The following is a 72,089-nucleotide window of genomic DNA, read 5'->3' as shown; positions in this document are numbered from 1 at the left end:
CCAACCTTTAGAACAAAGGCTTTACGTATCTCAAGGATACTAGGGGAAGGCTAATCATTGTGCGCAACCGTTGAAAAGGACTTTTGTCACTTTTCACTTTTGATTATAGTGGGTTGGAATACTTGGCATCAAAGTTGTTCCCCACTTAGGTCGTTCCCTTCACACCAGCCATAAAAGGCTTTAAGAGTTAATTTCAACTCCTCGGGAAGGCAGGATTGCTAAAGGATGTAAAATGCTTTTGAAGGAAAGAAAGCTTTTTAAGAGAGGTCTGATTTTTTGGATCACCTAGTTAAGGGGAGAGCATATACCTTCCTCTTTCGATTCAAGGCAATCACAAATTCTTTTTAAACCTTCAATTCAGTGATTTTCTAATCTCTACTGGGAGATGTTGCTCCAAGAAAAAGCATGGTGTTACTTTTACTTCTTCAAAGCAATGATTATTTAATCTAAAGAAGTAACCGAGTCAACAAAGCAAAAGATTCGTTTTGGTCAACAAATAAACATCGATAAACAAAAGGGGAATCACTTCCCTCTTTAATTGTAACAAAACTTTCGAGGTGAGGATCTTTCCTTTGCAAAATAAAAGTGGATCTTTTTATGCACTAAAGGATGGTGAGGTTCTTTTTAAGCTCTATTTTTGCAAAAAAGAAAATTTTGTGTTTTTCTTTTTAGAGCCTAAATTGAGAAATTTTCTCCTAGGAAAGCAAGAAAAGATTTTGATTTGTTGTTCGTTTTATTTGCCCAAAATAAAAGTAAGTTCAATTTTATTTAAACAAGAAAAGAAATAAATTTGAACTTTTGCCTAACTTAGAAAAGTTAGTAAAAATTTAAACTACTTTAACTCTAGCCTAAATAAAATGGATTCAAAACCTGCAGTCAACTGTCAGTAACCTGCAGAAAACCAGTCAATTTGTTAGCAAAAAGGCAAATTCTGTGGACTTCCACAAGTCTAAATTTTACTTTCTGTTATAAATTAGTTTTTTTTCTGTCTGTGATGCGCTACAGAACAAACTGTACACGCTACAATATAACAACAATGCGCTAAAAGAAGGTTTCAACGCGCTACACTATTTTCGAGATGCGCTACTCTGTGTGCTGAAAGCGCTACTTTGTCTTTCTCCTGCATTGAGACCTACAGGAAAAATAGTAATTCTATGCGCTAATATATGGACTCCACGCACTAGATGATGGACTCCACGCGCTGAACAGTAAACCGAATGCGCTAGGCTGTTAACCGGATGCGCCAAACAGTTAACTTAACGCGCTAATTCATTTTTCCCGCATGCCTGCAAAAGTGGATATATTTTAAAACTGATTAGATATATGGGGTCGGGCCCCATGGTGGGCGCCAAAAATGTGAGAAAAACGGGTCGATAGAACTCAATATGTGGAAAATGGAGCTTTATGGAGCCTTGCTCACACACTCACAAGACTTCTTGGTGCAAGCTATGGAGTAATGAAGTATCACTCAGCTTCCCAAGGTTGGTCCCATGGTTCTCTATCTTACACGGTCCCTCAAACCAATGTTTTTGCTCTCAGATCACTGAGCAAAATGGTTTAGGGATGGCAAATGCAAGAACGAGGGATGCTTTTTGGTTGGTTTTAATATGAGATGCATCCTAAGCTATGCATGATTCTAGAAATGCAATAAACTAACTATAAGATGACAAGGTTAGTATGAATACTATCCTAACATGATATATTAGTCTATGATTGAGCTAAATGATAAAGAAAGTATTCTAAACATGCATATTTAGACTAATTCCTAGTTAAAGAGAGGCTAAAATGATGAGCATAAAAATGGTATGAAAGCTTGAATGTATTTAAGCATAAGTATGATACTACAAACTTGGATGATCTCCAAAAATGGAGGAATGAGAGCTCTATTTATAGCAAAAATAGGGCAATGGATGGCCAGGATTGAAAGGTTTAATCAACGGTTGAGTTTGAAATTTGGGAATCCATGTTTGCAATTGGCACCAATGAAATAGTGACAATTGTCAACATATGACTGGTTGAGAAAAGGAGTTGGAGACATTAAATGCCTGAGAAGACCTCATGGTTATCTAGAGGGTAAGAGTCAAGCCTAAGTTAGGATTACCCATTGGATTAAGAGTTAATCCAAGGATAAACTCTTGTGCAAATGATTAAGAAATAATCATGGTCAAAGCATTAAAGGCTTGATGAGACCCTTGGGTTGGATGAAGGTTAAGTTAGGCAAAAAGTCTCTAACCATGTAAGAAGGTTGAATTAACCATTAATGGTTTGGGAGACTTTGGAAAATTAAGTGGTTGAAGACTTGAAGCCTTTAATGGTTATCAAAGACTTTAAGGATTTGAGAAGTGACTTCCCTTTGTTTAGGGATGTGACAAAGTTTAGAAGATGGGTTAGGTTAATTTAGAATTGATTAGAAGGGTCTAGAAGAAATTAGGAAGGGGTTTAGGAAGCAAGTGGGAGATGTAGGAAAATGCAAGTGGATGGAGGGATAATAAGATTTAATTGAAATAAAGTTAATTTAATTCAATTTGGTTTCAATTTGGGGAAATTAAATAAATTAGATTTATTCAATTTAGGATAACTATTTAATTAAATTTGAATTTAATTAAAAGTGGATAGGGGGGATTTAATTGAATAAAATGATTTATTCATTAAATGGGTATAGTGAATTTAATTGAGTAATTTACTTAATTAAATAGAGGAATACAGGTAATTTAATTAAATTGAATTTAATCAAATAGAGAAATGAACATAAAATATTCATTTAGGAATATGGTCATTTTTATACGTCTACAACATCTTCATGTTCTTACTTATTTACTCACAGTATATTTAGTCCCTTAAACCCTTACCATTTCAATTAAATGTACTTTATATCGTTTCCTTGGTGTTAGGGTTATTTTTAGTTTTCTAAACCATTACCATTTTCATGTTTTGATGTCCATTTCCAAATGATCCTTCGATGTTCTATTGTTTCCTTCATACTCATTTCCTTTACAATTTTATAAACCCTTACTATTTTACATCCCCATGGTTTATTTACTTTCTTCATCCCTTTCTGTTTCACATCCTTCACAATTTACATCTTCATGATCTTACTTTCTTACTCACAATTTATTTAGTCCCTTAAACCCTTACTGTGACAATGAAATGTACTTCATATCGTTTCCTTGATGTTAGGGTTATTTTTTAGTTTTCTAAACCATTATTGTTTTCATGTTTTGACGTCCATTCCAATACGATCCTTCAATCTTCTATTGTTTTCTTCATGTTCATTTCCTTTATAGTTTTATAAACCCTTATTGTTTTACATCTTCATGGTTTATTTACTTCCTTTATCCCTTACTGTCTCACATCCTTCACAATTTACATGTCCATGCATCATTGGCAATACGAAAAAAAACAATATGGGAACCATACTTCTTCTGGTCAAGCTTCATTATCATTAGACACAAGTTGTTGTCTTTGAATTTTAAAATGCATAGCAGTTATTCATAATTATCAAATTCATAGTAGTTAATATTGGTTATCAACCATCAGTGTACATTGTGCCATTTCATAGTTACCCATATTCTACCATATTGATTCTACGTACTGCCTGCAAATGAGGAAGAAAGATCGGATGATGAAGCCTGCTCAAAAGAAAAGAGTATCAACAAGGTTGCCTAGTCATAAAAGAGGAGTCACATTCCCCCAAGACATTGAAAACACATATCCAATTGTGACTAATCCACAATCTATAACACCAGGAGTGGAGGCTATTACAACTCAGAGGCCACCAAAAGTTACATTGCAATAGAAGCAGTGGTCTGCAGGTGACATGAAAGGAACACTAAAAGATGTTGAGGAAAACGACATGTCAGTAGGGGCAACATCAAAAAAATGGCGCATCCCAATAGCCACACTCTCAAAATGGTTAGGTGATCTCATTATCACCTCTAAAAAAAGGTTCCCCGATAATCCTCACCAATCATGAAGAGGATTTGATTGTTGGTGCAAAGAGATGACAATAGTTGGTCATGGACTATAGATTGTCAAATTGAAGGTAGAGGTCGCTCAAATTTGTGAAACAAGACCTAACCCTTTCAAGAATGAACTTCCTAAGAAGTCTTGGTGGTCTGGTTTTAAGGCCCAACATCCGAAACTCACATTGTGGACAGCTGAAGGGTTTGACAAAGACTGGGCACTGAACCTTAGACCTGCAATAGTCTTTGCTTTCTATGAGACACTATCCAAAGCATATTCTGCAAATCCATACAATCATGCTCACATATGGAATTGTGATGAAACAAATGTCCAAGCAAGTAAAAATGGGGCTATGAGGGTGTTGGCTAGAAAAGGATGTAGGATTGTCTCATACATTATTCCTGAGAGTCAATTTAGCAAGGAAAAGGTGGTTAACTGTGACATCCACTCCCTTGCTTGAAAACCATGGCATAATGTGGGATATGATTAACATAAACTCTCCTAACTCTACACATGCATTGAATTGTCCAACTGGCTCAACATCCATTGAATTATATACTCCTATGAGTTTTGTTGTAGGCATCCTACCACCAATTGTGAGAAGTGCATATATGTAGCACAACTCCAAGTTAAGTAACTAGCAATGGATATGGTAGTCCAACTCCAAGTCAAGTGACTAACACTCCACAACCAACATTCGGGGCTGAGAACATGGTTCCCATTGCATCCTCAAGGATCCAACTTGCATTACCCACTACTTAGATTTTCCTATTTGGTTTAGTTGAGGTTGGGATGGATCCATAATTGAATCAACAATGGACAATTTCATAACTTTTGTTTTGGTGTTTGATTATACTGTGGACAATGGACAATGGATCCATCTTGATTTTTGTTGGTTTTTTTATTTATACTAGGAAATGTGAACTCCATTATGTGTTATCAATACCACAATACTGTAAATATGTGTCATCGATAGTTTGATAATGCAATTATGTGTTTTCAATATTGCAATGATGCAATTATGTGTTATCAATACTACAATGTTGAAATGGTGGCTGCTTGGCATTCCATCACATGGCAACCTTTCTATCCAACTTGTCCGCATTTAGTGACCACCATCACCCTACACTCTTCCTTTAAATGGCATTCCTTGCAAGTGCTAATTCATAACACTGCAAACCACAAATGAATTTGTGTTACCCTAGACTCTTCCTTGCAGTTGCATTAACTCTGCATCGCTTCTCCTTACTGCCACCGCATAGATCGGCTTTTTCAATCAAACTCATTGATTGCTCCATCCTTGACGCCATTGATGTCAACTTTCCTTCATTTTTTTCTCGCTTCTTCTCAAGTCTTCAACACAATACAAACCATAACATGTTCACCCAACATCTTTGAGCATGATCCCTTTGGTTACCACTCTCCCTTCAACCTTGAGGATGGCTACCACTCTCCCTTCCACCTCAAAGATGGATATGCTCTCATTCTTGGGCAATTCACATCCACTATGAATCAGTAGCGCAACGAGAACACACAACCATTTGAAGGCCTTTTGGTGTTGATTTGTGTTGTAAAGCTCACCCATTCACTTTGAATGGTGGAGTGTAGCATAATTCAACAACAAAAGGGTTTCAAATAACAACATCCCTCATTGCTAAGACCGAATATCAGGGTGGAATGTGATTTTCTATAAGGAACAAATTTAGTTGGCAATGTTGTCTGAATTTCTATAAGTGTAACTGAAATAAATCTTGTTGGCATGTTTAGGACCCCGTGCACATATTGACACATCTCCCCTAGGCATTTGCATATCCATGTCTATATAATGTCTTAAACTATTGGCATTCTATTTGAGATGTTGGACAAGATTTCATAATTCAAATTAGACATCTATTTGCGATGTTGGACATCATTACTTAGAAGCATATACAATAGTGAATCTGAATGAGAATGCTATGACAAATGTAAATATCACTAAGCTACCACACTATGAAACAAAATGTTGTGAAATATGTAAAATGTAAATCTGAATGAGAATGATATCAAAACAAAATGATATTTAATATGTAAATATCACTAAGCTACCATAGTGATCACTTGTACACAACACTGCCAACAACATAAACTAAATAAACCATAAGGATCTAAATAAAATAAGTAAACCATGAGGATGCATATGTGTGTATATGTATACATAAACACTATATATATATATATATATATATATACACACACACACACACACACGTGTTTCACAAACTATGAATGATTACATACACCCCCTATAATGAGGACTATAAGAGAGACACTAAACTTTGCGAAAGCTTTTATAGTATTAAATTATGTTGCATATCTACAATTTAGTCTGAATTGGTAAAATGCAACATAATTCATTACTGTATTCTAGAATAGTGGTGTCAGTCAATCAATCAAAGAGACAAGAAACTAACATACCAATGAAACATTAGATATAAAGACTAACCTAGTAAACTAGTTTAAACAAGCTAATCCTTCAAAAGACTCTCATTGTTCTCTATCTCATAGGATTCCTCAAGTCAATGATTTCTCTCAGATCATTGAGCAACTAACCTTTGGAATGACAACTCCAAGAATGAGTGATATGTGATGGAAATGATCTATATGCAATGTGCAACTAAAATCTATATGAGTATGATAAACTTACTAAGTTGAGGATTATCTATGATAATGAAATTAAACAAGCATATACTAACATGATAAAATGCTTCTAAATGATTAAGATGATGAGTTGCAATGAAGAGGCAAAAAGTTTAAGACTTGATGAAATGGACTATATTCTAGATGCATGAAAATTTGGATGATTGATAATGAGGGAAATGAGGTCTATTTATAGAAAAAAAAGAGCAATTGGATGGTTAAAATTGAATAATTTTAACAAGGGCTAGGATTGAATGATCCTCAATCCATGTTTACAATTTTCACCAATGAAATGGTGACAATTGTCAATAGGAGATGGTTTGAGAGGAAAGAGAAGAGGCATTAAATTCTTGAGAAGACATGGTGGTTACCCTAGGAGGTATGGTTAGGGTTAAGTTAATGAATAATTATTTTATCCAAAGGATAAACTCTTGTGCAAGGGTTAAAGGGATAACCACAGCCAAAGCAATGAATGCTTGAAGAGACCCATGGGTTAAAGGATGGTTAAGTTAGAGAGAAACTATATAACCAAGGGTTGACCTTGAGTTAACCATTAATGGCTATTGAAGACTTTAGAGGTTAACTTGTTGAAGACATAAAGCCTTTAATGGTTTATGAAGACTTTGGAGGCTTTTGAGAAGTGACCTTTTTCTTAAGGAATGTGGAAATGATTAGTAGGAGGATTAGGCTAAAATGAAGTGATTAGAAGATTCTAGAAGGGGTTTAGGCATGCAAGTGGATTTTGTAGGGAATGCAAGTGGGAGGATTTTTAGGATTTAATTGAAATAAAATTAATTTATTTCAAAAAGTGGGTTGCAACTTGCATTGGATTGATTTATTTAAATGCAAAGGGGGAATGTAAATTTAATTAAATAAAATGATTTATTTAATTAAATGCTAGAATTTGGCTATGAGTTTAATCAAATAAATTGAATAATTTATTTAATCAATAGAGAAAGGGTGAATTAATTAAATATTAATTTAATTAATAGAAGAATTGTTAGTGAATTAAATAAATATTAAATATTTATTTAATTTAGAAGTTATTTTTATGTGTCTACATTTTGCCCCTCTTTGAAATGATATGTGACCACATGTTGATTCAAAGAAAAATCACCTAATGATGCTAAAAAAAAATTTATTTGCCCCTAATAATTTTTGGTTTGCCCCAAATATTGATTTGATAGATGATAATGCGATGATGCCCCCTCGAGAGATGAATCAGGGATTTTTCGATTTTTGAGAATTTTTTGACAATTTTTTGAAATTTTTGATTTTTCGATTTTTATTTTCGCAAAATTTTGATGATGTTCAAATTGTTCAAAATGTGTAGATTGATTCATCTCCCAAAAAAAATGATTTAGGCTGCTGGATTAATTAAATTGAAGAAGTGAAAAATACTCCCACTTAATAACCCTCTTTTTACCCCTTTTAAAAGGTAAAAAGTGAAAAAGAAGGCTCATTTGACCATTTGTCCTCTTGTGATTGGAGAATGGAGTCTCCTGGAGAACATGTTGAATCCATACCAGATCCATCGATTTGAGTGTGTTAAGCAGTACCAACGACCCGCCAAGTATGGATCACCGATAAGTACTTGAAAACCGCGCCTTTTGTGATATTTTTGATAGATTTTTTGCATGTTTGTGGTACGAATTTTGTTGTTTTAGCACATTAGGGTTAGGTTTTAGCACATAGATTGTCTAGGGCACAACTTTAGTGCATACAAGGAATAGGATTAGTGCATTTGTATTATAGTTTAGCGCATAGATGCAATTTAGTACATTCAATGGATAGATCAGTACATTGGCAAGATATTTTAGTGCATCAAGTGAAATAGCACTTTGGATTAGCAAAATAGCACATTTGAAGTGCATTTTAGCACATTTGAAGTGCATTTTAACACATTTAAGAATTTAGTGCTTTAAATTGATAGGCTAGCACATTCATGGGATATTTTAGTGTTTTGTTGTGATTTAGCGCATTTGCATACTGCCTTAGCACATTTAGACTGAAAGATGGAAGGATATGGATTAACGTCAATATGGGTTGTTTTTGATTGATTAGTGTCGATATGGGTCCTTCTGATTGTGATAAGCTGACAGATAGATTTCTGATATGGTTTGATTGATTGAGTGATTTTCGATATGATTCAAATTGATGTGATTTTTTATGTCAATTTTGATATGGGTCAAGTGATTTTGATTGTCTTGATTTGTTTGTTTGATTGAGTTGATTGGTTTGATTTGATTTCATGATTTGATGTGATTTGATTTTGATAGGCTTGATTTGATGATATGGTTCAAGTTGATTTTGATATGGGTCTTGTTATTTCGATATGGTTCTTTTGGATCTAATTGATTTGGATGTCAATATGGTGAAGTTTTGATTTTGATTGGTTCGATTAACATTCAATGAGATGGATTTTATTTCCAATGAGTTGATTGATTCATTGATTTGATTGGCTTGATTTGATTTCATGATCTGTTGTGATTTGATTTTGATAGGCTTGATTTGACAATATGTTTTGATATACAGGAGAAGTTAGGTGTCCTTCAATCTTGGGAGCAATTCCCGAAGACGTGGAGACTGATTCCTCAACTGTCATAGGTTGATGGGGATATTAAATTGAGAGGTATGGATTATCATCTTTGTTGGACATACCCCAATTTATGATTAATCGAGGGTTACTGATAGTGTTGGCAGAGTGGTGGCATAGCGACACCAACACCTTTCACCTAGTGATTAAAGAGATGACAGTGGCGCCCGAGGAGGTCTATAAAAATCTTCAGATCTTTGTGGTGGGAGATCTTCTACCATATAAGCACATGAAGGAGGGTGGGACCAAGGCATTGCGATGAGTATTCTAAGACAAGAACATATGTGGATATGAGATCTCTTGACAGGAGATAGCTAATAGATATGTGTCGCTGTCATCAGTACTAGTGGGTTTCATTGGAGGTTTTCTATGTCCCAACCGCATGTCGAAGGGACTAGAAGTGGGATGGGGGTTGGTGCTAGAGGACATGGTGACCGAGGGTAGGATATTTGCTTGGGGATCATGCATGTTGGCACATCTATACTGGGAGCCGCATTAGGTGGTGTATCGAGGATACACATGTTTATCTATAGGGGTGACATTACAACATGTGTGGGCCTTGGAACACATAGCAATCACTCGACTGCTAGCAAATAGAGATAGACCAATAGGCCAATTGGAGTATTGATGTCGAGCATTAGATTATTTGGATATGGTCATCTGGAGGTCATATCTTGACTGTGAGACATGGGCCAAGGATGCACAAGAGATGCCATATGTTTTTTCCTCAAGGTACTTGATTGATCGGACGTCTTTCATTATTGAGAGGTTTTACACAATCGGGTCTATAGACAGTATGGCAAACAATAGGGGTACCATAGGGAGCCTATTTGTATGCATGTCACAAAAACATGTGTTAGAGAGGGGACCCACCATATCCAGTGACATGACCTGTGCAAAGTATACGAGTTTGGGTGCACAGACCTGGGACTATGTCACAGGGGTTATTGATGTAGGTATGGCAGTCGAGTACTCATGGTACTAGATAGCTCACGCAATGCCATGATTGTCTGATCCAATTAAGCCAGTACCAAATTTTCTATAGGCCACAAGTTAGAGGAGGTTGCAGGCACAAAGGATGATGATGAGGAGGGTAGGAATGATGGTGGATTAGGTGGAGTAGGGGCCATCAAGTCCGGATAAGATATAGAGAGAAGGGCATTATAGTGAAGGAAATTAGGGATGCTCCCTCCATGGGTTAGAGGGACAGAGGAAACATGTACTTCCCAAGTGCAGATTTTGCAAGCCACAAGACATCCATAGAGACAGTTACGTATTCGTGTACCGCTCCATCAAAAAGCATTATAGGTCTCAGTTTAGTAGTTGCAGGCACAAATTTGCACAATAGTAGAGACAAATTGCATAGCAATAGAGACAGATCACACAGCTGTAGACTGAGAGGGATACTACCACAGAGCGACATGGATGAGCAGAGGCATTGGTTGATAGTTTAGATAGAGAAATAATAGGAGCCCCACTTAGAGACACCTTGAGAGAGATGCAATACTTAACCAAATGGTCGAGTGTTGCAGGTGATTATATGAGGATTTGGTCTCTTGAGATCAGAGAGCACCGAGTTACGTAGTTGTGGCCTCTACGAGGTCTAGACAGAGACTCCCAGATTGAGAGTAGGGGTATGATAGGACCGCTACGACGGGATCCACCTAGTGGAGATCTTGGGGCAGGATCATCTGGTGGTGGTACAAGTGCAGTGAGACCATCAACATCTGGAGGTAGTCATGCCTAATTTTATTTATGTTGATGTTGTATAGACATTTGTGATGTGTATCATTCTTTTTGATGTATCTCATATAGACGTGATATCATTTGTATGCTTGACATTTATTTTAGAGATTGATATGAGATGTAGCAACAATTTTTCCTTGGATCTACATGTGGTACTTGTATGTGATGATGTGATACTATATGATGATGCATATGTATGGATGTCATGATTTTTGTTTATATTCATATGATGATTTTTATGATGAAGAATTATTTTATGATGAGCTATATAATTTTGTTGTGATGTGCATGTATTATGATGATGCGTCTATTTGATGCCTATGCTTATATGTGATGATGATAATTTTCATAAATGATTTATTTACAATGTGATGGATGTGATGATTTGATGTATGATGATGTTAATGTTTATGTATGGATGGATGCACACTAGTTTTTTGAAATGCAATCAAAATGATATGATAATGATGTAAATGATGATAGTTAAATGTATGCAATTAATGTAATGATGCAACTAAATGAAATGAGGATAATGATTAATGAATTATAATGAGAATGATTGTGTTTTAAGATGAAATGATGATAATGATAACTAAATACAACTAAATATGAATGCGACTAACATGTCTGTAATAAAATGCAATTTATATGTATGCAATCTATTGTAACCATGCAAACTGAATTATACAATGTTGTCATTCTGTCAATTATTTGTACCCCCTTTTTTTTATCATCATTGAGCTTTAAAATGTTGGAAGTTAGTACAAACATCAATGACATGGATTTTGATATTGCAAAATGACACAAGCATCAAGGTATAATTGAACCAAGATGACCTATTGTTGTTTGCATAAAATAGACAAGAGTTTACCATCTGTACATTCACATCTGAAATGTCTTCAAAGATATGTTTCCAATCATGTCTTGAGACAAATTTGCATAGCACAAATGATCCACTCATAGATAGCAGATAAAGAAAATAGCAGATCCCTTTCGTGCTTCTCTAGTTCAAGACATCCTTGAGTTGCTCAGGACATCTGACAACCAAAAATCATGATACAAATAGTCAAACCATATGCTAAAGTAATCAAAACATGATTCGCAATAGATCATCCATTGGGTTATGTTTTACTATTTTTTTTGTTGAGTCTAGTGATTGGTGTTGAAATTTGCATTCTATGTTTGACGTTGAGGTGTGTTGTGATTCTTTTTTTGATATGTTTTTCCCTATTGTTGGTTGTCTTCTTTGTTGAAGCCTAAAATAGATTGCCCCTAATGAGTGTAGGATTATGCCCCCAGTTTTGACAAGACCTTTCTTTATGGATACATACAAGGATCACCAAGCCATGGTGAGATGTTATTACCATGTGTGAGTATGTACAAGGCCTTATTTTAGATGGATATAGATAGTGGGTATTATGATGCTAATAGATAGAAGAGATGATCTATCACAAGTAACGCCCGTTGCCAGGTTTTCACTACTTGCTTTTATTGTACTTTTTGATTTTTTTTCGCGCATCAGGTGACTCAAGTATAGAACCTTTTGAGATGAATAGTGTTGATAGGTTCATCAAATAGGTCACCTTTTGATGTAGACAACTGATATTCCCTAGAACCATATGCTAAGATGATGATAAATGGACCTAGCGAGTTTGGTTTAAATTTTCCATTCTTTTCCCGATCCTGTTGATTGTGAGGATTTTCTTTCAGTACCAAGTCACCAACCTGAAACATTTGCAGCTTTACCCCATGGTTATAGCTTCTATAAATCCATTATTGATATGCTTTTAGATGATCAAAATCTTGCTGATGAAATTCATCTAGCAATTCCAGTTCTTGTAGTTTGTTTACCATGTATTCCTCATCTGGGACGAGTCCTTTTAATGATACTCTGAGTGACAGTATTTCAATCTCAATGGGTAAGATAGATTCTGATCCATATACAACTGCATATGGTGTGGCTCCTGTTGGGATACAAATGCTAGTTTGGTATACCCATAAGGCATGGTTTAATTGGACATGCCAATCACAGCCCACATTGTTCATAGTGTTCTCTAGGATTTTCATAATGGTTTTATTTGAAGCTTCTGCTTGGCCATTCCCTTGAGAATAGTATGGTGTGGAGAAGTGATGTTGGATATGGAATTGTTTTCATAATTCTTTCACATCTTGAGTCTTGTGTTGGAATTATTGGATGAATTGATTATGTGTTGCATTGATATTTTGTCATTGATGTCAACACTAGCTGATATGGTTTGTTACCGACAGACAAGTTTTGGTTACAGATAGAAGAGATTATCTGTTGGACACTTCTGGTATGTTTGGATCAGTGGAATGTGTTGATTTCATGTACTATATGCTCCATGAGTATGTTTTGGTAAGTTGGTATTGGTTTGGTAATAGGATGCCATCATACACTCTGGTAAACCCTTACCGACATTGGTTTAAGGCTTTACCGACAGAGCTTTCATTGAGGAATCGTGACAGGATACATATGTGGTGTTGGTGCGACCTCTAGATGGATTTCAGGATGCTGAAGATGTTCTTTGATCATGCTTCAATTGCTTGAATACATTTCTTTGGCATGGTGGACCCAGAATAGGTCTGGTACCTATCTAGGTTATGGACCGGTATCATGCTAACGTGTACTCTACACGTTACCGGGATATTTTGAGATGATTTATGGATTTTTTATCATTGTTTTGATCTTAAGCCAACATGGCATATTATTGTAATAAGGAATTATGTAATGATCTTACTGTAATATCTTTTAGGTGGCCGACATAATTGGTTTAGGCCTTAGGGTTTGTATAAATAAGAGGTAGAAACTCTTTTGTAGTGTATCATGGTTATGAAAGGTCATGGTCAAGGAATGTAATGTGCAAATATTGTAATATCATTTAGGCAGAGGAGTTGGTCGATCATTGGTGATCGAATTGGATTCAGAAGAGGATTTAGTCCTCCGATATTGAGCTTAACCGAGATTGTAATCAAGCATGGTAGATGCTATCTCTGGCAGTTGGATTGTTGTCCATTTATCTTGAGGTGGTTTTAACCTATGTAGTCAGTGAGACTCTTTTGTAATGAGCAGTACACTCTAGGCAGTGTGACTTCCTGCATGTGCAGGCCCCTCATTGTATCATACTTTCTACATAAGTGTAGGCTTCCCATCGTGGTTTTTCCCTTTCTGGGTTTTCCATGTATAAATCATGGTGTTATGTGGTATGGTTGCTTTGCATTGATTATATGTTTAATTGTTGAGTTATATTGTTTACCGGTATCTATTCCTACCGGCATCTACTGGTACTTGGTCTGTTTAAGGTTGTATTGTGGACTAAAAGTCATAATCTGTTAACAATTGATTCACCCCCCCCTCTCAGTTGTTCACTAGTTATCCTAGAAATTGGTATCAAAAATTTGGTCCTCTTTTGCAGAAGTTTAACCGCTTGAGGTAGATCCTATTGCAACTAACACTTCTAATCCACCAACAACTATTTTCAGAAGAGAAATCCCTAAGCTTGATGGAACAAATTATGGGATATGGAAAATCTGAATGGAGACTCATCTTGGAACAAATTATGGGATATGGAAAATATGAGTGGAGACTCATCTTAGATGTCTTGGCAAGTATATTTGGGAGATCACTGAGAAAGGATACACACCTTATGATCTGACATCTGGCAACCCTGCTCCTGCAGACTTGGATAAGAATATTGAAAATGATTGCAAAGCTAGAGAAGCCCTCTTGTGTGCACTTACTGATTAGCAAATCATGGGATTGACTGATAAATCATCGACAAAGGTCATGTGGGATAAATTGCAAACTCTGAATGAAGTTCACCCTACTATCAAAATTGTTAAACTTGATGGTTACCGGGTAAGATATGAAAACTTGAAAATGGAAGATAATGAGAGAATTATTGTATTTATGGAAAGAGTAAATGAGATTGTTATGGGAATTCAATGTTGTGGAGGATTTTTAAGTGAGGATGAAATAGTTTCCAAAGTCTTGAGAGCCCTTCCACTAGCTTACAAGATGAAAGCAACTGCAATTAATGAGTTGAGAACAATGGAAAACACTTCAGTTAACAAAGACATTCTGATTGGGAAATTATTTGCTTTTGAGCTTGAAGAATTTGGATCTTCTGGAGCTGTAAACTCTGAACCTGCTTTTATTGCATCATCATCAACATCTACCGGCAAAAGTGATAGGAAAGTCCTATATGCAAATAAATTGGAAGACATGAGAAAAGAAGATGAAGAACTTGAGCAACTTGAAGCCTTATTTGCTAGAAGAGTACCTAAAGGACCGACTAGAAGTAAGTATGAAGGAAAAGCACCTTTTAAATGTTTTGCATGTAATAAGATTGGTCATTTTGCATCTAGATGTCCTAAAAGGAATGCAAGGTTTGAGGAAAGAGTTAAGAAATCTTTTAAGCCTAACCAGAACAAATATAGATTCAAGAAAAATAAACAATGCTACATAGCTAATGAGGAAGGAGTAACTGATGACTCTGGGGATGAACTGATAGAAGACTCTGCTAGTGGATCTGGCAATGGAAAAGAATGGGTGTTCTATGCTTTGAAGGAAGATAAACTGAAACTGGATATCAAGAATGAAGAAAAGGCCCTGGCAGCAAAAGTTGAAGATAAGGATGAATGGGTAATTGATAGTGGATGCTCACATCATATGACTGGAGATAAAGGGAAATGTTTGTCCCTGCAAGAATACAATGGTGGTCAAGTTAGATTTGGAGATGACAAGGCATGTATGATCAAAGGTAGATGTATTATTTATTTGGATGGAAAGCATAATACTAATAATGTCTATTATGTAGAAGGTTTGAAGCATAATCTTTTGAGTGTTGGTCAACTGGTTGATAAGGGTTTTCAACTTAAGTTTAAAGATAGAAAGTGCAAAATCATTAACAAGACTAGTTTGGAGATTGCAACCGGTATTCAGATAGGAAGTAATATCTTCCACTTGAACATGGGCAATAAGACATGATTAATTTCTCATATTGATGAGAGTTGGTTATGGCATAAGAGGTTGTGTCATGTTAATTTTGATTGTATTATTAAGATCAGTTCAACTAAGGTAGTTAGAGATATACATAAGATTATGAAGCCTCATAATCTGGTATGTAAAGAATGTCAGTTGGGTAAGAAAATTAGAAGCTCTTTTAAGAGAATACATGATAAATCTAATGATGTACTTGATTTGATTCACACTGACTTATGTGGTCCAACAAGGACTAGAAGCTTTCAAGGTGATAGGTATTTCATGTTGATTATTGATGACTATTCTAGAATGATGTGGGTGACTTTTCTAAGGGAGAAGTCTAAGGATTTTGAGAAATTCAAGATCTTTAAAGCAAAGGTTGAAACTGAAACTGGATTGAAAATCAAATGTCTAAGATCATATCAAGGAGGTGAGTTCACTTCTCATGAATTTAACAGTTATTGTGAGACAAATGGAATCAGGAGACAACTATCTGCACCTAGGACTCCTCAACAAAATGGAGTAGTGGAAAGAAAGAATAGAACAATTTTGTATGCAACAAGATCTATGATGATGGAAGCCAAATTGCCCCATACCTACTGGAGAGAAAAAGTAAGTACAATAGTCTACACATTCAACCGAGTTCACATCAAAGGTGAAACTGGTAAGAACCCTTATGAACTATGGTTTGGATATACACCTAATGTTAAATATTTCAAAATTTTTGGAAGTAAATGCTATATCAAAAGAGATGATTCAATTAGAAATTCTGATCCTAGATGTGATGAAGGGATATTTCCTGGTTATTCAATTTAGAGCAAAGCATATAGATGTTATAACAAAAGATTGCAGAAAATTGTTGAGAGTGCTAATGTGAAAGTGGATTGAGCAGTACAAAAATCATTCTATATCATACGATAGGGAACCGACAGTGGAAATGATCATAACTGAATTGGAAATGCCTCAACTGGTACAAAAAGCTAAGACAATTGCATCGGTACAATCAAAAAATTCAACTGTGATTGATGATCAAAGAAGTGAACTTGCAGTTCAGAAGACACCAAGGTATGTAAGATTAAATCATTCTGAAGATCAAATTATTGGAGATAAGAACAAGGGAGTTATGACTAGAAGAAAATTGTCAAATGAAGAGGTATGTCTTATTTCTCAAATCAAACCGATAACTATTATTGAAGCTTGTAAGGATAAACATTGGTTAAAGGCTATGGAAGATGAATTAGATTAGATAGAGAAGAATGAAACTTGGTCTTTAGTTTCCCGACCTATAAATAAAAATGTTATTGGAACTAAATGGGTTTGTAGGAACAAAATGAATGAGGATGGTCAAGTTGTAAGAAACAAGGATAGATGGGTTTGTAAAGGATATTCTCAAATGGAAGGAATTGATTATGGTGAAATATTTGCACCTGTAGCTAGAATTGAAGTTGTTAGACTATTTATTGCCTATGCAACTTATAAGAACTATAATGTTTATCAAATGGATGTTAAATGTGCATTTCTGAATGGTGAGCTTGAGGAAGAAGTATACATTGAGCAACCTAATGGATTTTTACTGACATATGATAAAGATATGGTTTACAGATTGAAGAAAGATTTATATGGTTTAAAACAGGCTCCTAGAGCTTGGTATGCAAGGTTGTATAAATATCTTTTGAAGCTTGGTTTTACTAAAGGAAGTACTGATAGTAATTTATATTATAAGATCACTGATAATGATATTATAATTATTGAAGTATTTTTTGATGATATCATTTTTGGAGGAGAAGATAAATTGTGCATGGAATTTGCTAACAACATGAAGAATGAATTCAAAATGTCCATGATTGGTGAGATGAAATTTTTCTTAGGTTTGCAGATTACTCAAACTGACAAAGGCATTTTTATCTATCAAACTAAGTATCTGAGGGAATTGTTGAAGAAGTTTGGTATGGATAATTCCAAACCGGTAAGTACTCCTATGGTGACAAGTGAGAAATTGTCTATCAAGGATACTTCTACACCGGTAAATCCGACAAGGTATAAGTTTATGATTGGTGGTTTGTTATATCTAACTCAAACTAGAATTGATATTATGAATGTAGTAAGTATTGTTTCAAGATATCAAAGTAATCCTAAAGAAAATCATGAATTTGCAGTAAAGAGAATATTCTGGTATTTGTAAGGAACAACAAAATATGGCTTATGGTATTCTAAAAATGATGATTTCACTTTATGTGCATATAGTGACTTAGATTGGGCAGGAGATACTGATGACATGAAGAGCACTTCTAGCAGAGCTTTCTTTCTTGGAAAGAAACCAATTTCATGGATCAACAAAAAATAGTCATGCATTTCTTTATCTACTGTTGAAGCTGAGTATGTTGCAACAACAACTAATTGCACTCAAGTCTTGTGGATGAAGCAAATGTTGAAGGATATCAGGATAAATTGTAGTGAACCAGTAGTTATCTATTGTGATAACTCTGCAGCTATTGACATGTCTAAAAATCTTGTATTTCACTCTAAGACTAAGCATATTTCAATAAAGTACAACTTTCTGAAGGACAAGGTAGAAGAAAAAGAAGTCAAATTGGTTTATGTGAATACTAAAGAACAAATTGTAGATATATTCACTAAACCATTGTCTAAGGAATCATTTGAGTATTTGAGAGATAGGTTAGGGGTTTCTACCCCTCCGACAGAGACTTGATTGATGCAGTTTTGTCACTAGTCCAACATGCATTATCAGAGATATTATTTCTGACACTGATGAGTGGTGGTACTACTCAGGGGGAGTATTCAGCTTGGAGTTTCAGAGGTTTACATTATTGCTTTGATATTTTTGTCATATTTCTGGCATTTATGCCAAAGGGAGAGAGATATTGATGTGAAAATAAAGAAAAAGGAGTTGTATACATTAGGGGGAGAGTTTTTCTCAAAACCTTACAAAGATATCATTCACACAAATTGTTGGTTCTCCTCCACAGGGGGAGACTTGTTTGGTACTTCTTGGTACTTAGACATTTTTCACATCTAGTGTTGCCATCAATGCCAAAGGGGGAGATTGTTGGCATTATTGGATGAATTGATTATGTGTTGCATTGATGTTTTGTCATTGATGTCAACACTAGCTGATATGGTTGGTTACTGACATATAGGTTTTGGTTACCAATAGAAGAGATTATTTGTTGGACACTTCCGACATGTTTGGATCAGTGGAATGTGTTGATTTCATGTGCTATATGCTCCATGAGCATGTTTTGGTCAGTTGGTATTGGTTTGGTAATAGGATGTTATCATACACTCTGGTAAACCCTTATCAACACTGGTTTAAGGCTTTACCGACAGAGCTTTCATTGAGGAATCATGACAGGATGCATAAGTGGTGTTGGTGTGACCTCTAGATGGATTTTAGGATGCTGAAGACGTTCTTTGATCATGCTTCAATTGCTTGAAGACATTTCTTTGGCATGGTGGACCTAAAATAGGTCTGGTACCTATCTAGGTTATGGACCGGTATCATGCTAACATGTACTCTACACATTATCAGGATGTTTCAAGATGATTTATGGATTTGTTATCATTGTTTTGATCTTAAGCCAACATGGCATATCATTGTAATATGAAATTATGTAATGATCTTATTGTAATATCTTTTAGGTGGCCGACATAATTGGTTTAGGCCTTAGGGTTTGTAAAAATAAGAGGTAGAAACTCTTTTGTAGTGTATCATGGTTATGAAAGGTCATGGTTAAGGAATGTAATGTGCGAATATTGTAATATCATTTAGGCAGAGGAGTTGGTCGATCATTGGTGATCAAATTGGATTCAGAAGAGGATTTAGTCCTCCAATATTTAGCTTAACCAGGACTATAATCAGGCATGGTAGATGCTATCTCTGGCAGTTCACTTTATTGGATTGTTGTCCATTTATCTTGAGGTGGTTTTAACCTCTATAGTCAGCGAGACTCTTTCGTAATGAGCAGTACACTCTAGGTAGTGTGCCTTCCTGCGTGTGCAAGCCCCTCATTGTATCACATACTTTCTGCAGAAGTATCATCTAACTGTGGGTAGGCTTCCCACCGTGTTATTTCCCTTTCTGGGTTTTCCACATACAAATCATGGTTTTATGTGGTGTGGTTGCTTTGCATTGATTATTTGTTTAATTGTTGGGTTATATTGTTTACCAGTATCTATTCCTAGCGGCATCTACCGGTACTTGATTTGTTTAAGGTTGTATTGTGGATTAAAAGTCATAATCTGTTAACAACTGATTCACCCCCCCTCTCAGTTGTTCACCGATTATCCTAACATCTTGAAGGATCTACGATTACCAGTGATAATGGAACTAGGAATGTCATATCGATATATAATGTATTTCAAGATAAAGGAGGATATTTGTTTGTCGATGATTGTAGTTAATGGAACAACTTTGATCCATTTTGTGAAATATGTAGTGGATATGATTATGAAGATGTCCATTTGAGGATGAGGGATGCATCTTATCCATGAGTTCGAGTCCCCATTGACAGAATGACTATGATATTATGAATAGTTGCAACTCCTGTGTTGGTGCATGTATAAGATTCACATGGATCTGGCATTTCTAACACTTCTTAACAAACTAATAGGATTATTTTTCCATCTATAGTCAATAGTATCCCAATCTTAGAAGCTTCTTGGCTAGAGTATGACCACTTGAATGTGTACCACAAATACCCTCGTGAACTTCTTGTAAGGCGGTTTAAAATTTGTCACTTTCTAGACATCTAAGGAGAGTACCATAAAGACCCCATTGGTAAATCGCATCATTTGTTAGGGTATAACGGGTTTTTTGATGGATGAAATTTCATTTTTGATCTGGGATAGATTAGGTGGGAGGGTATTGTCTTTCAGGTAGGTATAGATCTTCCCATTTATTAGAGATTCATAACCAATTAGGTGGCATATGACTTGGGTATCGAGATTATCATAGGTAAGAGTAAATAATTATTCCATGAAGAACTCATAACGACTTTACTTTTCTCGAATTTGTAGAAGAGAGGTGATGGTTGTCATGGAATCTGCAGCTTTATTGTCGAGTCTTGGAAATTGCTCAAACTTGATCTCAACAAAATATTTCTTAAAGTCATTCATCATTTTCTTATACGACATCAACTTGTCATCCTTTGTTTGATAGTCACCATTTACCTGATTGATGACCAATTGAGAGTCTTTGTAGACTAATAACTATGTGATGTTCCACTCTATTACCACCTTGATGCTAGTGACCAGTGCTTCATAATCTATGATATTATTTGTGCAAGGGAATATCAACCTATAGGATCTTGGGATTGTGTGTCCTTGAGGAGTGACAAATAGGATTCTAGCACCTGATCCATGTTGGGTGTAAGACCCATCAAAGTATAGTACCCATGATTGTGTTGTAATTGCTAGAACATTTGTATCTGGAAATTCAATATGTAGTGGATGATCGACTAGCAATGGTACTTCAACCAATTGATTTGCTATTGCTTGGCCCTTGATGGTTCTTCTATGCATGTAATGAATGTCAAGCTCACTCAAAATCATTACCCATTTTGTGAGTTGGTCTATTAAAGTGGCCTTGCTGAGTAGATATTTTAAGGGATCTATCTTTGCTATCATCTTGACTATGTGAACTAACATATAATGTCTCAACTTTTGGGATGCAAACACTATAGCTAGACAATCCTTTTCAATGAATGTGTAGTTGAGTTCATAACCATTCAATGTTTCATTGATGTATTAGATGACCCTTTCTTTTCCTGTGGAATCCTCTTGCGCTAGCAAATCTCCTAAAGATACCTCGGTAGCTTCAATTTATAGAGTAGAAGTAGTTTTTTGGCTATTGGTGGCACCAATATGGGTGGATTCATGAGATACTAATTTAACTGGTCGAAGGATTCTTCACTTATTTCCTCCCATCTAAAAGGAATATTTTTGTGTAGTAGATGGGTGAAAAGTAGGAACTTGTTATCCAATTGTGCAATGAATCTTATGATGGATTGTAACCTTCCTTGTACAGATCTTAGTTGACTGATATTTTTGGGAGGTGAAATCTCCACGATTGCTTGGACCTTTGCTGGATCGAACTCAATGCCTTTAGCTGATACAATGTATCTCAGGAGCTTGCTAGATGTTACTCTGAATATACATTTCTTCATATTTAACCACACATTGAATTGTTCTAGTTGCTGAAAGATTTTGTCTAGGATCTCCAGATGCCCTTCCCCAGTGAATGATTTTACTTGAAGGATAAACTCTTATAGTGCAAGGGTTAAAGGGATAACCATGGTCAAAGCAATGAATGCTTGAAGAGACCCATGGGTTAAAGGATGGTTAAGTTGGAGAGAAAGTCTCTAACCAAGGGTTGAGTTTGAGTTAACCATTAATGGCTATTGAAGACTTTAGATAACTTGTTGAATACATAAAGCCTTTAATGGTTTATGAAGACTTTGGAGGCTTTTGAGAAGTGACCCTTTTCTTAAGGAATGTACAAATGATTAGTAGGAGGATAAGGCTAATATGGAAGTGATTAGAATAATCTAGAAGGGGTTTAGGCATGCAAGTGGATTTTGTAGGAGAATGCAAGTGGGAGGATTTTAGGATTTAATTTATTTCAAAAAGTGGGTTGCAACTTGTATTGGTTGATTTAAATAAATATTGATTTATTTAAATGCAAAATGGGTTTTAATTAAATGTAAATTTAATTAATTGGGAAAGATTTATTTAATTAAATGCTAGAATTTGGCTATGAATTTAATCAAATAAATTGAATAATTTATTTAATCAATAGAGGAAGGGGTGAATTAATTGAATATTAATTTAATTAATAGAAGACTTTTAATGAATTAAATAAATTTTAATTAAGTACACGTTAAATATTTCTTTAATTTAGAAGTCATTTTTATGTGTCTACAATTACTATAAAAGGTTTTGTATGGTGTAAGGATGCAAAACATAATTCAACATAATGCAAAATAATTGAATACTAGTTCAAATCTAAAATATGTAAATATCACTAAGCTACCACAATGATTACTTATACACAACATTGAACACGAAGATGAAGACATGAGATAGTATGCACATGTACACAACACAAACAACAACATTTGTAAAATTTGATAATTGTTGTCCAAGCTAATTTGAAATGAGATAGGATGCACTTGTACACAACACAACCAACAACATTGGTAGGATGCAAGCTAAGACAATATTATGGTGGACAACATTAGATAAATAATTTTGTGGGTTCTTGTGGACCTTTGAAGATAACGTATGCATGTAAAGGCTCCCGACCTGCACAAACCATTTTATACTATGACAATAAGTAGATGTATATATGTTCACAAGTACACATATATGTAAATACACACACACACACACACACACAAATATAAATACATGTACATATATATGTATATGTATACATAAACACACACTACAAGGAAGAGTATACACACATAGACACGCATATGCCACTGCAAGGAAGAATGCACACACATGTATATGTACATGTACATACAAAAATACATATAATTCTCAAAGAAAGAGACCTTAGAGCTTCTTTTTTTTGTCGTCCACCTCAATAGTTGATTGGACAAACAAGAAACATTTTTTTTAAATCAAACACATTCGACACATGTTGCGAACTGATTCATCCAATGTGTCAAATAAACCCTAAAATTGTGTGCTGGTCGAAATGTCGGAGGCCCCACCCTGTCAACTTGCCTCTAAAACCTTTTTAAGCTAATAGGGTGGCTATGTGGCATCCAAACACATGGCCACCTTTCTCACCAACATGAATTAGAATTAGAATTAGATTTGGAATTAAAATTAGAATTCGAATTGGAATTAGAATGTGAATTGAAATTTATGCATGTGTATGTGCATATATACATGCACATGTATGTGTGTGTGTGTGTATGTATATATATATATATATATATATATATATATATATATATATATATATATATATATCTATATATATATATATATATATATATATATGATGATGATGATATTTTCAATTCTAATTCATGAGAATCAATAGTTTACAAAGAAACAAAAATGGCCATTTCCAATTCTAGTTCTAGAGAATCAACTAATTACTGTAAAGTGGAAAATTGAACCCTAGTGATTCCCCACCTAGGAGAGAGAAAGGAAATCACTAGGATGATCTTCACTTGGGAGATACTTTACATTCAAAAGAGGGGTTGAATTCACTAGATCCAAACCATAGAGTGAATAAGGATTCGAATACTAAGTGAATTGCAAGGGTGCAATGCAATTTACCCTTTTGTAAGTAGAAGAGTTGACTTGTTGACTATGCCGAAAATGAAGATAAAATGGGTGAAATAAGGAGCTACCGATTTGGGATCACGCTGTAACTTTGGATATGAGATATTTAGACTGTTACAGATTTTCCCTACAAATTTGGAGAAAATTCATCGGGACTAGGTTGAAAGTTTACTTGGTCCTCCGAAAAATTTGTGAATCGGAAGGGTTTTTTCGTCTCTGCAAATGAATCGCAAACCTGCAATTATAGTTGTACACCTACAACCTACACACAAAAATAAAGGAAAAAAGGGTTATGGATAGGGGTTTGCCTTAGTCAAACCCCAGTTAAGGAATCAACCTTGAAAGAAAGTAATTGCAAATGCTTAAATGTAAATAATGGAAATGTATACCTTGTAGATTTGCAATTTGTTGACGATAATTGCTTTGCTTCTTGAATGTAATCACAAGTGTTGCATGAAATGGCATGTAACATGACAAAACCCTAACACACACATGCTTGCAAATAAATATTGAAATGTTTCTCCAATGGATGAGTGAAGAAGACACATGAAGAAGGACATATTTGAAGACTTGAACAATTGAACGCTTGATGATGATAATGAAGGCCTCCTTTCGAATTTCCTCTTATGCTTTCTTATCCTTGTATATTTTTGCTTATTTAAATGAGAGGACTAAATCCCTTTTTATACTTTCCTTGGAGGATTAATGTTCATCTCACTGAAGGCTGACATCGGAGAATTTAAGTCCCTAAGAAGCAAATTAGGTCCAAGGGTCAGATGGACCGATCTTAGGGCCACCCTAAGAGGGAGTATAAGGGCACCACATCCCCATCCAAGGGGGAAAGGGGTGCCATGCCCCTGTCCTGCCCTATTTTGGGGCCTTGACAGGGTCATAAAGTGATATGAAGGCTGAAACAGGAGGATATTTAGAAGGATGATGCAAAGAGGGGTCCCAATTGAGCAGGGAAATGCAATCGCAAAGGTGTAGGCCTAAAATGCAGTCAAAATTGCAAGGGTTGCAATTTTATGATGCTACATTTATCCCCCACTCTAGCAGGAGTATGTCTTATGCCAATACTTTCGGTAAAGTGGAAGAAAGAGATGAAGATGAGAAATGACAAGCAATACCCCAAGGAGTATAAGACATCACTAATGTTGAGGAACAAAGCCCCCAATCTTAGGATCTTAACTCACTCAAACATATGCAAGAGCACACAGAACAAAAAGATTAAGACAAACAAAACAAGACAAAGCATAAAACAACTCATGATAAAATAAAACATGAGACCACAAATCAACTAGCCAAAGAGACCTTGATACTCAAATGTCTCAAATAACTAATTAAAACACAAAGACAAATGCTATCACATAAACACCAATAATCACATAAAAGAGCAAAGTTGACATCATCCATGAACCATAAATAGTAAAACTATGATCTCATGAGAGGAAGGAGAGAGAGGACATGAATATACACTTTGGTGATCCATGAGAAGAAAGGAGAACAAAAGGAACCATGGAAATCTTGCCCCAAGAATTAGGTGATCCATGTAGAAAAAAGGACATGGAAAACTAGCACCTAGATTCTATCTAGGTGATCCATGTAACGGAGAAGAGTGATAACATCGTTAGTTCCACTCAACCTTGTGCATGTGTGTGCAAGTGAGGTTCAAAGCACCTGATAGGAGTCTATGCCCAAGTATGATACAACCTATATGGCGACATCTTTCTCTAAGAGGCTTCCCTCTGGTTCCGAGAATGAACCACTATAGAAAAGTGGTGACATCTCACTCTAAGAGGGTGCCCTCTGGTTTCGAGAATATCCCATTGTATAAGAGAAAAGTGGCGACATCTTGCTCTAAGAGGCTGCCCTATGGTTCCAAGAATATCCCATTGTATAAAAGAAAAGTGACGACATCTCACTCTAAGAGGTCATGCTCTGGTTCCAAGAATGATCCACTATATAAAAGAAAAGTGATGACATCTCACTCTAAGAGGTTGTGGTCTATTTCTAAGAATGACCCACTGTATAAAAGAAAAGTGACGACATCTCACTCTAAGAGGTTGTGCTCTGGTTCCGAGAATGACCCACTGTATAAGGGATACAATGTGTGAGTGAAATATAATACAAAAGGAGTAGTGTGGGTGGCCCCCCCTTAAGATGTCAACATAGTTTAATGTTGATATCTTAAGGAAAGTAGAACAAGGATACCTACCTTCAACACAAAGAAGTTATCCATTATGAAACAATGCCATAGATCTATGCAATAGGGGGAATACTCTTCAAGAAAGGATAAGATAGTTGAAAAGAGATATCTTGTTTTAAGTGTAAAGGAGATCCTTGGAGGAGAAGAGATCTTTTTTGAAAATACATCTCTCCAAGAGGAGTTGTCTTAGACAAATATAACATCTTCTAGAATGAAGCGCAAAAGAGAACAAGAATTCAATCCTTCCTCCTATTGCTAGGTAAAAAGGATTATTGATGAAGGATGACTCACCTTTATCCTAATGGGGATGGGTGAATTTATTATAGGTGTACATTACCAAGTGTGAAAGAGATTGTAGTCAAGGACTTACACCTCTTGTATAAGAGAGAACCCTTGAGTGAACAACAACAATTCCACACAAGAAATGACACGATGTAATAAAAATCACACCATCCACAACATAGGAAAGAGTGGATCCTTAGAGAGAGAGAGAGAGAGAGAGAGAGAGAGAGAGAGAGAGAGAGAGAGAGAGAGAGAGAGAGAGAGAGATACCCCCCCCCACCCCCCAAGTAGAAAAATGAGAAGAATTACACAACTTCTAGAGAGAGAGTACTCATAAGAGATGTACCATTTCCAGCAATGAATACATCATAACCAAGGAACAGACATGCGCTCGCATGAAGGATAACTCCATTCAAGAAAGGACATAAATTTATGAATAACACAATAGAAGAGGTAATTTGAAAAGAAAGAGAAAGAAGAAGAACAAGGTTCCCAAAAGTTCTCTAAGGAGAGACTGTTCATAATAGACGTATCGTTTCAAGCAAGGAAAAGATCACACTCACAGACTAGACATGCTCGTGTAGGGGCACTCAAAGGTGTGCTAGAACATATGATTGAATGAAACATGGTGTGTTGCCTTGAAGGTTTCTTGTATAGGTCCTAGATGGATATGGTAGGTCCAGTGCTACCAATGCTTGTAATAAGCCCTAAGGCTCCAAAGTTGTATACTTGGTCACAAACCTTGAATGGGTATTTTATTTATGTTTTTGCTGTCTAGGGGTCCTAGAGGTGTTGTGTGTCCAATTTTTAACCTTCAATATGAAGGCAAGTGTGTGATGTCATAACATGTCAAAAGTTGCTATGTTGTCATGAGCATTTTTTGCAACTTTTTGAGTTGTGGTTACCCAATGGGTAGTTGATTACATTTTGTACATTGGGAAGTGGTTAGAAGGTTTCCTTAGACTTTTTTAAGCTTGAGGAATGATTCCCAAAGGTTACATTGAGACTTTGAATGAAATTTATGCTTCCTACCAATCTCAAACTGTCATTTTTACTGTTTTTTCTCGGATTTTGGGCCTTGGTACAGATTTGTACGGACTTATGGAAGATATAATGTCTTGAATTTGGTGTAGAATTGAATCAAATCTCATTTGAAATTGGTTTGAGGTCTTGAAGTTCTATGTTTGAGGAGTAGTTGATTTTTCTTCCTCGCTGCCTAGTAAAACCCTCAAAACCAGGGTTTGGATGCAAAAGGAGTTCCTATTCAACATTCCTCAATGGGAAAGGTCTGAAACCCCAAGGAATGCTGTATTTCCATGTATATTAGTTGTTTTTCTTGTTTTGAGGAGCAAAATATATTGCCTTGTAGTTTTGGAGTGATGCCCTAGACTTGACATCTTCCATGTGGCAAGTCTGTGTAGTGAAGGATTGAATGAATCCTTGGGACATAGGACACAATGGTGGTAAAAATGTGCATGGGAAGGACCCTTAGGAATGTGCAGACCCTCTCCAAGTGCCCTAACTTCCTCTCCATCTAACTGGTGAAGGTTTTGGGGCCTTAACCCCTATACCAGCTAGTTAGACCAAAAGTAGGCCCAATAGTGTTTGAAAACTTGCACTCAAAACCTAGGTGTAGAAGTTTGAAATATTTTTAGAATGCCCAAAAGGGTACTCGAATATCAAATTTTTTTAGTGGGTTATTCAAGTAGTTTGATAGGAAAAGTGGGAAAAGTCCAAACGGAGGGCTAATTGCTTGTAGCCCTATTTCCTAGGTCCAAAAGGGAAAACGACACAAAGGACTTGTAAACACATATCAAAAGAGTCAAGATCAATGAAAATACCATATAAAACATGTAGAGACACTCACATAAGTTAGAATCCACCAGGGGTTGCGAGGTGTCTTGGTTTAGGGGTTGAATATTTAGGAGTATGAGTCTCCTAGAGAAACTAAGTTGTCCTAAGAAGATTGATCCTTGGGAAGGATTAAGGGAAGGCTTGATAAGGTTGTAGATGTTGGACCATTGGATGGAACCAAGTGTTGACCCCTAAAGAAGAAACCAATAAATTTTTCCATTACCACCATACCCTTTGCATCATAGTGGTATTAGAGCTATACCAAAGGTGGAATAGTGTATGTCAGACTCAGAATTTGGAGGAGAGGCTGATACAATGCCTCCTAAGGAAATGAATCTAGAGGCCATCAAGAAGATGGTAGAGGAGTTTCTTGAAGAGAAACTCAAAGAGACCGGACAGACCAAGGGAAAGGACAAAGCTTGTGATGGCGAATCAAAGGAGGAGAATGAAGAGCAAGAGGCCATCCCTCAAAATATGGCACCTGATCAAAAGATGTTCTTGGATGCTTTGAAATTAGTAAATAGGGACATTGTAGAAAGCTTACCTATTTATAGTGGTAGCTTGAATGGGGAAGAAGTGGTTGAATGGATAGAAGCACTCAATAATGACTTTGAGTACAAAGAGGTTCCAGAGAAGAAAAGAGTGAGTTTGGAAAAGTCTAGACTCAAGGGATCTGCCTTGTTGTGGTGGAAAGTGTTGCAGGAAGAAAGGATGAACATAAGGAAGAAGAAGATATCCTCTTGGGAGAGGATGAGAAAAATCAAAGATCAATTCCTACCAATAGACTATGAGGTTTAGATGTACAAGAAGCTACAAAATATCAAACAGAGGGAGTTAGATGTGAATGCATATACTAAAGAATTTCACAAACTAAGTCTTAGGTCCAAGAAGCATGAAGAAGAGGCAGAGAAGCTGGCTAGATACCTAAATGGGTTAAGGCAAAACATCTACGATGAGATCAACATCATGGCTCCAGACACTATGCACAAATGCTTCCAATTGGACTTGAGAGTGGAAGATAAGATAAGGAGAAGAGGAGAGCAAAACAATAGAGGAAGGGGAGGTAGTAATTTTAGAGGTAGAGGTGGCTATGGAGGAAGAAATACTCCTTTCAAAATTGGTGACACTAACCAACAAGAGCCTAGTGGAGAGTTCAACAATAAGAATGGAGGCTTTAGAGGAGGAAGAAGACCTTTTGGTAGGGGTAGGCAAGGTAGTCAAGGAAAAGGTCCTAGTGTTTTCATCGGTAAATGTTATAATTGCAACCAAGTGGGTCACACCATGAGTAGATGCTCGGAGAAAGCTTCTAGCTCACATGGACTAGAAAGAAGGACTCAATTGGTGCAAGAGGATGATGGACAAAGTATCAATTCACCCATGAGAAATGCAAGTCCCACCTTGGATGGAGAAAGCCTCATGCTAAGGAGGATGTTGTTGAAGGTAACCCAATGCAAAGAGCCACCACAAAGAAAGTCACTCTTCAAAACCACTTGTAAGTCTCATGGTAAGGTTTACAAGGTGATTGTAGATTTTGGATCCATTGAGAATATTGTTGCTTTGGAAATGGTAGAGAAGTTAAAATTGAAAAGGTTTCCACATGTGAGTCCTTATAGGGTCTCTTGGCTTAACAAGAGACAACATGTAGTGGTAGATGAACAAACTTGGGTGGATTTTGAACTAGGAGACTATAAGGATAGGATCTTGTGTGATATCCTTCCTATGGATGCTTGTCACTTATTGTTAGGCTTCCCTTAGCAGTATGATGCTAAAGCCCAACATGATGGGGAAAAGAATGTGTATGTCATTTCTAAGAATGGGAAGAAATTTAGGATGGAACCCTTACCCGATCAAGGGGAAGAGAAGATTGTTAGTCCAAGTGTCATGATGATTAGTGGGAAATAGTTTTCAGATTCCCTTAAGCAAGAGGAGATCCAAGGCTATGTCTTAGTCTTATACCCAAAGGATAAACCTCAACAAGAAAATGGTGCAAAGAGAGAGGTTCCTAGTGAAGTACAAGCCATGTTGGATAGATATGAAGGAGTTGTATCCAAAGACATACCTGATAACTTGCCTCCAATAAGAGAAATCAGTCATCAAATTGATTTGATCTCTGGTGTAACCTTACCCAACAAAGCTGCCTAGAAGATGACTCCCAAAAAAAATGAGATATCATGACAAGTGCAAGAACTATTGGAAAAGGGGTTGATTAGATAGAGTTTAAGACCATGTGTTGTACCTACTATGTTTGCACCAAAAAAAGATTGAACTTGGATAATGTGCACTGATTCTAGAGCCATTAACAAGATCACAATTAGGCACCCGTTTCCTATGCCTAGGATTGAAGACTTAATGGACTATCTTGGAGGATCTTTCTAATTTTCAAAGATTGATTTGAAATCAAGTTACGATCAGATCAAAATCAAACTTGGTGATGAGTGGAAGACTACCTTTAAGACAAATGAGGGTTTATATGAGTAGTTGGTGATGCCCTTTTGGGCTCACAAATGCACCTAGTACCTTTATGCGCCTCATGAATGAATTATTGTTTGACTTCATTGGAAAATTTGTTATTGTTTATGTTGATGACATCTTGGTGTTTAGTAGGTCCAAGTAGGAGCATTTGAAGCATTTGGATCAGGTTTTGAGGAGGCTTCATGAGGTGAAACTGGTAATCAATCTTGAGAAGTGTGAATTCATGAAAACTGAGTTGGTGTATCTAGGCTTTGTGGTTTCTAAGGAATTTTTAAAAATGGACCCTTCAAAGGTTGAGGCTATTATCAATTGGCCTACACCTAGGATATTAGGGGATGTTAGGATCTTTCATGGATTGACTTCTTTTTATAGGAAATTCATCAAGGGTTTTAGTCATATTTGTGCTCCCATCCTTAACACTATAAAAGGAGGAATCAAATGCAAGTTTGAATGGATAGATTGAGCAGCCCAAAGCTTTGATATTTTGAAGAGGAATATTGTAGAACTTCCTACCTCGAGGCTTCCTAATTTTAGTCACTTTTTACAGTTGAATGTGATGCAAGAAAACATGCAATAAGTGCAATTCTTAGTCAAGAAGGGAACCTGGTGGGATTCTTTTCAGAGAAGTTGAATGAGGCTAAGAAAAGGTACTCAACCTATGATTTGGAGCTCTATGGTATGGTACAAGCACTTAAAAATTGGCATAATTACCTTCTTCCAAAAGAGTTCATTGTGTACACTGATAACCATGCATTGAGTTTCCTTAATGGGCAGGAGAAGTTGAGCTAGAGGCATATCAAGTGGGTTGAACAAATCCAACCTTACACTTTTACTATCAAGCATAAAGGTGTGTCTAATAAGGTTGCAGATGCCTTGAGTAGGAGAGTACTCACTATCCAAGAAATTGAGTGTCAAAGTGTTGGTGTTGATTCTCTTAAACTCATGTATAAGAAGGACAAATATTTTAAGGATGCTTATGATGTTTGTACTAAGTTTTATGATTCCTTTCATGTTGAGTTCCCCGATTTCATGCTGGAGGATGGATTTATCTTTAAGGGGCATCAACTATGTATTCCTTAATGCTCTATGAGGGAGAATATCACTAGGGAAAAGCATAATGAGAGCCTTAGTGGTCATTTTGGTTTGGATAAAACTTTGGAGCAAGTATCAAGGTTTTACTTTTGGCCTAAGATGCAAGCAGAGGTAAGGAAATTTGTGGAGCATTTCCCCATTCGTCAAAGGGAAAAAGGAGTTTCTACTAATGCTAGGTTGTATCAACCTTTACCGGTTCCTACTAGGCCTTGAGAAAGCCCTAGTATGGGTTTTGTACTTGGTTTGCCCAAAAATTCTAGGGGTTTTGATAATGTCTTTGTCATTATTGATAGGTTCAACAAGATGGCTCATTTTATGCCATGTAAATGAACAAATGATGCATTTCATATTATAGGTCTCTTATTCAAAGAAGTTGTAAGGATACATGGTCTACCTCTCAATATTGTCACTGATAGAGACTCCAAGTTTGTGGGTCATTTTTGGAGGACTCTCTCGAAGAAATTGGGTACCAATCTATCATTTTCTTCAGCATACCATCCTTAGACTAATGGCTAAATTGAGGTGGTTAATAGATCTCTTGGCAATCTTCTTAGATGTCTTACCAAGCAACATGGACAAAGTTGGGATTTGATGATTGGCCAAGTAGAATATGCATATAATGATTCAATTAATAGGAGGGAAAAGTCCATTTGAAGTTGTGTATGGCTTACATCCTAGAGGGATATTTAAACTTATAGACCTTGGGGGTATGGAAAGAAGGAGTGATCAGGGAGAGGACTTTGCCATCACTAAGAAGGAGATCCATGATCAAGTCAGGACTCCACTTCACAAAAGTGCAGAAAAATACAAACTTAGGGAAGATGTTAAGAGGAGGGATGCCCAGTTTTAGGTAGGAGATTTGGTAATGGCCTACTTAAGGAAGGAAAGGTTGCCCAAGGGCCAACCCTCTAAGTTGCTCATGAAGAAGATAAGACCTCTCCAGGTAGTTCATAAATTTGGCAATAATGCTTATGAGGTTGAACTTCCACCATATTTGGGGATTTCTCCCATTTTTAATATATGTGATTTGACAGCCTTCAAGGGTCCTTTACCTGATGCAACACCTAGTTCATCTCTTGTGGAAGAGGATGTAGACTGGGTGAAGGATTTGCCACCAAGAAATCCATTGGAGTTGGAGAATATCCTTGATTCTAAAGTGGTCAAACAAACTAGAAGAGGGGTCTACAAGGACTACTTGGTGAAATGGAAGGACCTTCCCGAATCTGAAGCTACTTGGATGTTTGAAAGTGACATCATCAAGCATGGCACCTCAATCACCTAGTTGGCAACTCAAGGGAATTGAGTTTTATTGTCTAGGGGAGTATGGTGCAGGGGCACTCAAAGGTGTGATAGAACATATGTTTGAATGAAACATTATGTGTTGCCTTGAAGGTTTCTTGTATAGGTCCTAGATGGATATGGTAAGTCCAATGCTACCAATGCTTGTAATAAGCCCTAAGGCTTCAAAGTTGTATACTTGGTCACAAGCCTTGAATGGGAATTTTATTTATGTTTTTGGTGTCTAGGGGTCCTAGAGGTGTTGTGTGTCCAATTTGTAACCTTCAATATGAAGGCAAGTGTGTGATGTCATAACATGTCAAAAGTTGCTATGTTGTCATGAGCAATTTTTGTAACTTTTTGAGTTGTGGCTGCCCAATGGCTAGTTGGTTACATTTTGTATGTTGGGAAGTGGTTAGAAGGTTTCCTTAGACTTATTAAATCTCAAGGAAAAATTTCCAAAGGTTACATTGAGACTTTGAATGAAATTTCTGCTGCTTACCAATCTGAAATTGTCATTTTTATTGTTTTTTCTTGGATTCTTGGCCTTGGTACTAATTTGTATAAACTTCTAGAAGATCTAATGTCTTGAATTGGGTGTAGTAGTGAATCACCTCTCATTTGAAATTGGTTTGAGGTCTTGAAGTTTTTTGGTTGAGGAGTAGTTGATTTTTCTTCCTCATTGCCTGGTAAAACCCTCAAAACCAAGGTTTGGATGCAAAAGGAGTCCCTATTCAACATTCCTCAATGGGAAAGATCTAAAACCCTAAGTATTGTTGGATTTACATGTAAATTATTTGTTTTTCTTGGTTTGGGGAGAAAAAGATCTTGCCTTGTAGTTTTGGAGTGATGCCCTAGACTTGACATCTTCCATGTGGCAAGTTTGTGCAATGAAGGATTGAATGAATCCTTGGGATATAGGACACAATGGTAGTAAAAGTGTGAATGGGAAGGACCCTTAAGAATGTGTATACCCTCTCCAAGTTCTTTGACTTCCTCTCCGTCTGACTGGTGAAGGTTTTGAGGCCTAAACCCCTATACTGGCTAGTTAGACCAAAAGTAGGCCCAATAGGGTTTGAAAACTTTCACTCAAAACCCAGGTGCAAAAGTTTGAAATATTTTAGAATTACCAAAAGGGTACTCAAATATAAATTTTTTTTAGGGGGTTGTTTAGGTAGTTTGATAGGAAAAGTGGGAAAAGTCCAAACGGAGGGCTAATTGTTTGTAGCCCTATTTCCTAGGTCCAAAAGGGCAAAAGACACAAAGGACTTGTAAACACCTATCAAAGGGGTCATGATCAATGAAAATACCATATAAAACATGTACAAACACTCAAATAAGTTATATTCCACCATTTGAGAAAAATCTCATGTTGGCAAAGGGCTTGGGGGTTGTGAGGTGTCTTGGTTTAGGGGTTGAGTATTTATGAGTAGGAGTCTCCTAGAGAAACTAAGTTGTCCTGAGAAGATTGATCCTTGGGAAGGATCAAGGGAAGGCTTGATAACCTTTGGAAGTTTGGAGATGTTGGACCATTGGATGGTGCCAAGTGTTGACCCCTAAAGAAGAAACCAAGAAATTTGCCCATTACCACCATACCCTTTACATCACATGCGCTCACATGAAGGAGAACTCCATGCAAGAAAGGACATACATTTTATGAATAATGTACTCCATAAAGAAAATAGTGAAACCTTAGAAAGAGGAAAATGAATATTCTTGCCCCCCAAGCATAGAGGAAAGACTAAATAGACTATTACATTGCACACTAAGTATGATTGCACCTGAAATTGTACCACCACGAATGCTAAGGTGCCCCCAATACATAGGCTAACTATGTCACATAGTGAGGAGCAACATAATAGGAACTTGAATGTTATTTTAAATAATCATGATGAATATGCCATTCATTGTCAGATGTTATTCTTAACATGCCTGAATCAATGTAATGTTGTATTTTCACTTTCAAAGCTTGACACTCATTAGTAGAATGGCCATGGGTTTGATGATATTAACAAAAAGATTTTTTTTGAGAATGTTGTTTATGTTTTCTTCTTCATTTAGGACAAAGAGGAGATATTAAATTGGAATTTAGAAGATTGGTCAATACATGTTCTTGTTGTAACTCAAAATTAGAATGAGAAGGTGTGGATTTACAAGACAAAGGAAAGTGTGATTTCTCGTGACTTTGTAACTCACATTCAAAAAATTTTCCATTGCATCCATGTGTATGTTCAAAAGTGGGTTCACTTTTAGGGGGAATTGGATCGAATTTTAAAGAGGCCCAATCAATTTCAAGATTTGTGTTAAGAGAAAAAATTGGAATATGAAATTCAGCCATCTTAGACTTTCTAGAAAAGGTAGGAGTGAAATCTAAGGACCCCCAATCATCCTCTAAGAGTTCTTCTTTAGGAAATTCTTTGGTAGGAGATGGTGTATTTGAGTGAATTAAAGAGAGGATTGTAGGAACTAAGAAAGCATATGATGCTTCACTTATGTTCTCATCAACTACCTCATTAGTATATGTGTAAGGCACAACATGATAATCAAGATTTTTTTTTGGTTTCCTAGGAACATGAATGGAATTGATTTGATTTTTGTTAGGCCCTTGATTTTTGGGAGAGAGAGAATTATGCTGAAAAATAATATCATCCTCTTGCTCTAAGGTATCTTTATGTTCAAGACACTCATTAGGAAAATGACTATCATATGTAATTAATGCTTCATCTTTAGAGGGAAGATCATGAAAAGAAGGTATGGTATCACTACGATAAGTAGCCATAATATCATCCTCTCGCACCAAATAATCCTTATGAGGGAGGTACTTTTTAGGAGAAGAAGGAACACAGTTCTCCAAAGATTCATCTTTAGGAGAGAGATCTTTGAAAGAAGTGTCCATATTCCCTTTTTGCACCAATGTGCCCTCATTAATGAGATCAATTTTGGGAGAGGGTAAATCATAGGTATGAATGAAAGGGAGAACTAAATTACCATCATATGCATGAAAGGGAACATCATGAACATCTTTAATGTAACTTGAAATTGAATTAGCAAAATAAGATAAGAACTCCATATGCACTTATGATCAAACAAGAAACTCCTATGTCATTTAACCATAATAATTTTCACCCCATACATGCATAGAAAATTGAATAAAGGAGGGGAAATGGAATTTAAATTGCAAATTTGAAATTTGAATTGTGAAATTGTCAAATTTGAAATTTAAAATTTGCAACTTGAGACTTGCAAAATAATTGAATAATTCAAAATTCTAGGAAAAAAATTTATTCAATTAAATGAACAAATTGATTGAAAGAATAATAATGCAACCTCCTAGGAAATTGAAATTTAAAATTAGGATTATGTAAAAAAAACAACCTCTTAATTTTAAAATTATCCTAAAGAGATTAAAATTAGGGCCTATTGAAAAACCTCTTAATTTAAAGATTGAAAGTTGTGGAATTGAAATTTTGAAATTTAAAATTAGGGATGTTCTTAATTAACCACTTAATTTTAAACTATATCTTGAAAATTGAAATGTTGAAAGTGGATATTGTTTTTGATGTTAGAGGGATCAAAATTCAACAAAATCACCCAATTTTTTGGATTTAAGCAATTAAATACAGTAATAACAATCTCCCAAAATTTTGGGGAAAAAGTCTAGGGACTAGGTTGAAAGTGCATCTGGTCCTTCCAACTTTTTCAAAAAATTTCAAGGCTTAATTCAAAAAAATTGGCCAATTTTTTGGATTTAAGCAATTAAATGCAGTCATAACAGTCTCCCGAAATTTTAGGAAAAAAGCCAGGGACCAGGTTGGAAGTGTATCTGGTCCTCCCAACTTTTTCAAAAAATTTCAAGGATCAAAGCTACGATGATTTGAGAGCTAACCCAAAAAAATTGATTGATTTTACAATCTCTAGATAGGTAAAATTAATGTTTGAATGTCGAAATAGGACCCTATTAGGGTTTTGAAAAAGATAAGAAATTGAATTGTAATTTTGAAAAAGGTCAAGCCTAATGAATAGGGCCACTTTAAATAATATGTAGAAGACTGAAATTGGTTGAAATTGATTGAAATTTACATAAAATCTAATTAAATTTGAAAATTAGGGTTTTAGGACCTAACCACTGAATTTTGAAAATTTGAAAATTGGGAGAAGGAGGGAGATTGAAAATTTGAATTCTAGGCAAGAAGACAAGTCTGACAACAATGATAAATCTGAAAATTGAATTAAGATCCAAGTTTTACACAAATCCAATTTCAAATCTAGTTTTTTTTTGTAAATTGTAAGAAAATCGAACATACAATTTTGAATTTGCTTTTGACCTTATGATGTTTAAAAATTGATAAAATCAACCAATTTCCTAGATTTAAGCAGAAAAATACAATCAATTCTGACTCCTAAAATTTTGGGAAAAAATCTAGGGACCAGGTGCAAAGTGTACCTAGTCAGACCAACTTTTTCTAAACTTTTCTGGGATTATAATGATTTTATTGTAGAATCCAAAAAACAATCGATTTGGAGATGTCCAGATAGGTCAAATTAGTAGTCAAAGGTTAAAATAGGAGATTCTTAAAAACTAGGGTTTTACTATTTAACCACTTAATTTTCAGAATGAAAAGATGAATTTGAATTGCAATTTTGAAATAGATGTTAGACACAATGCACCACTGAAAGTGGGGGGGTGAATCAGTGGTCCTCAATCTTTTCCCTTTAACAATCTTATGTGAGTATATCAGTTAACAAATCTAACTGAATGCAAACTGACCGGTTAGTGAGGAGACTAAACACAAATTCATTCACACAAGAGGGACATCACATAACACCAACATATACGAGGAAAACCCAAGATGGGAAAAACCTTGGTGAGAAATGTTGCTGGAGACTACTGCTCCAATCCAGCCTCACAACAATCTCTGATTACAATATTTAGGGCACTGTTGACTCTAAATTTACTCTAGAAGCAAACAACCTTATGGTAAATTCAGTGACGGGGGACCAATTGCGTGAGACTCACTGAATGACCTCTGGGTTTGAGAAGCCGACTCTTATGGTTTTGAGAAAAGGGGAAGAAGGAAAAACTCAAAACAAAAAGATCTAAACTACTGAGGTGATACACCAGAGCATTTTTCTAAAAATGTTATCAACATATAAAACCCAAAGACGTGGTTTTAAATCCCACTCAACAATCTACATGTCCAGACAGAACCACAACTAAGATACAATCAAAATTTATTTGTAACATAAAGAAATATCAATCATGCATCTACCAAATAAAAAGTGCAAAACATAGTTTAATCGACAGAATCTTAGATATATATTTCCAAAGTTATCAAAATCACAATAAAAAGCACATAAAACCATCAGAGCATGCTGAAAAGAGGCATCACAAAGGCCGCAGGCACAATTTGACTAACCTTCTTCAGAAAACAGTAATAGCTAAAAGGCCAAAATTCTAACTAGGCAAACTTGATTGTTTCTTTTGAAAGTTCTGAACCCCCATAATAGGGAAAACACCAGCATAGATAGAGCCCATAGCTCTGCTAATAGCCCAAACATCCGTCAACCAAGCATAACCACCCCTGAAATAGAAAAGATACGACGTGGCACTCCGCAGGAACACACCTAGGAAAACGACCTCCGAAGTTGTTAATCTCACCTAGCCAGGACGATCTCCCTACTCGCCTGAATAGAAAAACCATGTCTTGGTAGTCCGCAGGAACACACACTGAAGGAGACACAAAAGAACAGAGGAAACCCTATAAAAGAGCCTCCCAACCAAAAAACTACCAACAACACGGAAAGGCTAGGTGTCTCCATTTTTTGAAACCACAAGGCAGGGCCCAAAAGAAAAGCCAAGTCACCAGAACCGATCCAACTGTCACCTCCGCACTCTTTGAGACTTCAAAATGTAAAATGTGAGCTGTCAGGGAAACACCGAGATGACACTTGGACTGCATGTCGAGCATGGCTGGAAAGCTAAAGAAAGAAAAGAGGCATTCTGAACAAAAAGTTCATCCATTGACTTTAACCGAAAACAATGTGAACATTTCTTGGCGACTAAAAGGGGGATTCTGCCTGCGGAATACGAGAACCCAAAATTGCTGGTTTGGAGACCAGACTTTATGCTAGAATGGGGTGGAGCAGATCATAGAATTGCTGCAAGGGGGTCCAATCTTCTTCAGGGGGCAACACCCGCGATTCTAGATTCTGATAATGCTGATCCAGGTAGATAATTTCGTCAAACAACAGGTTGACTGGCTCATCATGGACCAACTTCAAGAATGAGTAGAATGAGTAGAGCTGAGCTAAGAGGTATAGGAGACGTTCAACCTCCTCCGCAGAGATGGGATTAATTAGGCATTGGATGAAGGATCTATCCTGCTACAAATTCTCGACCTGACTTAATACTTGTTCAACCCCTAGAACAGAACCATCCGGAGGGAATGGAGAAGGGAGGCCTAATGAGACAAACCTCTCTATACCCTGCTTGATATCTGGGATGGAGATTTGCAAGGGTTCAAGTGCTGCTTCTACATGCATGATCACCCTGTCATGATTGATGAAAATATTCATCTTCTTGATTAGTTAACGATGGTTTGCTATCCCCTTTTCTCTCAATTCTTCATCTTGGGCTGCGTATAACATTTGGATTAGGTCCCAAGCCATGGGAATCTTAGGACTGAGGATGACCATAGAGTTGTTGACAAGGGCTCCTGCCTCGGTGTAGAGGGATTGCACTTCCTAGATGAATCTCAGCACGAGCTACAGTGAGGGGCTATATTGCTTAATACTTTCCCAATGGGAAACATACAATTCGATTAGAATTGATGAAAAATCTTGAGAAACCTAGGCAGGGGGAGGAATATTTAGCAACTGCGAAATCTCTTCGCTCTTGAAGGCTACTTCATGTTGCAACTCTTTGCACCTATTTTTCTTGATGATCACCTGGCTTTCTAGAGTGAGGATCTTGGCATTTCCATTTTGCACTACTTGTTGGAGCTGCATTGTGCGATCCTATTCTTGCTGCAACAAAACTTCTATGTCTAGGAATTTTCTTTCGAATGATTCTAGACTATCCTCCCTGCTCCGGAGCTTTGCTTCAAACCTCGCTTTCTCCTCTGAAAGCATAATCTGTGCATCACTTAGCTATTGGGCATATTCTTCCTTTAGAAGGACTTCTTCACGCAACTGAACTTGCATTTGGGTGGCATCTCTCGAAGCTTCCCTTAGCTACTGAATCTCTAGGTCTTTCTCCTACAATTCTTTTAAGGATGCACTCCTTGTCACTTCCTGGCCTTTCAACTAGGTGCTCATGCTATTAAGGGCTGACTGTAGCTTTCCCTTCTCTGAATTGGCTTGCGTCAACAAACCCCGCAAGTGATTAATTTATGAGCTTCGTGCCTTTTCTTCCTTCCTCTACTGGGTTAGGGATTCTTAGAGATGTTCATTCTCTGCTTGTATATTTTCCAGGCGATAGGTCTTCCTGATGAAATCTGAAGACATGACCTTCGAAGTTTCTTCCATCATCTCCACCTTGTTAGATGCCATAGCATTTTGAAGGCTGACGCCAATAGAATGCAAGTTGTAGTCATTTGGTCTCATTTGGGACTCTGGCTTGTCAACTTTGGGGAAAAGGTTTGCAAAGAAAAGAAAATCTTTCTCCTCATTGAAATGCGTTTGTAGGTGTGGATGGGCTAGACGGGCACCTTCCTTTTCTTTTCACTTGCCTATCTTACCGATGTGAGAAGTCATGGAATAGGCGACTTGCTACTGGAAATCATCTGGGTTATCAATAGCCTGGCTGGCAAAAGTGGCTCCCGGGGGGACTGCAAAGGGAAACTGGGAAATAGGCCCGCTGAAAGTAGTCTAAATAGGTTGTGCAAGGGTCGATGGGGAAAAAAATGGGATGAAAGGAGAGGCTCAAGATGGAAAAGGAATCATGGATGCTGACCCCTGTTGGCTTGATGATGATTGTAATGTATTCATCGTTTATTGTCATTGATGAAACACTCACACACACACATATGATTATATTGACTACCAGTGTAACTTCAATTGTTTACACTGTCAACTAGTATGTTAGAGGTTTATCTCTAATCGATACTTTGTGTCAGTCGGTATGTGCATAAGAGACAACCTATGGTTATACTAAGTTGGCATCAAGATGAAGATAAAGATGGAGATTAAGGAAAGACTCAAGGACAACGGTTCATATGTTTTATTCAAACCGGTATTGATTGTTCCAACCGATATTTGTTGATTTTTGTGATGAGTTACCATCACCGACTACTTGGTGGTAATTTTTGTGATGAGTTATGATCACTTGTGTAGATACACTACACATAGGAAATTGTGTAATGATTTCCTTAGGCTAACATAAGATTTGAATATCTATTTAAAGACATCTTAGTGAATCATTTCAAAAAAGAAGAAGAGATTTTATGTAACTGATGGTATGCATGAAGAGAGATAAGTGTTAAGATGAAGAGTATGTTGAAAATTAGTGTTGAATGTACTTAGAAGGATCTGATCAAGCAAGTATTGTGCTACTCAAAACAGATCAAACCATTGTTGTTGTTTTCTAACCATTACAACATAATCAAATCCTTTAACCGGGTAAGCTCTAAAAAGCTTCAATGTATAAATCCTCTAACAAGGTGATCCATTAGTTTGGATTCTTAAATCCTCCATCGAGGTTACTCCTAACAGGGTACTACTCTTAATAGGGTATAAGCTTCTAATCAAGCTTTGGGATCTCTAACAAGATTCGCTCCTAGCATAGCACTTTGTAGACCTTAACCGGTCAGTTATCTATTATTACAGATAGTTAACTTGTGAGTTCCATCTCACCGTGGTTTTTACCTATTTAGGTTTTCAATGTATAAACACTTGTGTTATGGTGGATGCTGTTATATCATTTTGGATTGTATGCATTGTGTTTAAAAACTTTGTTAAGTTCATCTACCAGTTAGTGTTTGAAGTAGTGTTTAATATGGTGTCACTGATTTACCCCCCCTCTTAGTGCTTTAAAGTCCATTAGACCCCATAATTTGGGGGGGAGTGGACTCTCCAAAACCAAGCCTATGTGACATGGAGGTTGCTTCAGACTTCTGCGGGGGAATTAGGGGCTGAGAAGGGATGGAAGCCTGCAAGAATATATCTTGGGGCTCAACTGGCATCCTGACGGGTGCTAATGTAAGGGCAATAGGTACCTAGGTCTGCATTGTGGCTTGAGGGACAACAGAGGAAACAACTTCAGTAGGAGACATAGATAAAGAGGGACGTACCTGAGCCGTGGATGTCACCGACTGCTGCAGATCTGGGGGCACTCCTGGAGCTTGAGAAGGTGGACTCCTCCTTACTGAACTCGGATGCTGCCTTTTCCTCGGAGGGGATTCATGTGACTGCTTCTCGGCCTATCTTTTACCAGCCTGGGAATGGGGCCTATAGGCGGAACTAGTTAGAGGGAGGAGGATTTGAGGCTCTGGATCTTACTCTGTGATATTTATAATCTCTACCTCCTGACGCGGGGCCACCTCAGGGGATGAGTTCCCACATGGGGAATTGTCACTCGTCTCTTCATTTGATTTATCTAGCTGACACCATTCTCGCTCGAAGCAGTCATCATAAGGGGAATTTCCAATATTAGCTCTAGGCTGTCTTACTTCTTGTAAGAATAAATCCAAAAGTATTCCCTCTTTTTCTTGGGCCAGGCTTCCGCTTTCATACTTTCTAACATCGTCTGAGTAATAGGCTTTGTGGGGTTGTACCTCTGCAAGAATGAATAGAAACTCAACCATGGGGGCACTTAAGGATCGAGAAATCATCAAGACCCACATACAAACCTGGGTCATCAACTTAAGGGTTTGTGCACCCCTCCCATGAGCTCCACGACTCATGCTTTACTACATTCTTTCTTTTACTAAGGTAACCGTTAGGGTCGTAGCTCCAGGAGTCATCGATCATTACCAGCCTGAGATGGGCTAGCTTAGATGTCAGGACCTCTTCCGCAATGTTTTTTTGTACCAGAGTGATCAGACAAATGGCTTTGTGGTCTTCAGTAATGGAGGTATCATGCTTTCCTAATCCTATAGTCCTCTCAATTCTTACCAATTGTCACACAATCTCTAGAGCAAGGTTCCTCTCGGTAACATATACAGGTAGAAGACAAGGCTTCTTGGAGAAACCATACACTCGAACAAATAAAAAAATTGCAGCCTATGAACCAATCACAGGGAGGGTGCTTGTTCTACATCCAGTTCATCTGGACTTGGGAGAAACAAGCTAACGGTTCATCAGGGATTAAACTAAAATCTTTGAGCACTGGAGTCAAGAAGAGGTTAGGAAACTGATACACATCAAAAGAAGCTAGCAGCAGGGGCATCCAAGCCGACATCGACATCCTATTTCCTGACTCATCACAAGTCGCCAACCACATGCGCTGGCTGAATAAGGCCTCATTATGATGCATGAGCAAATGGACTAAGACTGAGGAAAACTTGAAGTGTCGCAACTCTTGAAATTCTGATAATTTTTTCACCGTTGCCCCTGCTATGGTGATGGAGAAGTCAAAGTGAAAGGGCTCTCTCTGCTTCCTGCACTTAAAAAAAACCCATTATTGCGGTTGTAATGTCCCGGTCATTATCATAATCGCATAGCCAAGCGAGGGTAGAAGAGATATCCTTGAGGTCATCATGTTTTAGATCATTGTATGATAGCGGGAACTTCGGAAGCCCAGAAGAAAAACTTCGACTAAGTGTGCTTTGGCAAAAGGTTAATGCATCTCTCCTGGTACCCCAAAATTCCTCCATTGAACTTTCTGAGAAAACCTCTGTCTCTTCGAAAATAGGGTAGCACATCATATCTCTAACAACTTCTAGAGATATTACCACCTTCAAGAGGGAGTCGTTGATAGAGAGCGTGGTGGGATCGAAAGCATCGATGCAAACCGCTATGAGTTCAGGGCAATATGGGACCATGAGAACCATGAATTGGGGTGCACCACTACCCCAGAAACAGATTGCCATAGACTATGGTTCCACTCTATGATGAAGCATTTTGTTGCATGCGGCCTCTCTGAGGTTCTTGTGCTGCTTGCGGACCTCTAGCTCAAAAATGTTTTCTAAGGAATCCAACATAGTGGATGTATTTCAAGTGACCATATTCGCCTTGGCCTTTGTTCTTGGGTATTCCACTTTGGGAGGAATGGCGTGCGAGGAATACGAGAGCTCTCCGAAAACATCCACCCAGAAACTCCCGTGGGTAGAGCCTAAGGGTGTTGCTTTGAACTCCATTACAGGTTGTGGCTTTCCTTCTGACAAACCTTTCAAAAATATGAGAGAGAGAAACACTTAGGTTACAAAAAGATGATGAAATGAAGAAGAGGGAGTAACTTCACTCTTTAAATGCAATGTGTGCCTAGATTTTCGCAAAAGTGAATGCTTAATGGCAAGCACCCGCCTACATGCATGCCAGCTCATTTTGCAGCTGCAATAAACTTCAGACAAGGATGAACGCCACCATTCCCACTTCCCAAGAAAACATTTAGTTAACCCATCGTTTCTTGAATCTGCTTGAGGGAAAAGGCATGTCTGGACAGATCTTTTCTTTAATCGAGAGAATCAGCAGGTAGTGAAGCTTGTGCAAGTTGAGATAGTCTCACAGAGGTTGAGTTTTAAATGTGATGTACCTATACATACGCATGGCATTCTCTTACATAGAATCCTTCGAGGTACCTGGCAGGACATTGCCAACTTTGAAATCAGGCTCATTCACTTGTGAGAATTAATGGAAGAATGATAGGAGCATTGGAGTTTGGGAAGGTTGGCCCCTCAAGCATTCATCATCTCAAGCTGCAATTTTGCTATAAGTATGTCTTTTTAGACATTCCTTTTGAACAGTGTAAGCTTCAACGATGAAGTTTTTACAACCATGGATACTCCAATTAGGCTTGTCAGCAACAAAGCGCAGGTCACTTTCCTTGGGAATATTTTTGATCAGAGATTGCGGCTGATGATGTGGCATAAAAATCCTCTGATAATTGCTGCTATCAAGTGGATGCTCAGAGAGGATTTCATGGATAATGCGGATCGATACCAGGTGAACATATACATCTACTCATGCTTCATAGCTTCACTATTAGATTGTGGTTAGGTTGGGCTAGTAGCTTTGTAGCTAACCAGGGCTCTCTTTTCCCAAGACTACTTGGATGGACTTGAGAATGTGGTTGCATATCATGTCCTTTTCCAAGGGCTCCTGCTATGATCTGACTTGGAAAGGTTTATCACTCACAATGAGGAGGTGGCTTGGCATCCACTTGTCAGTGGGCTGAAGACAATGACATTGTCTTCTCATCGGTTTTGTGTCGAACTTGCTGCAAAATTCCTTCTGCGTGTTCATATGATAGTCCCCATCCCTGAAAATACTGAATGGTATACTAATTTTGGGGACTATATCTTCTCTTGAATTCTGAGACCGCATAAACAACTGAAACTGGTTGTCTTCGTTCCTGGGGAGCCTAGAAGTGATTCCAACCGTGAGTGGTCGGAGGGAGGGAACACTCCTAATGATAGTGAAGATTCAGACTTCATGATGGATGAAGATGAGGATGTGAAAGACCAATGAACCAACCATGATCCGTCGTTGTTGACTTTTGCCTTATCATTTTGTAAAAAGGAGGGGTTAGGACCCTACTCTATAAATGTAACGGAAATACAAAAATGCTTAATATATCTTTTCGCTCGTAATTTCTTTTACTTTGCTGGAATTAGCTTGGGAAATAAATGAAATAAATAAGGTACTCAAAAGAACTATTCATAATATATACAATATGTACACTAAACAAAAGGAGAAAGCTTAGTGAAATGACTTTAGGTGGAAACCATTAACCAGAATCTAGAGGGGGTCTCCATTCATGTGTTTGAGTTCGAATGTGTTAAAACCCTTGCAGTTTAGAATGCGGAAAGGCCCTTTCCACAAGAAATCAACTTGGCATGCTGGTCGGGCTTCGCTGCCCTTTCATTGTACTTCAACGGGAGGTCCCCATGACTGAAAACTGGAGTAGAGCTCTTTTTACTGTTGAACCACCTTTTGATGGTTTCCTTCCTATCTTGGAGAGCTGCGAAGGCTATCTCTCTTTCCTCTTCTAGCTCCATAATCTCCACTAATCTTATGGCCATGAGGCCGTTCTCCTCCACCTCCATAGACTTAAGTAGCTGCAAGGTTGGGATCTCTAAAGATGTGGAGAAAAGTGCATCTTTTCCATATACCAACTTATATGGGAAGGCTTTTAGGATTTGTTTGGGTGTTATGCAGTTTTCCCATAATGCACTTCTCAAATGATGGTTCCACTCCCTCTTATATTTGGAACCTATCCTTTTAATAAGCCTGATCAAGTTCTTGTTAGTGGACTCGACAAGTCTATTCCCTTGAGGATAGTAATTAGAAGAGGTTTTAAGATAGATACCTTTGTCAAGGGTGAATTGGGTAATTTGCGAGCTGGTGAAGGCGCGTGCATTATCCGATATGATGGTTTTTGAAGAATCATATCGACATGCTAGGTCTTCTAGGAAAGCCATCACTTCTCTTTTTGATGAGTTCCTCAAAGGGACGACTTCAGACCATCTAGTAAAATAGTCGATGGCAGTCAGGATCCACTTGTGTCTGACTGAACTGGGGGGATTGATCATTCTGATGAAATTGAGACCCCATTGGGCGAAAGACTCTTCTACTACCACAAGCCTATGGGGCATTGCTTCTTTTTTGCCTCTAGCAGTATAATACTGGCACTCCTTGCATTCTCTTACTAAATTGTGCATGTCCTTGAACATAGAAGGCCAAAAGTATCTGGCTTGGGTAATTTTGATAGTAGTTGTAGGTGCAAAGAAATGGCCTCCCGAGGAGACGTAGTGGAATTCATGTAGGATTTTATCTGCTTGGCTTCAATCTACACAGCGGAGTAGGATTCCATCAAAATTCCTTTTGAAGAGTACTCTGTCTATCAAGAGAAAACCATTGTTTTGGAGTTTATAGAACCTTCTCTTTTTGGGAGGGAGATCCTTGGGAAAAACCCCGGTCTTCATGAATTGCTTCCTGGCCTCCATCCAACATGTTTTTGGAAAATCGAGCGAAAGCATAACAACCTCTTCTATTGCTTTTTCATCTTCGCGGGGTTCGTACCCCTGAACTATGTACTCACATATGCCCTTGCCGTGAACAATCTTGGTCAGCTTGATGTGAACATCGTACTCTAGGATCTTGGTGATCTAGTTGGCCCTCTTTTCAGTGATATCCCCCTCCATGATGTATTCTCAGACTGCAGGATGAGCTACGTACACTGTGGTTTTATTGCAGGCAATGAAATGCCTGAATTTCTTGAGTCCCTTTACTATAGCCAAGGCCTATTTTTCAACAAAGTTATATTTGGCTTCATATTCCTTGAGGGTCTTTGAATGGAAAGCTATAGGATGTTCACTCGCTTTTTCAGCATCTTTCTGGGTCAAGACCATGGCAATACTATATTGACCAGAAAAAACATACATTATGAAATCCTTAGACATATCTGGGTTAGACAAAACGAGGGCTAAACAGATAGCGTCTTTGTTTCCATCAAAAGTTCTTTTGGCCTTGGGAGTCCATTTGAAGTGTGTATCCTTCTTAAGCATTAGGGTGATGGGCCTTATGATTTCGATGAAATCAGAAATAAAACGACTAACAAAATTGCCATTTCCTAGAAAAGACTAGACTCCCTTTTTATTTACCGAGAGGGGGAGGTCTTTTATGGCCTCGACTCTGTCTAGGTCGATGTAAACACCTTCTTTGGACACTATATGTCTGAGCAACTTTCCTTGAGGGACACTGAAAAATGCATTTCTTTGGGTTTAGGGAAATCCCAAATTTGAGGGATTTTTGGAAAACTAGTTCGAGATGATCAAAATGATCCTCTTGGTGTTTGGAAAACACTGTCAGGTCATCCAAGTATATAAAAATAATCTTATTATGAGTTCTTTGAAGGCCAGATCCATAGCTCTTTGAAAAGTTTCTCCGACGTTTGACAACCCGAAAGGCATCTTTTTATCTTTTGGTATGCGAACGTCCCCCATTTGGTGGTGAATGTTGTCTTATGTTGATCTTCTGGTTTTACTAGGACTTGGTTGTATCCTAAGAAGTTGTCAAGCATTGAGAACATCTTTGACCCCACCACCGTGCTCAATATTTGCTCCATTGGTGGAAAGGGGTAGTGGTCTTTGAGAGATGCTTGATTCAGATCTCAGAAATCTACATAGAGTCAGATATCTCCGTTCTTTTTCCTTACAAGCACCAGATTGGATACCCATGTGCTATGTTTTATAGGGTAAATGATCCTAGATTCAATCAACATCCTTAACTCTTGAGCCATGAGGGACTTGATCTTTGGGTTGATTGGCCTTTGCTTCTGCCGAACTAGCTTAGCTCCGTTAGCGAGCTCAATGGTATACTAAATGATGATGGGTTCATAAACCTCTTAAATCATCATAAGACCAAGCCAAGACATGCATGTATTCATCACAGTATTGGGCCAATCTCTTTTGGTCATTAGGAGAAACACCTTTTCCTACTTTGAGTACTCTCCCATTTCCTACCGACATCTCGGTATAATCTCCTTTGCTGGTTGTAAGCTTCCATTTATCATTTTTGGCATTGTCATGGTTGAACAAATTCTCCAGAGTGATTAGACCATTAGGAAGCTTATTGGATTTTAGCTGGATGATCTGATCTTCGTAAGCCTCTTTCACCTTAGGTTGCAGCTGATCTGCAAATTCTCCTAAGATTTGGAGGAATAATGCAATCTGCTCATTGCTCTCAAAAACCTACCAGTGGTATCATTATCGGGGATAGCCAGTTGGATTACTACACAGACTGCTTGGGAGCCAGTGAGCAAATCCATGGCAGGATCAAACTATGATCCGATCATGGCCATCCGGTCAGCAACAACGTTTAATTTATGGGGGATGCTCACAATATTGAAAGCATCAAAGATTTTGATTAAATCCCACGTTCTGGCATAGTAGGATTTCATGCGGACATGTTTGGCACTGGACACCCCTCGAACTTGATGGACCACCAACTTGGAGTCACCCAAGACCCTCAACTTTTTAATACCCATTCTTTCCACCAAGCTCACACCTTGGATCAATCCCTCATACCCCACTTCATTGTTAGAACATGCAAATTTTAAACAGAAAGACTTCAAGATTTTCTCACCTAAGGGTGGGGTGAGGCAGATTCTGATGCCAGAACCTATCTTGCATTTTGCACCATCGAAATGCAGGGTCCATAATGCTAAAGATAACCGCTCTTCAAAAAATGACTCTTTAGTAAGCTTCGGGATGACCTAGTTTTCGTCAAAGATGCAATAGGTACCTAGGTCAGTGGAATGGTAGTTGGAGTAGGGATCAAAGTTTATGAATTCATTTAGGAAAACCTCTCGTTCGGGTGAGATATCACCTGTTACTTCTTTGTCTTCCAGGAGTTCTACAACTTTCCTTTCCGCATTTGAAATAGATGTGTGAGTGGGCTCTAAATTAATCATGGCCTGGTCTGCTACATTTTTGGCATGGAGGGGTTCCGAGAGTATTTTAAGCTTGGCACCACACTGAGTGTAGAGGATGAGGTGGGACCAATCTAAAGATAGGTAACCTCTTATTTTCACAGTGAAGTCTCGGGAAAGGCAGACCTCGAAAACAAGCGGGATGTCAATGACCAATACTTCTTGGGATACCATAACACTGGGACATGCAAAGAAAGTCAGAGGGAGACTTCTGATGAGACCTATGGTCTGGACCTTGTTCCCATCAAGCTACATAACCCCCCTATTTAAAGGTTCATACTTGATATTCAAAACTTTAGCGATTTGTTTAGGCATGAAAGTGGTGCTAGCTCTAGAATCTATCATAGAATTATGCAAGAGTTTATCCCCGACTATAAGGGGAAGATAAAATGTGTTCGGCTTGGGCTTACCTTCTAGTTCAGACTTGGGAGGTGAAACCTCATTGGTCAATACGGCTAGGGTGCATGACTTGTCGGCAGTGGGTTGGAAACCCTTTTCATTGGTCCGTGGAGCTTTGGTGGTGCCCTCACTTGCATCTCTCCCGCCTTCAGACAGGGATTCCTTCATCTGATTCTTTTGCTCAAGGATACTCAAGAGATCCCAAAGGGAAACATGGGCCAGATCTTTCTTCAGCTGCTCCACAATGTCTACTATTGTGGGTGTGGGCACCTTCGGCTCCTTCGACTTATAGGGGATGAAATATTTCCTTGGATAAACGGGGCTAATCGCCGATTGTTCAGGAGTTGTATCTATGGGAGCTCATCCTAAAGTGCTCATATTTTCCTCAGTGAAATGCCTCTTGGAGTGAAGATTATAATCTAACTGCACGAAGGGGGCTCCCTCCCTTGAAGTGGATACACCGTTGGTGAACACTGCACCCTCGTCCTCCATCCAAGAAAAAAGTGCATGATTTGGGATGATCTCTGCCTCTTGTTGCAATGACATGCCCTGCATTTGAGCAACAAGAGACACATTATCCATACTCAGAGATGTGTAAACAAACTCATCTGGTGCCATGCCTAGACTCCTTTGCTCGACAACTTTCTGTTGTAAATTTCCTCTCGAGCAATTCCTTGGAGCACGAGCATTGTTGCATGGGAAGCAACGAGAATTGGTATCATCTACAAGGTTATTTTGACCTACTATCAGCTCCTTACCAGTGTTTGGATAGACAGTTTACAATGGATTAAGGACCGAGACTATTTTGCCATTTGACTGAGCAGGTTGTCAGTACGGTGATTGGCATGCTGGTTATGTTGGTATGGAGGTCGGTTCCCTTGGAAGTTCTACTGGAAAGGGGGTCTAGCGGGTGAAACTTGGGCTCTCTTTAGATTGACAATCTCATTGGAGAAGGAGCACAATAAGTTCTTCATATCACTAACTTCGGCGACCAAGGATGATGGTGGGGGAACGGGATATAAGTAGATAGACTATGGGGTAGATGTACTAGGAGAGACTTCTTCAAAAATTTGAGGGGATATCTCAGGAAAGACTGGCATGGTGGGGTGGGGGGTGAGCTTTCCGACACCAATCAAATTATTTTCTGCTTGGATTGCTATGTCGAATGCTTACGAGAGAGTATTGTCTCCTAGGGATTGAATCATCACTGATATATCAGAACTGAAAGCTTTCAAGTAGAGTACAAATACCATATCTGTAGGAGGGCGAGCAGATAGAGGTATCCTCTGCCAGGTCCTCTGAAATCTTAGGTTGAAATCAGTTAGTGCTTCCTAAGGGGCTCTCTTTATTGTGATCAATTGATGCATAAAGGATGAACTGTCAGCCTTGCCAGAGAATCACTAGAAAAAAGGGTCACCCAACTGATCCCAGTCTTCTATAGTATTAGGACCCAAAGATCTGAAATAATCCAAAGCTCTTCCCTTGAAAGAAGCTATGAGCAATCTCAAGGCTACAGTTTGTTCAATAATGCCACGGACAGTGTAGATAGTGGCTACATCTTGTAAATATTCCCCAGGGGTTTTATGACATTCTCCAGTGAACTTGGGCATGAATTTCAGTGTGACTATAGGGATGGGTCTCGGGACCATGGGTGGGGTTGGAGGAATGAGAGGGCTCTCGTTATCCTAGGTCACAAAATTCCTAGGGGGAATATGTGCCATTTCTACGAGGGAGACTGCACAGAAAATGGGCAAATTCTGTGAGGATGAAGATATGGCCGAATGAATGGTCACCAGGGGTGGTAAGAGTAGGCTGGGATTCGAGGATGTTTGACTCCTGGTAACAGGCCTGTGACCCATAAACTGGCTCAAAGAGAAAAAAAAAAAACTTCAGGTCCCACCGGGCATGCCAGAAAAAGAACTGTTGACTTTAAATTTTACTCTGGAAGCAAACAACCTTATGGGAAATTCAGTGATGGGGGACCAATTGCGCAAGACTCACTGAATGACCTTTGAGTTTGAGAAACCAACTTTTCCTTATGGTTTTGAGAAAAGGGGAAGAAGGAAAACTCAAAACAACAAGATCTAAACTACCGAGGCGATACGCTAGAGCATTTTTCTAAAAATATTATCAACATATAAAACCCAAAGACATGTGGTTTTAAAGCCCATTCGACAATCTACATGTCCGAACAAAACCACAACTAAGATACAATCAAAATTCCTTTGCAACATAAAGAAATATCAATCATGCATCTACCAGATAACAAGTGCAAGTCATAGTTTAATCAGCAAAATCTGAGATATATATTTCCAAAGTTATCAGAATCAGTATAAAAAGCACATAAAACCATTAGAGCATGCTGAAAAGAGGCATCACAAAGGCCGCAGACACAATATGATTAACTTTCTTCAGAAAATAGTAACAGCTAAAAGGCCAAAATACTAACTAGGAAAACTTAATTGTTTCTTTTGAAAGTTCTGAACCCCCATAACAGGGAAAACACCAGCACAAATATAGCCCATGGCTCTGCTAACAACCCAAACATCTGCCAACCGAGAATAACCACCCCTGAAATAGAAAAGATACGTCGTGGCGCTCCAGAGGAACACACCTAGCGAAATGGCCTCCAAAGTTGTTAATCTCACCTAGCCACGATGATCTCCCTGCCTGCCTGAACAAAAAAACCATGTCGTGGCACTCTATAGGAACACACACTAAAGGACACATGGAAGAATAGAGGAAACCCTACAAAAGAGCCTCCCAACCAAAAAAATACCAACATCGCAAAGAGGCTGGGTGTCTCCATTTTTTCAGACCATGAGGCAGGGCCCAAAAGCAAAGCCAAGTCACCAGAACCGATCCAACTGTCACCTCTGCACTCTTTGAGACTTCGGAACGTAAAAAGTGGGCCGTTGGGGCAACGTCGAGATGACACTTGGACTGCATGATGAGCATAGCTAGAAAGCTAAAGAAAGAAAAGAGGCATTTCGATCAAAAAGTTCATCCATTGACTTTAACCAAAAACAATGTGAACAGGCACCAACCCAAGGAGCACCAACCCCTGCACTGAGCTTCAACTCAGTGAATACAAAACATATTCATTTACAAAAGTAATAGCCATGTTACAAATATATTTTATAACACTTCTTCAAGTCTCTATATTGGATCTCTTATCCAGTTCACTACCAGTTCTCTCTTTGTTGGTTCTCTCTTTTGGTTGCCTCTTCTCCGCGTTGCTCTACTTCTCTCCATCGGTACTACACTCTGTCATCTCTATTGCCTGCCTTCTTTGTAGTTTCCTTCACTTCTTCTCTGCCGGTGTGTCACTACCAATTTTCTCACTGCTACTGGTTGAACACTTCAACTAGGTTCTCCCTGACACTCAGTCTCTTCTCTTTCTCCTTGGTGAGCACTTCACTGATTTATCTTTACATGCAGCGATACATTCTCATCCAGAGGCATTACTCTCTCCTTCAATAACACTTCACAATATCTTTGGCTTGCATATTTATAACCTGGATTTCGTGCCAAAAGCTAATTCAAATGCAGGAGGTTAGGGTTTCTTCTTCAACCCAGAGGAAAACCAAATCCAATCAGATCTTATCTGATTTGATCCTTAAGACAACTATCTCCACATCACCACCATTTAGCTTTCATTCCAATACATGTTTTCTAAACATAGCAATCATGACCCTGTATCTGTCAAAATGCCATTAATATCTCTATTGTTTCCTTCTTGAGGTCTTCTCACACTCTGATTTTCTTGCTTTGATTCATGTGCCACCAACTCACTGATCTTCTCTATCGTCCACTCTTCCTCGAGCTGCACTCTTCTGATCTGATCAATAAATCAATGGCTCCATATTAAATGCACACCTGTAGAAACACCTATTTGTACATGACACTTCACCGACCTCTGCGAGCTTGCCACTTCATCTCCACATGTTATCCATGTTGATACCCACCTTTGCTTGAACAACTATGTTAGTATGGATTGGATCATGACAAATTCCATCGCCGGGTTCATCTACTGGTTTACTAACCCCCAAAATAGTGTTAGGATAACTGGTGAACAACTAAGAAGGGGGGGGGGGTGAATCAATTGTTAACAAATTATAACAATTAATCCACTATACAACCTTTAACCATAGCACATAACTATTAAATACCAGTAAAGCAGAAATAAATGTCGGTAGAAATAGATAATAGTAAGCAATGCAACTCAATAATGAAACACATAATCAACACAATGCAACCATACCACATAACACCATGATTTGTACGTGGAAAACCTGTTAAAGGGAAAAACTATGGATGGAAGCCTACCCACAATCAGATGATACTTCTACAGAAAGTATGTGACACAATGAGGGGCCTGCACATGCAGGAAGGCACACTTCCTAGAGCGCACTACTCATTACAAAAGTCTCACTGACTACAGAGAGGTTAAAACCACCTCAAGATATTTGGACAATAATCTAGTAGAATGAATTGCCAGAGATAGCATCTACCATGCCTGATTACAGTCCCGATTAAGCTCAACACCAGAAGCCTTTGACCTCTTCCTTAAACCACATTCGATCCTCAGTGATCGATCTAATCCTATGCCTGAATGATATTATAATATTTGTGCATTACATTCCATACCATTTATCTACAATGAGATATTACATCAATTTATACCAACCCTAAGGCCTAAACCAATTAGGTCAGCCACCTAAGAGATATTACAATAGGATCATTACATATATCCATATTAAAATGATATGCCATATCATTTTTAGACAAAAACAACATTAACCACTCCATAAATCATCTCGGTAATGTGTAGAGAACACATTAACATGATATAAGTCCATAACCTAGATAGGCACCAGACCTATTATGGGTCCACCATGCCAAAGAGATGCCTCCAACTGGTTGAAGCACGATCAAATAACACCTTCAGCATTCTGAAAACCACACCAACACCACTTATGCATCCTGTCAATAATTCTCAATAAAAGTTCTATTGGTAGAACCTTAAACTATGCTAGTAAGGGTTTACTAGAGTGTATGATAGCATCCGATTACCAAGTCAATACCATCTGACCAAGACATGCTCCAGAAGAATGTACCACATGTGACCAAATACATTCCATTGATTCAAACATGTCAGAAGTGTCCAATAGATAGTGTATCCAACAGATAGTCTCTTCTGCCAGTAACACTAGATCTTCTGCTAGTAACCAAAACCTATCTGCCAATAACCAAAACTTAGTTGCTGGTAACAAATAGTGCCGGTAGCCAACCATAATAGCTAGTGTTGACATTAATGACAAAACATCAATGCAACACATAATCAATTCCTCCAAAATGCCAACAATCTCCCCCTTTGGTATTGATGGCAATACTAGACATGAAAAACATCTAAGTACCAAGAAATGCCAAACAAGTCTCCCCCAATGGAAGACAACCAACAAACTCCCCCTTTGAATAATATCTATATAGCTCTTAAGTTTTCACATCAATATCTCTCCCCCTTTGACATCAATGCTAGAGATATGACATAGATATCAAAATTCTGTGAATCACAAAGTTGACTACTCCCCCTGAGTAGTAGCACCACTTTATGAGTACCAGAATGAATAGTATCTCTAATAATGCATATCAGATTGATTCCAAACTGCATCAATCAAGTCTCTTCTGGAGGGGCAGAAACTCCCAACCTGTCTCTCAAATACTCAAATGATTCTTTAGACAATGGTTTAGTGAATATATTTGTAATATGTTTTTTAGTATTCACATAAACCAATTTGACTTCCATTTCTTCTAACTTGTCCTTCAAAAAGTTATACTTTATTGATATGTGCTTAGTTTTAGAGTGAAATATCCGATTCTTAGACATGTCAATAGCTGTAGAGTTATCACAGTAGATAACTACCAGTTCACTACATTTTACCCTGATATCCTTCAACATTTGCTTCATCCACAAGACTTGTGTACAATTAGTTGCTGCTACAACATATTCAGATTCAGTAGTAGATAAAGAAATGCATGACTATTTTTTGCTAATTCATGAAACCAATTTCTTTCCAAGAAAGAAAACTCCAACAAAAGTGCTCTTCACGTCATCAGTATCTCCTGCCCAATCTGAATCTATATATGCACAAAAAGTAAAGTTATCATCTCTAGAATACCATAAGCCATATTCAGTTGTGTCTTGTTGATACCGAAATATCCTCTTTACTGCACATTCATGATTTTCTTTAGGATTACTTTGATATCTTGAAACAATACTCACAACATTCAAAATATCTGGTGTAGTCTAAGTTAGATATAACAAGCCACCAATCATATACTTATACCTTGTTGGATTTACTGGTGCAGATGTATCTTTGATAGATAATTTCTCACTTGTCACCATAGGGGTACTTACCGGTTTGGAATTATCCATACCAAACTTCTTCAATAATTCCCTTAGATACTTTGTTTGATAGATAAAGATACCTTTGTCAGTTTGAGTAATCTACAAACCTAAGAAAAATTTCATTTCACCAATCATGAACATCTCAAATTCATTCTTCATGTTGTTAGCAAATTCCATGCACAATTTATCTTCTCCTCCAAAAATGATATCATCAACAAATACTTCAATAATCATAATATCATCATCAGTAATTTTGTAATATAAATTACTATCAGCACTGCCTTTAGTAAAACCAAGCTTTGGGAGCTTGTTTCAATCCATATAATACTTTCTTTAGCCTACAAACCATATCCTTATCATTTGTTAGTGAAAAACCATCAGACTGCTCAATGTATACCTCTTCTTCAAGTTCACCATTCAAAAATGCACATTTAACATCCATTTGGTAAACCTTATAGTTCTTATATGCTGCATAGGCAAGAAATAGTCCCAATAACTTCAATTCTAGCTACAGGTGAAATGGTCTCACCATAATCAATTCCTTCCTTTTGAGAGTATGCTTTACAAACTAGTCTATCCTTGTTTCTTATAACTTGACCATCATCATTCAGTTTATTTGAAACCCCATTTAGTTCCAATAACATTCTTATTTTTAGGTCGGGGAACTAAAGTCCAAGTTTCATTCTTCTCTATCTGATCTAATTCATCTTCCATAGCTTTTAACCAATGTTTATCTTTACAAGGTTTAATAACATATGTCCTTTCAACCTGAGAAATAAAACATACCTCTTGATTTTCCAATCTTCTTCTAGTCATAACTCCCTGTTGGTATGGTTTTGTCATTGATGTCAATACCTATTGAAAACTAGCACTTTGGAGATCCAGCAACATTCTTCGGCAAGCAAGTAACTATTGCACAGTTATTGGTATATGGTTCACCGGCAGGATATAATGTTCACCGGCACTTGGAATGATATGGAAGACACTTGGTAATGTCAAAGAAATCGTGTGGACACTTTGTTTTGAAGAATTAATTATTGGTATATTCATACTTGCATATTTGCTTTTACCGACAAATAGGTCCAGGTTATTTAGGGTTACACCGGCAGGTTTATCTTTTTCAGATCAACATGGCACGCTATGGAGATGATTTATTATTGATGTAAATGCATTAAGCCGACATGTTTAATCGGTTATTGCATCGGATATTATATTGTTTGTAAAATGATTTTATTGTAATATCTTGTAGAGCCAACCTACTAAAATTGGTCTTAGGGTATGGTATAAATGTAAGATCTTATTTGTAAGATCAAGTGTGGAATGCGAAGAAGGTCTATTGTGAAGGATATGTGAGATTAAGCAGAGCTATACACGAAGACATCATTTGAAGATGAAGCTAGGTTTTTGTGAAGACATATTAGCATTACACCGGTACTGAATTCAACATATAAAGATGTTATTTTAAGCAGTACATTCTTATTGGATTTAACCATCCAGCTGTAGTCAGTGTGATTTCTATTTGTGTTTGAGCAGTGAGCTCTAGGTGCTTGGCCTTTCTGCATGTGCAAACCCCATTTATGTACACTTACTATCTGCAGCAGTATCATCTGATTGTGGATAAGGTTTCCCACCGTGGTTTTTCCCCTTACAGGGTTTCCACGTACAAATATTGGTGTCACATGTTGTGGATGATTTTATGTTTTGATTTCATGCATTAATCTTTACCAATATTACATTTATCTGTTAAATCTGTTCACCGGTATAACAAACTGTCTCACCGGTATTAAAGCAGTAATTGATTAAGTGGTTTTTGGTTTAAAGTTTTAGACAACCGATTCACCCCCCCCCCTCTCAGTTGTCCCCGGGACCTAACAATTGGTATCCGAGCTAAGTCCTCTTTTGCAGAAGTTCAACAACTTGAGGAGATCCAATGTCTACTAATTATTTCAGGAAGGATAGTCCTAAACTTGATGGAACCAACTATGGGATATGGAAGATCAGAATGGAGACACATCTGAATTGCATTGGAAAGAACATCTGGGAAGTTACAAAGAATGGTTATACTACTGCTATACCTAGCCAGCCCAGTCCACCTAACCTGACAAAAGATGAAGAAAATGACTGCAAAGCAAGAGAAGCACTTTTGAGCATACTATCAGATAGGTCTACTGCTAAAGCTATTTGGGATCATTTGGAAACACTGAATGAAGGAGATTCCACAGTCAAAATTGCAAAATTTGAAAGCTTCTAAGTCAGGTATGAACATCTGAAAATGGAAGAAGATGAAAGAATTTCTGCTTTTATGGAAAGAGTAAATGAAATTGTTTTGGGTATTAAATGTTGTGGAGGAACCTTAAGTGAGGATGAAATTGTTTCAAAATTTTTAAGAGGATTGCCACCGGCATACAAAATGAGGGTTACTGCTATAAATGAATTAAGAACAATGCCTAATACATCAGTAACTAGGGATACATTGATTGGAAAACTTTCAGCCTTTGAAATTGAGGAATTTGGTCCTGTTGCTACTATAAAGAAAGATCTAGCCTTCAAAGATCAACATCATCTGCATCATCATCTAACAAATCTGATTGGAAAGCCCTTTATGCAAGAGAACTTGAAGAACTTGAAGCACTATTTGCAAGGATGATGCCTAAAGGTCCAGTTGGAAGTAAGTATGAAGGTAAAGCACCTTTTAAATGTTTTAACTGCAATAAGATTGGTCATATGGCTTCAAGATGCCTTGATAGACATGCTAGACTAAGAGAAGAAGCTAGAAGGACATACAAGCCTAACCCTGAATATCAGAGATATAGATTCAAGAAAAATAAAGACAAATCTTGTTATGTAGCTGATGAAGGAGTGACTGATGATTCTGATGAAGATCCGACAGACAATGGATGGGTTTTTGTTTTTATAACAGAAGATCAACCGGCACCTGCAGTGCAACTAGTAGAAAAAGCCCTAGCAGCTAAAGTTGAAGTAAAGGATGAATGGATCATTGACTCAGGATGCTCACATCATATGACAGGTGACAAAGGAAAATTCTTGAACTTTCAAGAATGCAATGGCGGTTTAGTAAGATTTGGAGATGACAAAGCTTGTCAAATCAGAGGTAAGGGTTCAATATCTCTTGATGGTAAGCATAACACTGATAATGTCTACTATGTTGAAGGATTAAAGCATAATCTCTTAAGTGTTGGTCAATTAGTTGAGAAGGGATTTTAGTTACAATTTAAAAATGGAAAATGCAAAATCATGAATAGAACTGGTTTAGAAATTGTAACCGGTAACCAGACTAGGGGTAATATCTTTCATTTGAATAATAGTGAAAAGGCATGCTTAATTGCACATATAGATGAAAGTTGGTTATGACATAAGAGACTCTATCATGTAAACTTTGATTGCATGGTAAAGATCAGTACTACTAAGGCAGTTAGAGATTTACCTAAGATAGTCAAACCTCAGAACACAATTTGTAAGGAGTGTCAATTTGGAAAACAAGCTAGAGCTAGTTTCAAAAGTATTCTAGAAAAATCAAATAATTCTCTTGATTTAATTCACACTGATTTATGTGGTCCAGCTAGAACCAAAAGCCTACAAGGTGATAGATATTTTATGCTAATCATTGATGACTATTCTAGAATGTGTTGGGTTACTTTTCTTAGAGAAAAATCAAAAGCACTTGGAAAGTTCAAACTATTCAAAGCAATGGTTGAAAATGAAACCGGTAAGAAAATAAAATGCCTAAGATCAGATCAAGGAGGAGAATTCACATCTAAGGAGTTTAATGCATTCTATGAAGTGAATGGAATTAAAAGACAACTATCAGCACCTCAGACACCACAACAAAATGGAGTTGTTGAAAGGAAAAATAGAACTATCTTGGATACAGCCAGAAGTATGTTATCAAAAGCAAATCTACCACATGTATATTGGAGAGAAGCAGTAAGCACAGTGGTCTACACATTTAACAAAGTTCACATCAAAGGTGAAACTGGTAAGACCCCTCATGAACTATGGTTTGGTATTACTCCCACTCTTAAGTATTTCAGAATTTTTGGAAGTAAATGTTATATTAGAAGAGATGAGTATATTGGAAAATTTGATCGTAGAAGTGATGAAGGAATATTTCTTGGTTATTCATCTAAGAGTAAGGCATATAGATGTTTTAACAAGAGATTGCAGAAAATTGTTGAGAGTACAAATGTAAAAATTGATGAACAATTCAGAGGAACTTCAAGGTACATAGACTCTGAACCAGCAACAAAAATTTTAATAAATGAACCTACACTGAATCCACTGGTACAGAATGAAGATCCAGTTACCCTGGTATCATCAGAGGATTCCATAGTAATTGAAGAACAACAACAAACTAAGACACCCGGGTATGTAAGATTGAATCATTCTGAAGATCAGATAATTGGAAACAAACTTAAAGGAGTTATGACAAGAGGAAGATTGGCAAATGAAGAGGTATGTCTTATTTCTCAAATTGAACCATCATCAATTAATGAGGCATGTGAAGATAAGTATTGGACTAAAGCTATGGAAGAAGAATTAGAACAAATTGAGAAAAACAATACTTGGACATTAGTTCCCCGACCTAAAGATAAAAATGTAATTGGAACCAAATGGGTATTTAGAAAAAAACTTAATGAAGATGGTAAGGTTATCAGAAATAAAGCAAGACTAGTGTGTAAGGGATATTCTCAAAAAGAAGGAATTGACTATAATGAAACCTTTGCACCGGTAGCCAGAATTACTCCTACTCTTAAGTATTTCAGAATTTTTGGAAGTAAATGTTATATTAGAAGAGATGAGTATATTGGCAAGTTTGATCCTAGAAGTGATGATGGAATATTTCTTGGTTATTCATCTAAGAGTAAAGCTTATAGATGTTTTAATAAAAGATTACAAAAAATTGTTGAGAGTACAAATGTAAAGATTGATGAACAATTCAGAGGAACCTCAAGGTATATAGACTCTGAACCGGTAATAGAAATTATGACAAATGAACCAACAGTAAATCCACCGGTACAGAATGATGATCCAGTTACTCTGGTATCATCAGAGGATTCCACAGTAATTGAAGAACAACAACCGACTAAGACACCCCGGTATGTAAGACTAAATCATTCTGAAGATCAGATAATTGGAAGCAAATTTAAAGGAGTCATGACAAGAGGAAGATTGGCAAATGAAGAGGTATGTCTTATTTCTCAAATTGAACCATTATCTATCAATGAGGCATGTGAAGATAAATTTTGGATTAAAGCTATGGAAGAAGAATTAGGACAAATTGAGAAAAATAATACTTGGACATTAGTTCCTCGGCGTGAAAATAAAAATGTAATTGGGACCAAATGGGTATTTAGAAACAAACTCAATGAAGATGGTAAGGTTGTCAGGAATAAAGCAAGACTAGTGTGTAAGGGATATTCTCAAAAAGAAGGAGTTGATTACAATGAAACCTTTGCACCGATAGCCAGAATTGAGGTAGTTAGATTATTTTTGGCTTTTGCAGCTCACAAGGATTACAAAGTTTATCAAATGGATATTAAATGTGCATTTTTGAATGGAGATCTTGAAGAGGAAGTCTATATTGAACAACCTGATGGATTTTCTTTGATAGATGACAATGATATGGTTTGCAAATTAGGAAAAGCTATGTATGGATTAAAACAAGCTTCAAGAGCCTGGTATGCAAGATTGGATAAGTATCTTTTAAAAATTGGTTTTACTAAAGGAAATGCAGATAGCAATTTATATTACAAAATAACAAATGATGACATCTTGATATGGAAGTATTTGTTGATGATATAATCTTTGGAGGAGAAGATGGATTATGCAAAGAATTTTCTCTTAAAATGCAGCATGAATTTGAAATGTCTATGATTGGAGAAATAAAATTCTTTTTAGGATTGCAGATTTTACAAACTGATAAAGGCATATTTTTGAGTCAATCTAAGTACTTGAAAGAACTACTTAAGAAATTTGGGATGGAAAAATCTAAACCAGTAAGCACACCTATGACTACAAATGACAAATTATCTCAAAGGGATGAATCTACACCTGTCAATCCAACTAGATACAAATCTATGATAGGAGGTTTATTGTATTTGACACAAACCATACCTGATATTATGAATGCAGTATGTATAGTTTCTAGATTTCAGAGTAATCCTAGGGAAAATCATGAATCAACAGTAAAAAGGATTTTTCGGTACCTACAAGGCACAACAAATCTTGGATTATGGTATCCTAAAGATGAAAATTTTGATTTATATGCATACACAGATGCAAATTGGGCAGGAGATGTGGATGATAGAAAAAGCACCACTAGAGGAGCATTCTTTCTTGGAAAGAGATTAGTTTCTTGGTTAAGTAAGAAACAGAGTTGTACATCTTTATCAACAACAGAATTAGAATATGTTGCAGCAGCAACAAACTGTACACAGGTACTTTGGCTTAAGAAAATGTTGAAAGACATAAAGGTAAAATGCAAAGAACCTATTACTATATATTGTGATAACACTGCAGCAATTGATATATCTAAAAATCCAGTATTACATACTAAAACAAAACATGTTTCTATCAAATTGAACTTTCTAAGGGAAAAAGTTGAAGAAAAGGAGATAAAACTGGTTTATGTGAATACCAAAGAACAGCTTGCAGATATTTTTACAAAACCTTTCCCTAAGGAAACTTTTGAGTATCTCAGAGATCAGCTCAAAGTCTTACCTCCACCGGTAGAGACTTAGACAGTTGATGTTTGTCATCAACCGACAGAATTAAATAGACAAAACTTCTATTCCGGTATTTAATTAGGAAGCTACTTCTCAGGGGGAGTAGTTGGTATATTGAATTGGTTGGTATTTTGTATGAACTTGACTTTTTGTGAATTTGGCATTTGATGTCAAAGGGGGAGAGATATATGGAAAAACATTAGGGAGAGATAAAACATTGAGGAGAGATTTGTATGAGAGATTAGTATGAAAACATATTACTCCCAGGAGGAGAAATGGAGATTGTTAATTTTTGTACTTCGCATTTATGTTTTGGCACTTTGATGGTTTTTCTATCTTGTGTTGCCATCAATGCCAAAGGGGGAGATTGTTGGTATTTTGGTATGGTTTTGTCATTGATGTCAACACCTGCTAAATTCACCTACTTTAGAGATCCAGCAACATTCACCGACAAACAGTAAACTGTGCAAATAGTTACCGGTATATGGTTAACCGATAGGATATAATGATCACCGGTACCTGCATTGACATGGAAGTTACTTGGTAATGTTGAAGACATCATGTGGACACTATACTTTGAAGTAATAATCATTGGTATATTCTTATTTGCATATTTGCTTTTACCGGCAAATAGGTCCAGGTTATCTAGGGTTACACCGGCAGGTTTATCTTTTCCAGATCGACATGTCACACTATGGAGATGATTTATTATTGTTGTAAATGCATTAAGTCGACATGTTCAATCGGTTATTGCATCGGATATTGTATTATTTGTATTGTAATATCTTGTAGAGCCGACCTAGTAAAATTGGTCTTTGGGTATGGTATAAGTGTAAGATCTTATTTGTAAGATCAAGTGTGGAATGCGAAAAAGATTTAAGGAAGGATATATGCGAGATCAAGCAGAGATATACAGGAAGACATCATTTGAAGGTGAAGCTAGGTTTTTGTATAAGCATATCAGCATTACACTGGTACTGAATCCAGCATATGAAGATGCTATTTTGTGTAGTACATTCTCATTGGATTTAACCATCCAACTGTAGTCAGTGTGACTCCCATCTGTGATTGAGCAGTGAGCTCTAGGCTGTTGGCCTTTCTGCATGTGCAGACCCCTCTTTGTACACTTACTATCTGTTGTAGTATCATCTGATTGTGGGTAAGGTTTCCCACCGTGGTTTTTCCCCTTAAAGGGTTTCCACGTACAAATATTTGTGTCAAGTGTTGTGGATGACTTTATGTTTATGTTTCATGCATTAATTCTTACCGGTATAAGCAATTTTCTGTTAACACTATTTACCAACATACTTAACTGTTTTACCAGTACTAAGAATTAAGTTGGTTAATAAGATTTTGGTTTGAATTTATTGGACAACTGAATCACCCCCTCCCCCCCCCTCTCAGTTGTCCCCGGGACCTACAATCTAATCATAGGACTTATCTTGTCCTTCTACTGGGCTCTATACTCTGTTATCAAAATAGGTCTTCAAGCTTCAGTGCTCGGTAAATACTGTGTAGCATCCCTTGTGCATACACTTGCCCGCATACATTGTTTATCAACAGTTCCTTATTTATAAACAATTTGCCAACCGCTTAATATCCTTGATCACATTTCCCATGATCAATCATAGCCATTAGATCTTCAAACTTGACTAGGTTCAATGTATCCTTCGATCTGAAAATGTTTTACCCCGCCTTGGAACTTGCATATATTTCTTGGAACTTGTGCTAGGGTATTGCGGTTTAATCTGAGTTGTAGATCTTATTGCCGATTTTCCTTTTCCATAGATTCTTTAATAAACTTGATGCATAACATACTAATCATTTAATCATAACCAACTCATCAGCTTCCTTCATTAAATACTGCTTTTATTCATTCAATGCTTTTTGTTATTACTCGGTTACAAGTTGGTGAATACTAAACTTCACTCGGTAGACATTCCGCCTTCATTAACCGATAGCGATAACTTTAGGGTATACCAACTAGGTTCTTTGCTTGGTAACACAGTATAGTATTAACCTTACAAACAACAACATATGTAGGATACCAAAACAATCTAAACATCATGATCTCATCATTGTCTTACTCAGTAATAGTTGCCCATTGAATAGCTTATTTCTCCCCTTATTCATCACATTCTTTCTATGTCTTTTACCGACTTCTTTATACCCATCAAATCATTCTTCTTAAGATATGGCAGCATCATACTGAATCAGAAAATCAATTTCTTGACATCAATGACAAAATAATAATATTAAGACAGTAAACATCCTTAATTAGTTATATCCATAATCACCATCAATCTTCTCAATATCCTTATTGAAATGCCAACAATCTCCCTTTTTCTGTTATAATGCCAACAATCTCCCGCTTTGGCATTGATAGCAAAACCAATTGATTTGACGTAATGGTTCGGATTCGGATTTGTGATTGATTGCTCAGATTGCTCAGATTGCTGAAATGCTCTCCTCCTATCATCAGTCTTCTCCCCCATACATTAGTCTTCTCCTCCTTTCTTCAGTCTTCTCCCCCTTTGACAACAATACCAAAATATAAAGAACTCAAACATAATTTCTTCCTCTGAGAAGTGAATTCCTTACTGATATGTGTCAATTCAGTCTCGGTCAAAGCATTTTGACTTCAATTCATGTTCCTTGTTATTGTTTTCCGCACACCTTTAGAAAATCTCCTAAAGTGTGTAAATCAACATCAACTCCTAAAAGATATTCTGTAGAGTCATCGAATTAATGCTTTCACCAAACTCGGTCAGTGAATGGAAGATAGGGGTATGACCCCTAACTGACTTCTGAGATACTCAAAAGTGTCCCTTGGCAGTGGCTTGGTGAAGATATCTACAATTTGTTCCTTTGTGCTAATATACTCCAATACCACTTTCTTCTCTTGAACTTCTTCTCTAAGATAATGATATTTGATAGAGATGTGCTTTGTCTTAGAGTGCATAATAGGATTCTTTGAAATGTTAATGGCACTAGTATTGTCACAGAATATAGTTTCTGGCTCGGTAACTTGCTCATTTATGCCTTCCAACAGTTGTTTGATCCATGTTATATTAGTGCAGTTTAATGTTGTAGCAATATATTCAGCTTCTGTTGTTGACTGTGAAACGTATCCTTGTTTCTTGCTAAGCCAACTTACTAGTCTTTCTCCTAAAAAGAAAGCTCCTCCACTTGTGCTTTTTCTGTCATCAATGTTGCCTGCCCAATCAGCATCAGTATAAACTTGTAAATCAAAATCATATCCTTTCTGATATACTAAGCCATAATCTTCAGTGCCTTTCAAGTATCTAAAAATTCTCTTGATTGCTGTCATGTGTGTTTCCTTGGGTTCTGCAGAAAATCTTGCAACTATACCTACTGCATGTGCTATATCTGGTCTGCTGTGAACAACATATTGCAGCTTTCCAATCATAGATCGGTAAAGTGTCTCATCAACAGATGCAGATTCATCATTCTTTGATAATTTACAGTTGGTAACCATAGGAGTACTTACTAGTTTTGAATCCTCCATTCCAAATTTCTTCAAGATTTCCTTTATGTACTTGGATTGAGTAATGAAAATCTCATTTTTTATTTGCAGTATCTGTAAACCTATAAAATACTTTATCTCACCGATTAGTGACATCTCAAATTCTTTGCTCATTTCATTTCCAAAGTTCTTGCATAGAGAGTCATTTCAACAAAAGATAATATCATCAACAAATATGGCTGAGATCAATATTCCATTTTCTTCATTCTTCATGTACATGTTATTGTTTTCACTAGTTCTTATAAAACCAATCTTGATCAAATAGGAGTGCAATCTCTCATACCATGCTCTAGGTGCTTGTTTCAAACCATATAAAGCTTTGTTCAATTTACATACCTGATCATTATTTTCTCCTTCAACAAATCCTTCAGGTTGTTCAATGAAAACTTCTTCTTCTAATATACCATTCAGAAATGTAGATTTGACATCCATTTGATATACCTTGAAATTCTTGTAAGCAGCATATGCCAACAATGTTCTTACTCCTTCAAGTCTTGCCACGGGTGCAAAAGTCTCACCATAATCAATACCTTCTTCTTGAGCATAACCTTTGCAAACTAGTCTTGCTTTATTTCTAATGACCTCACCTTTTTCATTCAGCTTGTTTCTGAAAATCCACTTTGTACCGATTACATTTTTGTCCTTCAGTCTTGGGACTAGTGTCCATGTGTCATTCTTCTTGATTTGATCAATCTCTTCTATCATAGCATTTATCCAATCTTCATTGTTAAATGCCTCTTTCACTATCCTCGGTTCAAATTCGGATATCAGACATGTGTTCTGTCTTAGTTTTTTCCTTGTCATCACTGGATCATCTTTATCTCCTATAATCTGACATACTTGGCTAATATAGGCTCAGTAGGCTCTGTATGATCTTCTTCATCACTCGGTAACTAGATATTTTATTCATTTCCTTCAACAGTCTCCTCAGTTGAACATAGACAAATTCATCATAATCTTCTGGTTCCTTGGAATTTCCTCCATCATTTCTTTCTGCAAATTCATCAATTTTCACATTTGCACTTTCTACTATTTTGTTAGATGATTTGATCAGATATTTAAATGCTTTGCTTCTAGAAGAATAACCTAGAAATGTTCCTTCTTCACTTTTTTGATCAAAATTTCCATTTCTATCATCTTTGTGAACATAGCATCTACTTCCAAAGATTTTACAATAACTTACATTAGGTTTCTTGTCATACTAGATTTCATAAGGTGTCTTCAAAGTTCCTTTCTTCAGTTGTACTCGGTTCAGGGTGTATACTGTTGTGCTTATTGCTTCTCTCCAAAATGTTTGTGAAACTTTCTTTTCAATCATCAGGGTTCTGGCACAATCCACAATAGATCTATTGCTTCTCTCAGCAATTTCATTTTGTTGTGGAGTTCTCGGTGCAGAGACTTGTCTTTTAATACCATGATCATTGTAGAACAAGTTGAACTCATTAGAGGTGAACTCTCCTCCTCTGTCAGATCTAAGACATTTCAGTTGTCTTCCTATTTCATTTTCAACTCTTGCCTTGTACCATTTAAACATTTGAAAAGCTTTTGATTTTTCTTTAAAAAACATTACTGACATCATCCTTGAGTAATCATCCACAAATAATATGAAATATTTATCACCATAATAACTCCAAACTTTCATAGGACCACAAAGATTAGCTTGCACGAGATCTAAAATTCCCTTAGAAGTGTAGGACTTACTTGTAAAGCTTGATCTTGTCATCTTACCCATCTGGCATCCTCGACACATAGCATTCTCAGGTTTCTCAAGACTTGGTAGACCTCTTACTCGGTGCTTCTTACTTATTTTGATCAGATTATCAAAATTTACATGACAAAACCTTTTATGCCATAACGAGGTATCATCTATCTTTTCATATAAACACTTATTCTAAGTTGAGTCAAGGTGAAATGTGTTACCTTTCGTTTGTGTCCTGGTAGCAGCTAACTTTCCATTCTTGTCATGAACTTTGACAATTCCTTTCTGAAATTCTATTCGGTAACCTGTGTTGTTTAGCTGTGCTACACTCAACAAATTGTATTTCAGACCTTCAACCCAATAAACATCTTTGCATTTTGCATTGTCAAGAAGTGTTATAGATCCTTTACCTCTTACTGGACATGGTGCATCATTACCAAATCTTACATAGCCTCCATCATAATCTTCTAATATAACAAACTTGTGTTTATCACCTGTCATGTGATGTGAGCATCCACTATCTATGATCCAAGAATCATTTTTACTTATTTGAGATAGTAGGGCTTTTTCTTCATACCTTTCTTCATCTGATCCATCTTTGATAGCCACATAAACAACTTCCTCTGTATCAGTTTCATCTGATTTATCATCATTAGATTCCTCATCAGCTATTAGGCATGTCTTTTTATCTCTTTTTCTGAAATCTTGGTGTCCTCTGTAATGATTATCTTTCTGTCTGTCATCTCAGTAATCTCTCTTTTCACTATATTCTCTGTCAAGATAGTTTGAGGCCATATGTCCTATCTTATCACAATTGAAACATTTTAAAGGTAGTTTTCCTTTATACTTACCTTTTCCTCTTGATAAGCTTCTGGCTAATAGTGCTTCAAACTCTTCTTGTTTCCTTATTTCCTCATACAACTTGTGTACTTTTTCCATGTTCTTGCAAAATCTCTCACTTGCTCCACTGTGATCTCCTTCAGTGTACTTACTCATTCTATCATTGTAATCATCAGATTCATCAAGATGAAAAGAACTGAAAGCATATTCAACTTTATTTACCGATGACCCACTGTTATCAAAATTACTTAACTCAAATGCATGTAGCTTACCGATAGTAGCATCTAAATAAACTGGCATATTGGGTACAGACCTCAATTCATTGATTGCAAAGACTCGGATTGCATAAGCTGGTAGAAGGGTTCTTAACAACTTACTTGTTATATCCTTTTCTTCAATAGTTCCACCTGCTCCCTTGATTTGATTGACAATCTCTTTTAGCCTTGTACTATACTGAGTTATGTTCTCAACTTCATTCATCCTCATAGATTCAAGTTGTCCTCTTAGACTATCCACTTTTGCTCTTTGAACATGTTCATCACCACCATACACAGATATGAGCTTATCCCACATTTCTTTGGCATCATTGCAGCCTTCTAGATCATTAAACTCTGAGTCGGTCAATGCAGATGTTATTTCAATCATTGCTTGGATGTGTTCTTGCTTTGCCTTTATCTCTTCCATTGTCAATGGATAGGTGCTCGGTGTAATGAAATCATTCTCCAGATAATATACAACATATTCTCCAACTCCTGATAGTTGCAACTTCATCCTTTTCTACCATGTAGAGAAACTTGACTTGTTCAGCTTCGGTGCATCCCTTTTATACATATTTGGATCTTTGCCTCAAGTACCTTTAAACTTTTCCTTCTGGAGTCCAAAGCTCTGATACCAATTGATAGTTCTAATACTAAATGTTTAGTACAGATGCCAAGCTAACAAGATGAGAGGGGGGTGAATCATACAAACTTAAACTTCCATAAAAACAACAGATTCAACCTCGGTAACCTTATCAGAAAAACTATAAAGCATGCAAACTCATAAATAGATAAGATCACAAAACATATAACACGAGATTTAATTTGGAAACCCAAATAGGGAAAAACCACTGTGGGATTTCAAACCCACTAAGAAATATACTCTTCTAGAGTATGCTCGGTTAAAAGCAAATCCTGTTAAAGATTACAAACACATTGCTAGATGTGACCCAATTAAGGGATTTCCCTTAGATCTGTTAGGATCTTCACCTTGTTAGAAGTGACCTTGTCAAAGGATTTTAAACACTCAATTAGAATGTCACCTTGTTAGAGGATTTACAAATAAGACTGTTAAGTCCACTCGGTTAAGAGATTTTCTGTCACTTTACAAAATAACAGTAATAAAAATCTATCTGCAACTTCACATCTAAAATGCTAAAGCAGATTATTATTTTCTCAATACAATCTAATCATAGGACTTATCTTGTCCTCCTGCTGGGCTCTATACTCTGTTATCAAAATAAGTCTTCAAGCTTCAGTGCTCGGTAAATGTTGTGTAGCATCCCTTGTGCATACACTTGCCCGCATACATTGTTTATCAATAGTTCCTTATTTATAAACAATTTGCCAACCGCTTAATCTCCTTGATCACATTTCCCATGATCAATCATAGCCATCAGATCTTCAAACTTGACTAGGTTCAATGTATCCTTCGATCTGAAAATGTTTTACCCCGCCTTGGAACTTGCATATATTTCTTGGAACTTGTGCTAGGGTATTGCAATTTAATTTGAGTTGTAGATCTTCTTGCCAATTTTCCTTTTCCATAGATTCTTTAATAAACTTGATGCACGAAATACCAATCATTTAATCATAACCAGCTCATTAGCTTCCTTCATTAAATAATGCTTTTATTCATTCAATGCTTCTGTTATTACTCGGTTACAACTCGGTGAATACTAAACTTCACTCAGTAGACATTCCACCTTCATTAAACGATCGCGATAACCTTAGGGTTTACCAACTAGGTTCCTTAGGGTTTACCGACTAGGTTCTTTTCTCGGTAACATAGTATAGTATTGACCTTACAAACAACAACATATGTAGGATACCAAAACAATCTAAACATCATGATCTCATCATTGTCTAACTTGGTAATAGTTGCCCATTGAATAACTTATTTCTCCCCTTATTCATCACATTCTTTTTGTGTCTTTTACCGACTTCTTTATACTCATCAAATCATTCTTCTTAAGATATGGCAACATCATACTGAATCCGAAAATCAATTTCTTGACATGAATGACAAAATAATAATATTAAGATAGTAAACATACTTAATTAGTTATATCCATAATCACCATAAATCTTCTCAATATCCTT

Source organism: Cryptomeria japonica, chromosome 1 (genome assembly GCF_030272615.1).
Source record: "Cryptomeria japonica chromosome 1, Sugi_1.0, whole genome shotgun sequence".
Taxonomy (NCBI): domain Eukaryota; kingdom Viridiplantae; phylum Streptophyta; class Pinopsida; order Cupressales; family Cupressaceae; genus Cryptomeria; species Cryptomeria japonica.
Note: the sequence above shows the minus strand (reverse complement) of the source record.